The following is a 60,948-nucleotide window of genomic DNA, read 5'->3' as shown; positions in this document are numbered from 1 at the left end:
TTTAGAGACTAAGGAGAAGGAAAAATGCCCCCATTATCAGTAGCCATCCATCCCTCCCTATCTGTAGTCTACTTCCTGATTCTCTGAACAGCAGGTTCTGGTTTTCTCAAGGAATTTTGACTCCAGCTGTGTTCCTCCATACTTCCTCTCATCATTTTGGGGGCCCTAGGTGGTGCCTCAGTGAAGAGCAGATCAGTTAGGAGTCCCTCCTGGGGCTCCAGAGCTTGCAATGCCACCTTCCTGAATCACTCCTTCAGCACAGGTCACCATGCTTATTCCATGTGATCTCTCCACCTTGCTACAGCAAAATGGATCAGGATGGGATGCTAAGCCAAGGTGTGGAAGCCTGCAAGATAGTCTGGTTCCAGAGTTCTGAAGACCCTATGACACTGAAAACTGTTGATGGAGGAAGAGAGACAAGATACTCAGAGAAAAATATAGAAGCTAAGAAAGGGTAAAAATTCTGAGTTACAGAACGTTTGGATTTGCCATTTTCGAGTGTCTGGAATTGTCATCTCAGCTTCCAAAGTCCTGGTCCCATTGGCAGGACAAGTATGTGATGACTCTTTAGTAGAAATGATGACCTATAAAGTCTAGTGTATATGTGGGTAAGAAAGGAATTTTTAAAAGTACATTGAAAATTAAGCTGTGAAGTGTTAGAACTCTTAAAGTATACTCATATGCCTTAATTATAGTTGCAGATCCTTGTCATTTTGCTGTTCAAAAATAACGGGTGTGTATTCTGGTGTGTCATTTAATCCACTTTCAATGTTACTGCACAAATATCATATACTGACATAGTGGCACACATGTGTAATTCCAGCTATTCTGGATGCTGAGGCAGGAGAATGACAAGCAAGTTCGAGGCTAATCTGGGCAATTTAGCAAGATCCTATCTCAAAATAAAAAGGGATGGGGATGCAGCTCATTTCTAAGAGTGCTTCTGGGTTCAATTCCTATTACAGCTACACACACACAAATTGTCATATATTTAAACTTTATCTTACTTATTTTTATTTTAGGAACTAAAATAAAAAAATAAAAAAAAATCCAAGGCCAGATGTGGTAGTGCATGCTATAATCTCAGTGATTTGGGAGGCTAAGGCAGGAGGATCAAGGAAGTTTGAGGATAGTCTCAGCAACTGCTAACCACTTATTAAGACCCGATCTCAAAATAAAAAATAAAAAGGGTTGGGGATGTGGTTCATTGGTTAAAAGCCCATGGATTCTATTCCTAGTACCATAAAAAAAAAAAAAAAAAGAAACAGAAGGAAAACTATTTTGGTGGAGGGGAGAGGTACTGAGGATTGAACTCAGGGGTACTCGACTACTAAGCCACATCTCCAGCCCTATTTTGTATTTTTATTTAGAGGCAGGGTCTCACTGAGTTGCTTAGCACCTCGCTGTTGCTAAGGCTGGCTTTGAACTCATGATCCTCCTGCCTCGGTCTCTGGAGGATTACAGGTGTGCATCACTGCACCCCTCAAGAAAATTTAGATGAAAGGAGAATGGTCTGCCAGTGGCTGTCTGCAAGACATCTGAATCACTACAGCAGTCATAATCAATTTCAGGGGTGACATGCTTCATGACTCCATGCATCTGAAGGGACTGATGGGGCAGCCAGAGGTTTTCTCTCTTCATATTCCTGGAATTCTTATGACCTGCTCCTCAACCAGGATCCTCACATCATGCAGGGATCATCTATCTTGGAAGGCAAAGGATGCAGTATTTAAAGTTCTGACCACGGTCTGCTGGCTTTCTGGTGACCTTATCCCTCCTTATTAAGGTCTACAATCCCACGTGCCTGGTATCAGAAAATTATTTCAACACCCTCAAATTCCTACTATAATATGAGCTCACAAGACTCCCAAATTTCTGCTTTCCTTATGACTGCACACCCAAGCTGCTGGACAATTGGAGAAAATCTCAAGATCTATGGGAAACCCAACTGATTCAATTCTTTGGAGCCGACCACTACCCACAATCCTGCCCTAATGCCCATAGCCCCCTGTCTACTGATAGAACCTTCATCTCTTTCATCTCCCTGATCTCACCATGGTGAGTCTGAGTCAAAGGTCAAGGTGAGGCAGAAAAAGAATGGGAAAGGGTAAAAAGGCAAGTATGAGACTTAAAGAAAGATGTGAAACTGAGGTATTTTTTAAGAATACCTCAGGAAAGAGCATACTTACAAACCGAGAAAATTATATTAATAGTTAACATTTATATAGCACTAGCTGCTCGAGTGTTATCTAAGTGTCATATGTATATCTCTTTATTTAATTCTCATAACAACCCTATGAGGTAAACACTATTATGTCCCCATTTTGTGGATGAGAACACCAAAGCACACAACAGTAACTTGTCCAAGGTCAAAAGGTAGTTAAGTTTCAAGTGGCAGAACAAGGATTCAAACCCAGACAAGCTGGTGCCTGAGTCCATGAGCCCACTGTAACATATGCCACAGATGGGGAGAAATATCTGAGCTTTCGAACTTCCTAAATTAGTTCAAAGTGGGTGGCAAACAGTCACCCAAAGGCTTACACAGATTCAGGTCACTGCTTCAGTATTCTCATTGACTAAATCCTCCCAACACCATCCTGAGCCTACCCTTCCTCTATCTTCAGTTCATTAGCTCTCAGGGGGCAAAAGGCAGGCAGGGACTTCCACTCCTTTTCTCCCACTTCCACACAGCAGGCCAAGGCTCATATGACAAATGGGCAGAACCTTTATTTCCTAACTCTATCCTTGGACCTCTATTAGGAGGAAGATCAGATGTACTGTAGGCTGAATGTGAAGCCCTTCTCAAACAATCCAGAAATCAGGAGAGACCCCACAAATGGCATTCTTCATAGTAGTTCTTTCCCACAGGCCAGAGGGAAGGGGCAGCAGGACTTCTGTGGATTCAAGCTTTGTTAGGAATGTTGAGCAGTCACAAGGGGTTCTCAGAAAAGGCACAGCCATCTCAGATGTCCAGGTCTAGAGAACAGCCTGGTTCAGCAAATATTCAGGACCGGGTGTCTCGAGGCCTTCTTCGAGGTCGGGGGCCACAACTGGAGCTGGGCATGGAGCCCAGGCCAGGGGGTGCCCCTGGGGGCTGGTAGCCACACTCACTAGGGTCCAGGGGGTCCCGGCTGAGCAGTACCCACACTGCAGGCACATTGCGACGTACTGTGAGGGGGTCTAGGCCTGTGTCAGGTGAATTTGGGACCCAGCTGTCCTCAGTCTGCAGGAAACGCAGTTTGGTAAGCTGGTGCAGGCCTGGTACCCGTCGTTTGACAATCTCTGCGCAGCTGACAGCCTTCCCTGCAGCCCGGCCAGAACCTGAGAACACCACATGTCGTGCACTGCCTCCCTCCAATCGACCCAGTGCCAGTCCCAGCAGGTTTCGAATTTTGCTGCCATCTCGGACCCGCATCTCCAGGGTATCAGGAGGTAGCTGGGGCATTGGAGAAGGTGCTGGGAGCTCTACAGAGCCAGCTTTCCGGTAGTGCTCCATCCTGCTTGCTGTGGTTTCTGTGAATCTCACTGCCCACTGCAGGGAAGTATTAGATGAGTGGTAGGCAATGTGCCCCCGCCCTCCCCCCGCCATTCTCCATCACTCCCTCCACCCCCATTCGAGTATGGCCCTTTTTCTCATCCCAGACTTCCCAGGAACAGTGTCACACCCCTCATTCCCAGGCTTCTCAGACCAGGAACCATGTCTATCTACCTCACCTTGGGAAGAGGCTTACCCCTTATACGCCCTCCTCTTCCTCTAGACAGGGCTACAATATACCCCTCTTCCTCAGCAAACCTGAAGTCCCTGAGACAGGATCAAATTTCCAAGCATGGGTTCTTTGGACTGGGGCCAGATCCCATTATTCCAAACTCCTTAGGACTGGGAGGGAGCCCCAACCCCTATTCTGGGCTTCTTAAGGCAGGGCCCAGAACCCTTACCGTGGCTCTCTAAAAACAAGACTGAGAGCTCTTTATCAGGTACAGGAGGAGGTAATCCCCTTAATTTTGCGCTCCCAGAGAACAGGGCCAAGACTGTTTGACCCAGGTTCCTCGGGACACAGCAAAAACTCTTACCCAATGCTTCCCAAGACAGAACCGAAACCTCGCCGGGATCCCTAGGGCAGGGTTAAGCAGCCTTCGCCCCGTATCGGGGTCAATCTACAGCAACCCAGATCACTCAGAAACTCAGGAGCAAAGGCTCGAGAGGAGGGCTGCGTCAGCCAATCCTGGCCAGCCTCGGCCGTCTCCATTGCCACGGCCCGCTTCCAGGTCCCGCGGGCCACTGCAGCTAGCGTCCCCACCCTGCTGGTACCTGGATCTCACCTCCGCAGCCCGGGAGGGTTCACACTCGATCCTCTCAGCGCAGCCAAGATGGCGCGCGAGCCGGGAGTGCGCCGAGCCGGCGGGGCCGCGCACGCCGTACGGGGGCGGAGCCTGAGAGAAACCGAGGAGGAGCTTAGACCTGCGGAGCGAGCGGAGCTAGGTAGGTGCGGACTGGGAACACAAGCGCAGTCTCCGCAGATACATCCGGGACAGGGGCGCCCCAACCGGGGCAAGAGGGCCCTGGGCGGGAGGGGAGGTGCCACGTGAGGAGTCCTGCGTTTGAAGCATGAGGGACTTGGTCCTTAAAAGATGGGAGGGCGGGCATTACCTGTTGGACACTGCGGAAGCAAAGGTGAAGCTTGCGAACAGGAGGTTCAGTTTGGAGTGAATGCTACTGCTGCTGCTGCTGCTGCGCGGGCGACAACCTTAGTTACCAAGTGCTGAGCTTTGACCTCATCCTGTGGGCACTGGCAAACTAGTTTTTTTTTTTTTTTTTTTTTTTTTTTAGTTTTTAGTTGTAGATGGACACAATATCTTTATTTATTCGTATAAATTACGAATTTATTGAACCCAGGATTGAACCCAGTGCCTCACATGTGCGAGGCAAGCTATCCACCTCTGAGCCACAACCCCAGCCCTATCAGGGTTTTTGACAGGGGTCAATCGAACCAGTTTGTGTTTAGCTCTCTAGCGGCAGCAGAGGATGGCGTGTGAAGTGGGGCTGCAGTTGGCATGACCCTGGGAAGGAGCTGTACCACATACAACCCGATAGCAGCCTCACTGGGCTCCTGGCCACAGGGACCCAGGGGCGTGTCCACAGAACATAGTGCAATACCCAGCGAAGAGCAGGCATTCAGATGTTTGTTAGATGATTTGTTGAAACCATGAACCACAGAAATGGCAGTGGGAATGGAGAAAAGATTAAATTGGGAGATACTGGCAGGTAGTTATGGTGAATAGTTGGCGACTGTTTGAATGGAGAAGTAGTCTAGAATGACTGCCAGGTTTCAGACCAGTTTGGACACGCTGAATTCCAGGAGTCAGTGAGACCACATGGGTGGCGGGTGGCCAGGAGGCAGTTGGTAAGCAATCTGGAGCCAAATTACTCCCTGAGACCACAAGGAGGCAGCACTTAGCGGAGTGTGGTGCCCACTTCAGTTGCTCCCCTGCCGGGCCTTCCCAACTTCCCTTCCCAGAGCTTAAAACATCCAGATCTCTTGGGCTCTCCTAAGCAGCAAATGGCACCACGCAGGCTCCCAAGAGAGAAATTTCAAGGTTTCTCTCTGCATTTGCACATATTGCTCCCTTGGCTTGGAAAGTTCCTGCATTATTTACCCTTCAGGGCTGCTGCCTGTTCCATAGCCTGTTCTTTGTGCCTGAAAGATCTTGTGCATACCTGGTAGCACTGCGTATTGCTTGACTATATCCCTCAACATCCTGTGTCCTCAATACCTGGCATGGCATATAACTTTTAGAGGGTACTTGGTAAATGTAAGATAAATGGATGCAAAGGAATGTTCCATTCACATCAATCAAATGAGAGCCTTCATCTTGAGAGCTCTACATCTCCCAGAAAGCCAGACTAGCATAAGAATAGTTTCCAGTCCAATCACTGGGGAGGTTGACAGCTCTGCCTTCCATCACCCGCATCCCCACCACCAAGCGCATCCTAGACCAGAAGCTGGTACACTCCTCCAGTAATCTCTATAGTTTATTGTCACTGGAATAAATACACTGATGGGGGGGTTGCAAAAAAACATAACTGCCAGGTAACCTGATATCTGTCCTCAGAGCCCAACCTGAGTGCAGACAGGTGGTCCTTACATCTCATAAATACAAATCTGCCTCTGCCTTCTTATAGACAGGTTGGCTCAGGGCCCTCCTGGTTGCCCTGGCCAGCCCTGTGATGGGGAGCAGCTGTCACTCTTCTGCTGGCTTCACTTGCTTGGCAGCCTCTAGCTGGCAAAGCAGCTCATCCCACTGCACGAATTGCTTAGAAAGAAGCACTGTCTGGTCACAGGTCAAGGAGATGACAGGAGTCTTATTGAGGGAGTGATTTTGCATCTGCCAAAAGTAGGGATGGGGAAGCAGGGAATCGACAGGTTGGTTGGGATGGGAGGAGAGACCTAGAGGTGGAACAAAAGGATAGAGCTTGGGGAGAGCACCTACTGGGGTCTAGCTGAGCAGAAGGATACAGTTTTGTTGTATTCCTCCAGGAGAGCCTTGGACTCTTCAGTGATCTCCGCACACTTGTCCTGTAGGGCCAAAGTGGTAGAAAAAGGATATGGGCAAAGTCCTATCTCTCACTAATCTTATTCCCCACACAGCTTAGTGAAGGTGAAGCTTATACCTAGAACAAAAGGAGCAAAATGCTAAAGGGGCACTTTCAGGCCCTAGGATGGGTGCCTTAACAGAAGTCCAAATTATGAAAGGGGAGGTGGGTCACACACTTAAGAAAACATTCTGTCTAGTATATGTGTCCTCCTTCTGAACCCTCTTTGAACTTGAAACTAAGAACCGAAGATAGAGAAAAGAAGAAAGAAAGAAAAGAGAGGAGGAAGGAGAGAGAGAGGGGGAGAGCAGTTCTCCACTCATAATTGAGGACATACCATTCTCAGGAATTCTTGGGCACCTCCCAATTTCAACCTTCTGTTTCAGAATAGCTCTCTGGGAGGCAGGAGGCCTGGATGTAGCCCTAGACAAGTCCCTTCCCTGCTCTAGGGCATATGGAAAGTAAAGGACAAACCTCTGAAGTGTCAAAAGAAGGGCCTAAGGCCTGCTTCCCCAGGTAGAAGGAGTGTGGATGAGGTGCCTTACCATCTCTACCTTCCCTTTCAGTCCTCCTCATACCTGCTGCTGGATGTGGATCTGGGCCAAGTGCTGCAGGCGGGCGGCATGCTCAGGAACGGCTGTAAAACACATCGCACACTGCCCGATGATGCTTGTGCCCTCCCCCGGGACTGCTCAATAGTCTATTAGGTCTTCGGCAGGATTAGAGTATTGAGTGGAGAAGCTAAACAAACGCCAGGCTTCATCGACCGCTATAGCTGGAGGTGGTGGTGGGGCTCCCTGCCTGACCCAGTCTTAGTCCAGGACCCATAGGGAAGGGAAAAAACAGGTGCCAAGGAGAAGACAAAATTTTGGGGCTCCGAATGTTACCCCCTACCACTCAAATGCTATGTACATGGTCTGGTAAAGAGAGTTTTTGTTTGTTTGTTTTTGGTTTGGGAAATTAAACCCAGCAGTGCTTTCCAAGTCCTTTTTATTTTGAGGGTCTTGCTAAGTTGCTAATGGTCTTGCCAGAGCTGCTGAGGCTCATCTCAAACCTGCAATGGATTATATGCATATGCCACCATGTCCAGCAAAGAGTACTTCGTCTATCATGGGATCTGTCCCTTTGCTCTCAGTCCAGCAGCCCAGGTCTCTTTGGCTTTGGGAACGGGGAGCCGGCAGGTGGGCTGAGGAGGAATGCCAGGTTCCTAAACTGGCCACCTGGAATCTAACATCCAGAACCTTGACCACCATGTTGGGACAGCAGCTTAAGGCTGTCAGATACTCAGCAAGTAGCTGATCAGGAGCAGGAGGGGGAGTTGGAAAAAATACCTCCTGAGACAGACAAGATGGATATCTGGATTCAATTAAAGCCACTGTCTGCTTGTCAAACCCCAGGCCCAGGGACTCTCTCAGAAGTGCAGCAGGAAGAATTCATATCCCTGGCAGGGGCTCTGACTGTAAAATCAGGGCTCTGCAGCAATCTGAAGAGAGAGACTGAGGGGTGGGGTAGAAAGCAGAGTTGGGGGCTGCTTGAGCATGTGTTAAGTATACTCAGGCCCAAATTACCTGAGGTCCTGAAACTAAGCTCTCCATCCTGAGAATTTTAATTCTAGTAGAGATGGCAAGTAACCCCCGGGGTGGGGATAAAGAAAAGGAGTGATCCCAGCCTAAACCCAGGGAGTCTGAGGCCTAGGGAAGTCTTGCTCATCCACCCCTCCCCAAGCAGAACAGTGGAGCTGAAGCCCCAAAGAAGTACCTTTGATGGGAGCGCTGTCCAACATGGGTACCAGGTTGTCCACCTGCTCCAGGAGTGCAACTTGGGAGAGAATAAACTGTTCCTCTGAAGCATAAAGAAAAGACAGTGGAATTGAAGCAAGTCCCAGCACTGTTACTTCAATGCAAGAGGTCAAGCACCTGGCAGGAGTCAGGGTTGGGCAGCAAACCTACCCACTGCCTCCCTTCTCTAGGTGCACATTCCCATCCTGCCCCACCTCTCTTGGATGTCTTGTCTGACCTATCTTGAGCCCAAGAAGTCTCTCAATCTCTCCAAATCCCACCTTTCTCCAAGTTTAAATTCCAAAGCCCCTTTTCTTTCCTTCTTTTTTTTTTTTTTTTTTTTTTTTTTTTTTTTTTTAGGTACTAGGAATTAAGTGGGGATTAAACCCAGGGCTATTCTACTATATCCTAGCCCTTTTGAGACAGGGTCTTACTAAATTGTCAAGGCCAGCCTTGAACTTAAAATTCTCCTGCCTCAGCCTCCTAAGTCACTGGGATTACAGGCTCCTAGGCCTCTTCTTCTAGCCTCCTATCAACAATTCCTTGCCTTCTAGATCACAGAAGACAAAGTACTTCAGACTTGGGTCCTCATACCAAAGGTCCCCAGGGAGGCATAGAAGAGACATGTGACAGACTATACCAGGCAAGATCTGCTCAGTGGCTCTCAGAGGTAGAGAGAATACAAGTGGCAAGAGAGCTGGGAAAGCAGAGAGAGGCTAGGAAGAAAATAGGACCTGGGCTGGGTTCTGTATACACAGGGGGTTTCAATGCACTGAAATCCTTGGAGTGGGAAGACATTCAAGAATGAGGACTATAGCTGGGCAGTGGTGCATAACTGTAATCCGAATGACTCTGAAGGCTGAGGCAGAAGTATTGCACGTTTGAGGTCAGTCTGGGCAATTTAGTAAGATTCTGTCTCAAAAATATAGGACAGGCATGGTGGCTCATACCTGTAATCCCAGTGGCTCTGGAGACTGAGGCAGATTGCAAGTTCAAGGTTAGCCTCAGCAACTCAGTGATACCCTGTCTCTAAATAAAATATAAAAAAGAACTGGGGGGCTGGGATTGTGGCTCAGTGGTAGAGCGTTTGCCTAGCATGTGTGAGGCGCTGGGTTCTAGTCTCAGCACCACATAAAAATAAATGAATAAAATAAGGGCCTATCAACATCCAAAAAATATTAAAAAAAAAAAAAAAAAGAACTGGGGATGTGGCTCAGTAGTTAAACACCCCTGGATTCAATCCCCAGTACCAAAAAAAAAAAAAAAAAAGGGGGGGGGGAGATATGAGGTATAGCTCAGGGGTAGAGTGCCCTGGGTTAAATCTCCAATATCATAAAAAAAAAAAAAAGAAAGAAAAGAAAAAAAGAAAAGAAAAGGAAGGAAGGAAGGAAGGAAAGAAAGAAGGAGAAAGAGAGAGAGAGAGAAAGGAAGGAAGGAAGAAAGAAAGGAGAGTGAGGACTACTACATGCAAATGATTAGAGGCAGGAGTGCTTGACAATTAATAAAGGAAAAAGAATTCAATTGGCTGAACTGGAAAAGGCAGAGCCCCAAAACCATAGCTGGATGGGAGGATAGTCCATATAGACTAGAAGACCTTGGATGGCAGGTTAAAGAATTAGGATTTTATGCTAGCAAGGAGAGGAGACACTGCGGTTTAAAAGTAGGCAAGTGACATGCTGAAAATGTTTTGTGAAAATGAGACTTGACTAAGGCAAGAAGATGACTTGGGACACTGTAACTGCTTCCTGAGGCAGTGTCATAGGAAGAGAGGAGAGGCTGGGGTAAAAGTCAGTGCAGAGGGAGATCTCCTGAACCACAGCAATTGATCAGGAACTCTTTGAGAGTCCTAATAGCCCCTCTCATCAGATGTGCCCCTCCTTACCCACTCTCAGTGTTACATTACCCACCCAGGTTACAAACTCAGGTCCCTGAAGTGGGAATTGCCTCCTCTTGCTCTTGTTGTGCCCATGAGGGCAGGACTTTCTGGTTCACCACTGTATGTCTCTCACCCAGGATAATGCTTGAATTCATAGTAGATAACCATTGAATATCTTGTTTCTCTCTCTTTCTCTCTCTCTCACTCTCTTTGGAGGGTGAGGTGGGGTGGGGTCAGGGGAACAGGGTCTCACTATGTTGCCCAGGTTGTCCTTGAACTCACAATCCTTCTGCCTCAGCCTCTCAAGTAGCTAGGACTAAAGGTGCTTGCTACCATGCCCAGCTGAATATGAGGTGCTCAGAAATTCCTAGCTATGTAGTGGCTGACTGATATTTCTGCCTAGAACTCTGAAATACTGGAGATTTTTCACATGAAAGAAAAATGCTGAAACTCATGACAATATTCTCCTCTCTCCTGAATAACAATGGTCTCTGCCCCCATTTTTTCCTAGAAGATCTTCTATTCAGTGAGTAGAATGAGGAAGATTTGGAAGGAAAATTCTAGGGGTAGGCCATTGATAGAACACTGAGTGGCTCCCACTGTGGCTAGCACCATGGCCTACAGCTCACCCAGAGGTATGCTGCATTCAGTGCCTTCTACTGGATCCACAGATCATCTCAGGCTTTAGTTCAGAGCCTGGCCAAAATCCCAGACAGCAACTTTCAGGGCTGTATCATGTCAAGATGGGAGAGGGAGACTATCTCTGTGCCCTGTATCCCCACAACCAAGATCCTCCGGTGCACATACACACATAGTCCAGAATTACCTGCCAAGATGAACTGCAACTTAGAGGCATCAGGTATGGCAATGCGGTCAATGTACTCAGGATCCAGGTATTTGATCAGGTCTTCAACTAGAAAAGTAGCAAGATAGAAAATAGAACTTGGTTAGGAAACAGAACTCTGTCTTATAAAGTAAGTTTGGGGAATGGTCATCCTTGGAGGGAGCTTTGAATGAAGAGCTAATACCCATAGTGCTGCATCAGCAGCATCTACCAAGTTCCCTATTCCTCCTCCCTGTTTCTCCACTCTTACGATCTGCTGGCTGACCTCAGACTGTAGAGCTGGAAACACAATTGCTGCCACCACTCAGGGGTCCCCAGCACTGCCACTGATCCTCACCAAGGGTGGAAGGCTCCTTTCCTCCTTAATGCCAAACCAAGCCAGAGCTTGCTTTGATTTCTAGTTACTAAGCAAGTTACTAGCTGTGACATAACAGCCTAGTTGAACCAAGGCTGAGATTCTCAGTGTCTAATTTCTTTCCCTCCTTCACCAAGGGAAGCTTTCAGTAAGAGGTCTCATCTCATAACTTAAGACCCTGGCATGGGCTTGAGATTTATCTACAATGTAGAAAAGCATACTGCAATTCACTATGTTGGCAGGGAAACATCTTCACATTCTTTCTTTCTGTCTTCAAGGAATTACTCTAGTGACCTGCTGGCTGAAGGAGTAGAGTGAGGTTCCAGAAAGCACAGGTATGGAAAGTAGAGCTGGCAGGGACCCCATGGAAGCACTTACTCTTTTTGTACAGAATCTTCACCCTCTCCCTCTTACTGGCAATGTTCCCCAAAGCCACCTGCACCTTGACCAGACCATCAGCCACCTGTAAGGAAAGTGGAGGTTAATTCCAAGATATACCACCTGGCTCAAGGCTTGGAAGAAGTAAAGAATCCTCATTCCCCTAGACTCCAAAACTTCTGAGTCCTAGTAATCTAGGTTGGTCCTCTTCTCTTACATTAAAGAAGATGAAGCCTAGCTTCAGGGAATCCTTAATATGAAAGGAAAAGAATCATGTAACTTCTTGGGGAGTTTCAAGTCTGTTTCAGGAGACAATTAACTACTTTAGAGTTTATGGGGCACCAGCATATATTACATATTCCCTGGTTCCTAAATCCTTGGGCATGAGAAATGCAAATATCTTAATCCAGGTTTTCATTACCCCACGACTGGATGACTACCAGCTGCTGAACTGACTGGCCTACCTCTAGCCCCATCCCCTCCAAATCAACTCTACTGTGGAGAATGGAAGGGTCTTGGAAGACATCTAGGATCCTAAAGATGGTCAATCCCTGTATTAGGGCATATAGAAAAGAATCAGGTTGTGGAGAAGTAGAGCACGGTTAAGAGCATATGGATTGAGTTTGAGATGTCTGCTGAATATCAAATGGAAAAGTGTGGAAGACAAATGGACATTAAATCAGGTTCTCAGAATAGAAATCTTAACCAGAGATACATATTTGAGACATAATGGCAAGTAAAGAGTAACTGAAACTATGGAAGTGAATGGGCTGACCAAGGATTTAAGGGTAGAAGATGAGAATTTTCACTATACAAGAGTTAAATAGAGAAGGACGCTATGGAAGTGAATGAGTTCACCAGGGTCTTAGGGTAGTGAGTGCAGAATGCTAATATTCAAGGGACAAATATGTTGATAGGCAAATAAGACTGAAAGCAGCAGCCAGAGGGTAGAAAAAATATCAGGTAGGCTAGAGTCACAGAAGCCAAAGAGAAGAATGTTTTGGGAAGTTAGTTTTCGAGTGGGCACACAATCTGCTGGTGACAACCAATTCCACAAGTGTACAAACATACAGCACTATTTCTAATGCACTTAACTCCAGAATATGCCTGACACTGCACCAGAAGTTATTCAGTAATTGGGCTTCCCATTGTAGAAATACGGCATTAGAGGGTACCCAGCTCCCAAACTTGTCAAAATTTAATCATCGGTGTGGGGTGATTGTCAGCATCTGAACACCTAGCACCCAATCCCTGACACTCCTATTCTTGGCCTTCTCAGACATCACCTCTCACCCTTTACCACCTCTGCTCTGACTCCTTTGGGGTTCCATGAACCTCTACCTGCACAATTCATTTAGCAACTCACTACGCAGGGCTCCAAGACGGCACTTCCATTGTGGACTTCATCTCCTATTGAAACTCTCATTAGTCAGTTTCTCAAGTGTGTCAGATCTCCCCAACTAGCCTGCAAGGGTGGGGCAGAGTCTTAGTTACGCTTGTCATTGAACCCATCTCAAAAAGGAACTATCCTCAGAGCCTACCATGGGAACGGGTCCTGAGGGTACAATCGGCTCCAAAAGATCCCCAACCTTTGTTATGTCAAAGGCTGGACTGTGGACGACAGGATTGGAGTGGTTGCATCCATCCCGAGTGCCGAACCAGTGGACTGCTCTTGCCCTGCAGCAGAAACGGACCACCGGACCCGAGCTCTCACCTTCCGCGTGCCGCGCGCCCCACTCGGCCCGTACACCCAGCGCTCCAGCTCCTCTACTCGGGCCTGTAGCCGCTGCACGTCTGTCAGAGCCGCCATCGCCACTACCGCCCCACCTCAACCGCGGAAGAGTCAGAGGGTGGGACATCCGCCCAAGGAGGAAGGATGGCCAATCTGAGTGCACGGATGGTCCTCCGGACAGGAAGTGACGCCATGATTCAACCTTTCAATGCCAGAAGTAACCAGACGGGCAGGTGAAAGAAGTCAAAAGCTGTCTAGTTACCTAGGTAACGCTACCTGATCGTTCCCTACCCAGGCTTCCAGTGCCTGGTTATCAAGATTTTTCCTTTCTTCTTCTAATTTCACACCGAAGAGTTTTCCCTGCCCCTTTCCTTAATTTTGCAGGTATAAATACACCCACTATTCCAGGATAGGTCCATTCCCATAGACAGCCCAGTAGGAGGTTTCATGAACTTTAAAATTCCATGAAAAAAATCCTTAAAAAGTCTTTTAAAGTTCAAGTGACTAAGTGACTTGCCCAAGTCCAGACAGCACTATAGTAACAGAATCGGGATTTGAACTCAAGTAGTCTGATTCAATGCTCTTCTATTCTCACGGAGTTTTGCTATTCTGCCTTCTCCTCAGAGTCCCCCTCCCCCGTCTCATGCTGCCTGTGTACCATATCATCCCTTCCCCACCCAGACCCAAACAAGAAGAGGAGGCACTGGAGAGGGAGGGAGCACAACTTTATTAGGAAATGTGACCTGAGGGACGTCTCCTGCAGCAACACCCAATCCAACCCTTCACCTGGCTCCTGAAAGGGTTGACACAAAGAGGCAATGTGCCAAAGATGATACTGACACAAAGGGCACATGACAAGATGATGGGGGTTGCTGGGGAAGAATCCTTTGGTAGATGCTGCTGGAATTGGCTAGGGAGGTGGTGCCCTCCTTTTATAATGAGGTAGATGGAACGTCAAAAGAAAACCTTTTGGCATGGAGGTGGGGTGTGGTCATCTCTCAGGGCTGCGTCCCAGAGTAAGTATCCTGAAATCAAGGCAGAAGGGTGCCTCCTCCCACCTCAGCAATGGAGCTGGGATTCTTAGTTCTGAGTAGGAACTCTCAGGGCAAGGTGCTGGAAGGGGGCCCAGTAGAGGGTGGGGGTGCAGGGTTGGTTGGGCCCTGGGAAGCTGGCACAGGTTGGCGGCGGGCAAAGAGGACACCTGGCAAAGGGGTAAGGAGATGGTAAAAGCAAACACAAGCAGGAGAGGGTGGGGCACAAAAACAGAAGGGAACAAAAGTAAGTGTCCTGATTGCTAGAGCACCGCACACATACCCTTGCCACAAACCAATGAGGAAAAGTCCCTTGGGTCAGTGAGAAACTCCTATGCCAATGTAGATACCCTCAAACAGGTAAAAAAGAAATACTGACAATAATACATAGGCCCATGACAAGGCAGATATCCCATGGTCACCATGCCAGAGAGGCCATGCCTTGGACCCCATGCCATGTAGACACCCCCTTTAACCCATGCCAATGTAGCAATCCCCTGAACCCCATGTTACCCATGCAAGTTCAGATATCCCTGAACCTCATGCTAGTAGAGAAAATCTAGAATCCCCATGCTAGTCTAAATACCCCTGACTCCATGCCAGTGTAGACAACCTAAAGTACCCATACCAGTGTAGACCACCCCGTTGATCTCTAGCGCCATGTTGATACTGCTGATGCCACTGCCTGCCAGATTGAGGGGCCCATCCAGCCGCTCTTCTGTCCAGGAGGGGGCAGAGTAATCACATTTTGGGGAATCAGATTTCAGTCTCCCATTTCTATAGATGGCCCACATTTCACTTCAGCCCCCATACCTGTAATCACAGTTGTCTATAGAGGGATTTGTCTGCCCACCTCCAACACCTATCAGGTGATGGGTCTATTTTCCCTCAGTGCATAGGACTGAAGACCCCTCAACAACAAGCCCTTCCTCACCCCTCAAGGGAACCTTGCTGCGGGGCAGGAAACTGGGGGGTGCACTGGGTCGAGGTGGGTCCATGGGGCCCATCAGCACAGCCCTCTTCTCTGGAGGCTCCTCTGTTGCCAACTTCTCCCGTGCTGGTCCCAAGGCCAGGCCCACAGGCAGTTGCAGATGAGGGGTTGGAATTCCACTCTCCTCTGGAAGAACAGGTCATTAGTTCCCCTGGCCCAAGCAATGTGTCTTGCATTTGGTTCTTCCCCAAGTCTGAGACCAAGAGAGGTTATCCAAGCTCAAGCACCAAGATCAATCTCTCTTCCCATTCAGAGCTTCAGGCTAGAGGCTGAGGTGTGGTGTCAAGCCCAAAGGGCCAATATATAGATTTAGGTTGGTTAAAGAGAATTTGGGGGACTTTGGTTTTGGTTGTTAAAGAATCCAAGTCACAAGGAGGCAAACCACATGCAAACAGGAGCCCTAGGTAGATAGGTTTGAAATGAAGCTGCTCTGGATAAAGGACTTTTTCCTAAGCTTGGCTTCACACCACAGTACCCCGTATACCACAGCTGTCAAGGCTTTATTGACTCCAAACCTCAGGATTTCTATGCCTTAGCAATACCCAAACCTCAGAGCCCAGTCAGGTCTTCCTGCTCCTATATTGCAATGCCTCCCAGACCTCAGGATCCTTACTATTTCTTTCTTTCCTTTTAAAAATATTTTTAATAGTAAATGGACACAATTCCTTTATTTATTTATTTTTATGTGGTGCTGAGGGTCGAATCCAGTGCCTCATATGTGCAAGGCAAGCACTCTACCACTGAACCACAACCCCAGCCCCTACTATTTATTTATTTACTTATTTATTCGTACTGGGTACTGAGGGGTGCTTTGCCACTAAGCTACAACCCCAGCCATTTTTATTTTTTATTTTGACACAGGGTCTCGTTAGATGGCCCAAGCTGGTATTGAACTTGCAATCCTCCTGCCTCAGCTTCCCTAGTAGCGGGGATTACAGGCGTGTGCCACCGCGCCCCTCAAAATCCTTTCATTTTAATGGTTCCTATACCTCAGTGCATGCACCCTGCCCCCAAATTCTCATCCTTTGGTCGCACCTTTCTTAATAGGGCTGGGGCTCAACTGGGCGCAAGCATGCGCCGGTAGACCAGAGGCGGAGCCCTGGACCGGGCTGGAACCGGGACCCGAGAGAGGCGCGGGCGGGGCGGGGCCAGGGCCGGAGGCGGGGCCAGGAGCGCCCCTCGGGTGCGGCCCAGCTAAGGTGAAGAGCGGAGCGGCGGTGTAAGCCTGGCGACGGCCCTCGCGCCGATTGCTGTCTATGGCGGCCTGGAGCTCCCCGGGGGAACTGAGCGCCCGCGTCTCGCACTCGTACGGGTACAGGTACTTCATGTACCTAGAGGCGAATCGGGGCGGGGAAGGGAGGCTGGGCCCAGTCGGTCAAGTCCCACACCCTGACACCGCCCCACCTTCCGCATCCTCATCCCCCACCCTGCGTGCCCTTCCCTTCCGCCAGCACCCCTGGCCTCACTGAGTGCGTAGAGTGAAGGCGGCTGAGGTGATGGTGGTGGGCAAACTGAGGCCGCGCGTGACCTCCCGCCACACTTTTCGGTTGATGACTTCCACCAGGCCGCCCTTGGCGGTCACCAGGCGAAACAATGCATACAGGTCCAGCACCTGCTTCGCCATGATGGGCACACGATTCACTGGTGTCCCTGATGGGGAGTAGGCAGAGAGTCAGGACACTAGGATGCCCTGTCTGAGGGCATCCCTAGGGACTGAGGGAGTTAAGTGCCTGCTGTAGGCTCAGGGCTTGGAAGGCCAAGGGATGGGGAGATAGGATTACAGGCGGAACCCCCAGGGCCTCCCTCATAGCAGGAAGGACTGGAGTCTAGGCCAGGGATCAGCACACTTATTCTGTAAAGGACCCGATGGTAAATATTTCAGGCTTTGCAGGCCAATAGATCTCTGTCACAACTACTCAACTCTGCAACTGTAGCCTGAAAGCAGCCTTGGAGAATAACTAGGGAATGGGTGGGAATGTGTTCCAATAAAACTTTATTTTCAGGCTCTGAAATGTGAATTTTACAAGCTATAAATATTAGTCCTCTTTTAATTCTGTTTTCCAAGTAGATTTTTAAAAAAATGTGAAAACCATTTTATCTCGAGGGAGGTGGATTTGGTCTGAGAGCTTTAGTTTGTCCCTCAATCCCCCCGGGTAGACTGTAGCAAGGACTAGCGAAGAACTGAACTCCCCTAAACCAAACCGCAGCCCCCAACGGTTGCCCAAGGCGGAGATGGGGCGGCGGGGTGGGGGAACGGAGAACGGATGGCAGGTGGAGAAGAATCAGTTCCTGCCTGGGCCCGCCAACTCTGCATCCAGCGCCACCCCCGCCAGCCAGTCCTGACAAAGGGTCCTGTCTCCGCTGAGCGATGGGCCCCAGTTAATTCCTTACCGATCCCGTCCCCCTTCCACCGCCGCCTTTGGACCCGAACAATTAGCTGCGGCCTGATTAATGGGGGGAAATTATCGGCCCTGCGGGACCGCCCTCCCCCACTCCCCACCCCCTACTCCGGCAGCCCAGCAGAGGGAAGCAGGAACTTAAAGGGAGGCAGAACCGCGGGTGTGGGTAGTGCTGGGATCAGCTCAGACTACCCCACCCCATTCTCAGTGTAGAGAAGGCCCCAAGGAAGGGGCAGAGAGGGGACACTGGGACCAGAATGACCAGTCCTCCCAGGAGAGCAAGAGGAACTGGGACCCCACCAAGTGTCCCTGGGAAGGACAAAAAGGGATACTGGGTCTGGGTGATGGTCCAGGGAGACTTGGACCAGCAGCTGCACTAAGGGAGGGGGGCTGCAGTGCAGCCAGTTAATTAGCGGCTTATCAGGCTGCGCTCTGAGTGAGTTAATTAGCTTTGTAGAGAGAGATAATGAGTCAGTGTTCAGTCCCATGAATCTGGGGAGAAGCTGAAGTGATGGACTACCGCCCACCCTGATCCCCTCCTGGACCCTTCTTGCATTCTCTTCCAGTTCTGAGATTACTGGAAAGGAATTCCTTCTCCACCAACTTCCTATACTTACATGGTCCCCAGCCCATCCCTTGGGAAGTCTTTTCTTCAGTCTAATCCCAGTCCTTTCAGCTACAAAGCACTTGGGGAATTCCCTGACTGAAGCAGGGGAAAATTGAGGAGACAAGGCTGGAGGAATGGCCCACTATAGAGAATTAAGGCATTACTAGCCCTCCAGTCCTGGGACCTTCCCACCCTAAGCCAGTCCCCCACGGTTCCTCCTCCCACCCTCCCAATTGATTCCACACTCATTAACCTGCCAGTGGACTGGTAACTAATTAATCCTGGGGCAAAGAAGGGGGGCAGGGTCAGAGGTTAAAGACGCTATTGAAGGCCTAAAGGACAGGTGCTGCCAACCCTAGGCCCCTGCAGGGAGAACCCCACCTGGGGACTACATCCTGGTGTCTCCCTTCCTCAAACCTGATAAATGGGGGCAATTCCAGTTTCTTCCCCACATCACCTCACTCACCCCTCTTCTGCATGAAGCTAAACAGGTCATCCAGAAATTCCTTCCTCTTGGGGTCTGCATCAAGTTCATACAACTGGGAAAGAACCAGGGTCATTCTTTAGCTCCATTGAACCCCCTCCCCTGAGACCCCTATTCAGGTTGTATGCTGAACAAGAGTCCTTAGGTAAAGGGGTAAGTTGAGCCTGAATGTGGACCCCCTGGCATTAGGCCCATCCCCAGGGTGCAGGAAGGTAGGGGTATCTTTTTTTAATATGCATAGACCAGTACTGGCTAGTGGTGCTCTGGGAAGCCCAAAACACCCATCTGGGAATTATAGGGAAGAGGAGACATAGGAAGAAACTAGGACAGCTCAGCCTGCCCTCCAGGGTGAAGTCTTGCCCCATTCTGAGAGGACATTCCCAACTAAGAAAGCCAGGCTAGGTCTGTGCTCCACACTGAGGAAACTGATGTGTATGTGAGGCATCATTTACTCTCATTCATTGTGCAAGGCCCTCATGCTGTTCACATCCTTGTGTTTCAGGGTTAGGGTTGTGTGAAGGGCAGGGAGGATGCTCAGGAGCTCCTGGATTGATAACTTCTGGCCTGAAATTCCAGAGGCAGTTACCCTGCCTACTACAGAAGCTACCACAGAGGCACTGGCCAAATGCCACAGGACTTGGGGGGTTAAGGGATGAGGGACCTACCAGTCATCCTACTACTTCCTAGTCACTTGCACCCCTGCCCTCAGAATCACCTCTCAAATCTAAGAGGAACAATTTCCAGAGTAATAGTCAATGACCCAGAATAACAGTCCCTGAGTAACACCTATAAGTAACACTCCATCTCCCAATAAGAACTCTCAGAGAAAAGACCACCCATGAGTAACAAACCCCAGAGTCTCACCTTTAGAGTCACATGCCCACAACATAGAGCCCTAAGTCTTAGATGGATACCTTCAAGTAATATTCACACTCTCCAAGTAATAAGCCCCAGAGTAACAGTCCCTAGAGCTATATCTCTGGAGTAACAGGACCCTGAATAACACGTTCTTACATTAATGCCACAGAGTTCTAGCCATAGACTAAGACTTCTGGAAAACACCCAAGACCAACACCCTGCATTTAATGCTGCCAGAATAGCACACTAGAGTCACAGCCCTAAGTAACACCTTCATAGTGACAACCTAGACTAGTATCCTTAGAATAAAACCAAGAAGGGTTTCTCAGGGAGGAAGAACCTTGAATTAAGGTCATGTGAGTAAGGGAATGCAACTGTCATTCCCAGTTGCATAGTTGTTCTTTAGTCACACTGTAGCTGTAGTGGCCAACACAGGCTGGGAACTGCCATCCCTGGAATTTAGGTCAGGTAGAACATTTGGATGGGGGAGTAGTGTGATAGGAAAGAGGAGGGGTGTACCAGCCTGCCAAGGGAGTGGCAACCTCTATTCTGCTTCCAAAGACAGAGAGATAGTATGGGACACTCCTACTGGTCCTGGCGACTTGATGTGTGAAAGAGTAGGTGTGGGGGGGTGCTGGTATAGGAATCCCCAAGCCCCAGGCCCCTCTCCCTGAAAGGCCCCCTCCCCCTCCCACCTTTCTTAAAGACTCACTGACGGCTTCCAAATGTCAGTCTCCATGTTTTTGGGCATCCCCTGCACCTTAGTGTGGTTTTGTGCACTTTTCACATATCTGGGTGTCTGTTTTCCCCACTCTATCTATCCCCCAGTCTTCCTACACTCTCTCTCTCTCTCTCTCTCTCTCTCTCTCTCTCTGTAGGTCTCTGTGTGTGTCTTTCCTTCCTGCAGAGGGCGTTGGGGATGGATGGATTACTGATCACCTGGCTTTGCTTTTGCCCAGAGGGAAGAAGGGGGAAAGCCCTTACAACAAGGGGATCCTACCTGCTTGAACTGTTCCTCATAGGTCCACTCATGAGGATGGGGTCCAGGGGGTTGGCTGGAAGGTGAGCTGGGGCCCTGGGCCCTTGGACAGCTCTCCTCAGTTGGCTCCTGCTCTGCTCCAGCTTCCTCCCCCTCCTCATCCTCTTCAGCATCCTCCTCTTCATCAGCCCCAATGTCCCCCAAGGCTCCCTCTGGAGCCTGCAGGGTCGGGGGGCCAGGCAGGGGAGGCCGGGGTGGCAGCGGTTGATGAGGAGGAACCAAGAGCCCCACCCCTTGGGCCAGCCGAGCTGCCTGCTGTCTCTGCAGGACCTCCATTACAGCTTCCAGGCGCAGTCCCCCTGCTGGGGGCGGCCCTGGTACCAGGCGGGGCCCAGAGGAAAGGGCCGTCTGTGGGGGAGGCAATTATGGGTGGTGGTGGGCCTTGCTGCCCCTACAACCCCCAACACAAGCGGGGGTGGTCATGGATTCAGAGACATGCAGTGGGTCATAAGGAAAGGACAGAAAGATAGCTTTCTCAGACATGTACAGAGACAGAGAGGTTGAAAGATCAGGAGAGAGAGAGACCAGACCCAGGGAGTAAGAAATGGCCAGAATGAGGACAGGGAGAGGGTGAGAAAATCATAGAGGGTGATAAGGACCAAGGGAGATAGAAGTGGGAGGAAGAGAGAGATGAGAGATGGAGATGGGACAAGGAGAGACCAAGATGGAGAGAGACAGAGATATTAGAGACATAGATGGGGAAAGATGAGATTGATAGACAGTGGGTAGAATGACAGGAAGGGTAAGAGAGAGGAACAAGAAATAAAAGACCTAAGTGACAGGCAGTCCAGATAGAAACAGAGACAGAGCGAATCGAATGGAGACAGGGTGAGGGAGATAAGGAAAGACCGACGACGCAGCAGGAGACAGACAGAAGAGAGATATTAGGAAGAGGGGGAAACACAGAGACAGGGGGACTGGTACAGGGAAAAACAGACTGAGATGGGGCAGGCAGACAGAGGGCAAGACTCATGGAGGTGCGGGAATAGAGGGCGATGGGGGTAGTGACTGGGAACTGGACCAGACCGGACGGGCAAGAGGCGGTGGAGTCACTGCGCTCAGCTCTCTGGCTCCCAGCACCCGACAGCCACACTCACCGGCCTGGCGCGGCCCGCTGCCCCGGGTGTCTCCACGGCGGTCCCTCTGCTCCGCCCGCCTCGGGGACGGTCCCTGCTTTTGCTCGGTTCCCTGCGCAGGGTCCTCACGGTGCGCTCTTGCCGTCTTGCGCTCCTCTGGCCGCGGCGCGCTCACTCGCGGCGGATCTGCTGGCTGCGGTCGCGGGGGCGGGACCCGAGCCCCGCAAGGCGGGCGGGGATGCAAGGGGAGAGGCCCCTGTGGGCTCTGCTTCTCTCAGTCCCCCAACAGGTGTCTCCCACCTTCCCTACAACCAGACTCCGGGGGAGGGGCGCTGGAGAGCTATGGGGAATCGGGAGAGTGAGGAGTCCACCACCACTGGATTCCGGACCAGGACCCCGCCCCACCTCACCAAGACACCCGACACTCATAGTCAGAGTCGGGCGTGCACACACAAACAGCCGCTTTCACACATCAACACACCTTGTCGTAAGTTCAGGCACGCAGCTGCTCAATTTTACACACTGGGTTACATGGCACTACAGCGTCAGGGACCTGGGTCGGCCTTAATCACTAGGCGAATCACTCTGCAGGATGCTGGGTGAGTGTTGAGCCTGGCCAGAACAGGAGCTTCTTCTGCTCTGTCCACATGCTGTCCTCAGCTGCATGCATGATGCAGTTTACACACAGGCGTGCATATGGCGATGTGTCCACACCTATGCACTCCCATACTTGGAAGCCTCTGAGCTGACTGCACACCTGCAGCAAGGTATAAGCACCACATGCAACTACACAACTGCATCCAGTCCTTTAAAAAATTTCTTGACATTCTATGATATATTTCCAAAGGTACACGGGAGAAGAGCTAAGAATATAATGAGCCCCAGGTACTCATCTGTTTGTTTCACAGTGACCGGTATGTCACACACATTCTCCACTTGTGTGTCCCTGACTTCCAAATCTCTATCTGCCCAGCTTTGGTCCCACCCTACCCCAACTATCCACCAGATGCTGTTTCTTTATTGAGGTTCCTGAGTGTCAGGCCATGATTTCTCTGAGCAGCTTTAACCCTATTCCTCTGGGGCACCCCCATACTTCCCCAGTTTTATTCAGTGCCCAAGGAGATCTCTACCTACCAAAGGCATGATGACCACCCTAAGGTGAGGGAATAGCAGGTGTCTGTAAGGGTGACATCTACTATGGGTATGCAGTACCAAGGACCATTCTCAATGAGATCAGTAGGTGAGATGCACATGCCCCAGGGACATGATTCCTTTAGAGGGCAGGAATCTAGTGAACTTTGTCCCCTCCCTTCTTCCTCCTGCTCTCCAAATTAGTCCACTCTTCTCCAGCCTCATCTTGCCCTAACCCAGCCCACCAGTTCTTCTACCAGGAATCTATGTTGGGTGCCTGCTTTCCTCTAGCCTCCACCCTTTTCTGCACCCGGCCCTAAGTCCTTGTTCTCTATGGCAATCTCTGGTCACACTGAGGCTCAGCCTCACTATACCCTTGGTGGATCCACCCCTTCCCCATGGTGGTTGGCTATGAGTTCTCCTGAGGCAGAGCAAAATCTCTTCGTCTGCCCACTCGGGCCCACAAAGGGGAGAACTGGTGAATGTACAGAGGCCAATAATCACGCCCTCCCCATTTCATGGATGACCAGAGGGCAGTGCTTAGAAATCCACAGAACTCCACTGTCCAGCTTGCTTCTCTTTCCCCCAGCTTCCCAGGGTTGCTGAGAGTATGTGTCTGGAGAGAGATAGGTGATAAGATTTCTCTTAGAAAGGTAGGAACTTGCTTGGCGGAATTAAATTATGAGGGTTTGGAGATTGCTTTTTGCAGAGTTTGGGTTGGGGGAGGAGAGAGGCATGGAGCTGAGCAGCTACCCCTCTCCCCTCAAAATAAAGAGTATGAAGCAAAAGGTAAACCCACCTTTCAGGTCTGAGCTGGGAGGTTGACAACTGGTAAAGGTTGAGGGGAAGGAATAAGCCAGACTGGAACCTGGTTTATCTCTCTCTTCATCTGTGAAAAGGAAAGGCTCCCTCTCACACCCACACAATAGTCTGGCCCTATGCCTTACAGAGACAAAGACAGACAAAATAATCTAGACCTGCAGAAAACAAGGCTTCATTCATGCAACACATATTTATTGAGTACCTACTTTATGCCAGGAACTGCTGGACACAGGTGTAAATAAAACAAAGTCCCGGTTATAATACAAAATTCTAGCGGAGGAAATATATATTGTCTGATGGTGATAGATAACATGGAGAAAAATGTGATTGGGTTGAGGGGAACAGAAACTGGAAAATGTATTGGTCATCTATTGCTGTGTAACAAATTACCCCCACACTTAGAAGTTTAAAACAAACATTTATTTTCTCAAAATTCTGTGGGCTGGGGATTCACAAGTGACTTATTGGGGATTCACAAGTGACTCATTGTCTTTTATGAGACCATAGTAAAAATGTTGGTCAGGGCTGCAGTCATCTGAAGGCTTGACTGGGGCTGGAAACACCTATTGGTAGGAGGCCTGTTTCTCCCCACATGGACCTCTGTACAGGACTGCTGTGTATCCTCTTAAAAAGGCAGGTGGTTTCCCCCAGAGTGACTCAAGAGAGATTAAAGAGGCTACAATGCTTTTTATGGCCTAGTTCTAAAAGCCACACACTATCACATACATTATTTGTTAAATACATTAAAGTACATAAGAAAATCTAGTCCACATTCAAAGAGAAGTAAATTAGGCTTCACCTCTTGAGGGGAGGAATACCAAAATTTCTGCAGTGAGCTGGAGTGCAGTTCAGTGGTAGAGCACTTGCTTAGTATGTGCAAGGATCTGGGTAACATCCCCACCATCCACAGAAAAAGAAATTCGTGGCGGTATTTTTAAAACCACAGAATGGGATGCTATTACATAAGTGTTAAGAGAAGAACTCTTTGAGCAGGAATTAAAAGTGAGAAGGACAAGAGCTATAAGGATATCTAGGAAAGAGCTCTGAATTCAGAATAGCCAATGCAAATATCCTGAGGTAGAAGGGTGCTTGATGTGTTGGAAGAGAAGCTAAGCCACTGGTCCTGGAGTAGTTGAGAATGAGTTGGATGCTTGGTCAGAGGTAACATTGGCCTTGGAGTAGGCCCATGGAAGGGGTGAAAGGACAGAATGAGATGCAAGACCATTGGAAATGTCTCAGGAGAGTGAAAGTCTGCCTCCAGCTGCTGTGTGGAGAAACCTTTACACAGGATGCAAGTGTGATCAGTTTACATGGTCATTAGATGGTATTTAAAGTCATGAAATAGTTGAGATCATTTGGGAGGGGACATAAGGAGAAAAAGTTTAAGGACCAAGTTCTCAGAAGTAGGAAGTTGAGGAGATAGAGTTGACAAAAGAGGCAATGAAGGAAAAATGTATCCTAGATTACTTTTGTCAACAGAAAGGTGAGAACTATGAAATGATCACTGGGCTTAGCAACAGAAATGGGGAGGATCCTGGAAACTTAGTCATTTGTGGAGGGGAGGAATGGGCACTGGGACATACCTGAGAGATATATGCTGTGAGCCTAGAAGCAGAGCTGGGTTTACCAGGTGGGAGAAATCCTCCATGGAGCTTATGATTTTGCAATCCAGGATCAATGGAGTGGCCCGTCAGGACCTGTCATAGCCAATATGCTGGTAGTTGAGATGGCCAACTTGCCTGGGCTTCATAGTCATTCAGAGTCACATGTCTAGATTTTTTAATTTAAAGTTTTGATGTCATTTTCAAATGAAGTTATACGTATAGTCTTTAGTATGCATTCACTAGACTATCAAATTTAAAAACATATATAATATTATAACCACATTTCTGCCATCTTTATCGTACCAGGAATCCTAAGAGGTGGGAATGGTCTGGGCCTTACTCAACCCCAGAGGGGCAAGATAAGGGTGAGGAAAGTTTGGTGCCTGGGGCATGCATGTTAAGAAGAGCAGGTCCTTTGGTGTGAGTGCACTTTAGGCCCCTCTTTTGCATTACTCTATTCCTAGCCCTACCTAATTCTCATACCAGTAGGTAGAGTGTCTGCTTCCCACCCCACCTCTCCTCCATAGAAGTGCTGGGTCCTACTAAAAGGAGACCACAGGGTGGAGGTACTTCTGCCCCAAGTGCAGATGGATGCCATACTCTGGGAACACGGAAAAGAGTACTTGAGAATGATGCCTTTTAGCTCAAAAGTGGGTGAACACTGCCACCCTGTGGCCATCCAGGGCTGGATTCAGAGGACTGTTTCTGTAATTTACTCACATAGTACAGACAAGACAGGCTACCTCGCCCAGGTCTGAATTTCTCAAACTGTGACATTCATAATTGTGTTGAGAAGGGATCTTATTACATATGCTAATTTCAAGGCCTCACCTCAGAAAGACTGATTTCTCAGGATAGAGTCCAGTGATCTGTAGACTCAATGAGCCTCATAATTCTTAGGCATAATCAAGTATATAGTCCCTACTATAGTCCAAAGCCACTGTCTAATAAGTTGAATTGCAAGCGAGAGGCCTCCTGAGGTCCCCCAGAAGCTAGTGACTTTCCCTGCTGCTCAGACACACAAAGAAATGGAACTGTTCAATAGGTCTTTATTAACAGAGACAGACAGATGGACAGAGAATGCAGCACGGGCAGTGTTCTGGAAATGGTGATGGGGGTGTGTGTATGCACACACAGAGAAAGCCTTCTCTAGGCCAGAGAAAGCCCCTTGGACCCAGGCCTCCCTTTTCAGGCCTCTCCTCAGTGGTGGGTGAGCCGTTTTCCCATCATACTCCAAGGGAAGGAAAGGGGGTCTTTCAGAGATGGAGGACCTTCACTTCAGCATTCTCTACATTCCTCTGGTTCCCCAATTGACTTTGTTGCTGAGAGGATGGGGGAAAAGCCACAGGGGCACTTGCATAGCAGGAAAGTGGAATGGGGATAAGGCATATGGTGAGGACAGGGGAGGTAAAGGGGAAGGGCATCATAGCTGTAGGTGAGGGGGCCTCCAATGGGCAGCTCCTCTTCCCCTTTACCCCCCCTCCCCAGATTACTGCTGGGTTGAGAAGTCAGGCAGAGGCAGAGTGTAATAATATTCACCCTATCCTTAACTCCAGAGCCCTGATTGCAGGCAGGAATCTCTGGAAGGCCTGAGTTCGTGAGTGGAGCTTGTGATATGTGTTGAAATATGACTGGCCCCCTAGGTATACATGGGACTCCCTCTCTGGATGAGTGTGAGTGCATGATCCTGCAATACACACAGGTCTTGGCATCTATATATATATGTCCCATTTGTTCCCATGGGTCTCTGTGTGGGATGTATAAGCATGTATGTCCCTCCTTGTACAGCAGGAACTCAGTATCTGCATGGTTTGAATATGTCCCTGTCCGTACATGGGTTCCAGAAGTGGATGTCTGCAGGCCTGCCTGCTCCTGTCCATCCACAGATCTTCTTTCAGGCCTGGATGGTCAGGGGTCCTGGCCAAAGAGGTAGGTGGTGAGCTCAAGTCGGAGGCCCCGGGCATAGGAGCGAAGAGTATAGAAGAGAGTGAGGAAGTCCTGGGTGCTAAAGACAGTGTCAGCCAGTGCAAATGCCAGGGTAGACGGGATGACACCCCGGCCATACTCCACCATCCATGTGTTTGGCCCCCACTCCACAGCCGTTGCCTCGCCAGGCCCGTGCATCACTGTTTCCCCTGGAGGAAAGGGAGCACCCATGTGAGGAGCCCATTTCTGTTCTGTCCTTCTATTGTTTGTTGTACTTCCCTGGTACATGGAAAGTATCCTTATCTGGGGGTGGGGACTGAAGAGACAGCTTCAAGAAAGGAAAAGGTCTTACCTCACAGACCTGATCTCCTATCTAGAAGGGAAAAATGACTCAGATAGTCACTTCTAAATCTTCTGCAGGGGCCCATAGTCTCTTTTGGGGGAAGCCATGAAGGGCTACTGAACTTGGCCAAGGGTTTCTATGTGAAAGTCTGCATTTCCAAGTTGCAGTAACATCTAGTGGAAATTTAGCTAATGTTGGGCTTGGCTGGTTAGATATGGAGGGGTGAATATAAGACTTACAAGCCTTTCTGTTCAGTCACCATGCCTACATGCTTACCTTCAACCTCAAACTCACTTGAAAGCCCAAAGCTTCATTATTAAAAAAAAAAAAAAAAAAAAAAAAAAAAAAAAAAAAAGGTAGAGGGAACCGTTTGTATGATGTCTGGGTGTATGAGTGTTGCTGAATACCAGTTTTCTCCCCAGCAATTGCTTGAATATTGGCTGGGTAAAATAGTGTCTGGGCAGATAAAATTAGATACGCTTAACAGGGAGTTATGCATTGTGTCCCTTTAACATGGGAAAGCAACAAGGTCCCTCGGATCTGGTCCCCAACCAACCACTTGTGGCCTGGCCTATGGGGATAGGGAGGAAACCATGGGGAGGCCCCACTCCATGCCCTGCTCCCTTCCCCAACTGTATGCCCTCCCCTGCTTCTCCCCCACCATCCGTTCCCCGCCCCTCATGAGGGCACCCACCTCTCTGACAGAGTCTCCTAACTCACCTGGGTAGAATACCTCACTCTTGGTGGTACCCTCTCTCCACTGGTGGAAGATGCCAGAGATGATCGTGTCTGAGATCTCAGCCCAATAGCGCCCTGAGTGACAATCGGATGGACACCGACTATTAGGGTATCAGCACCATCCCACTGCCCAGCCAAATATCAGAAAGGAGGGCTTGGGCCCTTGTATAGCCCCAGCCTCCCAGTCTGGCCCACCGCTAGCACTGACCCGAGTGGCCACGGGAACCCAGGGCTGTGCCGAAGAGCAGCACATACTCGGACAGCGAGGCGTGCAGAAGGCACATGGCACCCATCCAGCCGCCCGCGTTCACGAACACCCACTGCAGCTCCTCGTCAGGCAGCACGTGGCCTGGATGCAGCCGCCGCAGCTCCACGATCAACCGAGAGAAAGCCAGCTCGTGGTCCAGCCCTGGCGAAAACAGGAACAGCGGAGTCAGGGCAAGCTCCAGGCCCGGCCTCCGGGAAGGCGCCCTCGGAAACCTCAGCTCCCCTCCAGGGCCGCCCGCCCCGCTCCCCGCCCTCAGCCCGCTCACCAGCGTACTGCCGCGCTAGCTGCGCGATCTCTTCGTGCTGGAAGACGAAGCTCCTCGTACCCAGCCACAGCCAGACAACCTGGGTCAGCACTGCCGCCGCAGCCAGAAGCAGCGCGACCCACGCCCACCGCCGGCCCACGGTCCACTGCATCCCGGCGGGCAGCCGGTCACCGCGCAGCGCAGGAGGGAGACTGGGCCTGGGACTGGGACTCTGCCTCCGAGCCTGCCGCCGGCTGCCCACCACTCGCTCCCCTGCCAGCACCGTGGTATGGCACGCCTTGGCCAATCGGAACAGTTCGGGCACCCTAGCACCGCCCCTTCGGTTGAACCATTTCCTCGCCGAGCGCGTAGAGGCGTGGGGCGGCACAGCTCACGTGAGGGGAGGGCGTGGGCTAACCTCCGGCTGCGGGCGTTAGGTTCCTCAGGAAGGGTCTCTCCTAGCACCGCGCGAGGTGGGGATGGGGGTGGGAGGCGGGGAGACCCAGATGGGCTCTCTAGCTGGGGAGCCCGGAAGTAGAGCCTTCTGCGACTCGTGATTGGGCCCGCCTTTGATAACACAGAAACCCGGAGGAGGTAGCGCAATCCCTGAGCGTTGGGGAAGGCTTTCCAGCGGCGGTGACAGTAATGAGAAGGGCTTTGCAGCCAGTGAGACCCACTCCAGGATCAAAGACACCGAGAAGACAGGATGGGGTCTTCAGGACCTACAATTTATTCTTCGTTCTGAAGCACGAAATGTGAGCGGTGGCCTTGTAAACCAATCGAGGGCCATCCTGGTTATCAGCAGGGCAGTGATAGGATTAGATCTTGCCACAGAGTGGTACAGGGCTACGCAGTGGAAGGGAGCAAGGTGAAAGTTGAGGAGACCAGAACTATGATCCAAGTAAGAAAGAAGGTCTGTGTCACTGGAGGTGGAAATAAAGAAAGGGCTTCAGAACTCTGGAAATAGAGTTAGTAGGGCTTCCTTCCCCCATATTCCTGAAATACTCTTTTCCCTCCAGCCTGTTCCCACTTCTTCCCCTTACTTGTCTAATAGACAGTTGAGGTCCTGTTCTGAAGTTCAGATCCAGTCGAGGTAGAGGCTAGGAGTTGTCATTCATTCAGGCTACAGTTATTTTAGCATTTGTATGGATCAAGTGCTGTGGTGACCACTAGGGATATGGCTCCAAACAATGCAAGCATGGTCTCATCTCAGCTTAGAGATCTCACTGGGAATCCTACAGAAAGGTGGTAGTTAAAACCTAAAACATGGGGAAGGAGAGGGAAAGGGTTCGGGAATGATATTGACCAAATTTTATTGTTATATTGTATATTGTGTGCATGTGCAAATATGTAACAACAAATCCCTTAAAAAAAAAAAAAAACCACTAAAACATGCATAAAATCTCATATGGAGGGAGAATTGAGAAAGATAAAGTGAAGGATAGAGTCCTAGAGAACACCAACCCTAAGGGATAGGCAGAGGAAAAAGAGAACAAAAAGGAAGATAAGGGAAAGAGAAAAAAAGGCAGCATAGTGCTGTGATTAAGAAATAAATTCTGGACCTGGACAGCCTGGGTTCAAAGCCTGACTCTTACACCTAATAGTGTGATCTTAGACAAGTTGCTTAAATTCTCTGACTCAGTTTTCTTATCTGTAAAATGGAACAAATAAAAGCACATACCTTTATTGAAATGAAGATGAAATGAGTTAATATTTTTAAAGCAATTAGTCTCTGGCACATGGTGATCATTATATGTGTTATTTATATAAATAAAACAAAGGAACTAGAAGAGAATAGTCTCACACATGGGAATGATGGAATGAAAGGCCCACACAAATATAATTGAGAGGTTCGATAAGACAATGGGAAATGGTCATTAAATTTCTCAGTAGGGGCATGTGGCAAAGAAATGAGACAACACTACATTCATAAACCCATTTCCTTTTGCTCTTGAGCAAACAGATTGCATTTCAGTCTACTCTGTATTTAGATGAAGCCAAGTGATTGTATTCTGGGCAATGAAATATAGGCAGAAATGAAAAGCCACTTCCAGGTCTGGCTCTTAAAATGTCCTGTGAAATTCTTTAATTTTGGGAGAGCAGGGGGAGTCCCAGGGATTGAACTCAGGGACACTCAACCACTGAGCCACATCTCCAGCCCTATTTTGTATTTTGTTTAGAGACAGGGTCTCACTGGGCTGCTTAGCGCCTTGCTTTTTGCTGGCTTTGAACTCTCGATTTTCCTGCTTCAGTCTCCTGAGCCACTGGGATTATGGGATTATAGGTTGGTGCCACCACACCCAGCCCTATGAAATACACACCCCCCCTTTTTCTGACCATACTGAGGATTGAACAACCCAGGGCCCTGCACATGCTAGACAAGTACTTTACTACTGAGTTAAATCCCCAGTTACAGACACACACCTGCATGTGTGAGAGCGTGTACACACACATTTTTTGGTGATGCTGGGAATCAAACCCAGGGCCTTATGCATGCCAGGCAAGGCACTCTATTACTGACCCAAATCCTCAGCCCATGAGCCACATCCCCAACCCCCCATCCCTTTTCGTATTTTTTAATTTTGAGTCAGGGTCTTGCTGAATTGCTTATGCAGGACTTGAACTCGTGATCCTCCTGCCTCAGTCTTCTGAGTAGCTGAAATTACAAATGATGTGCACCACCATACCTACCTATGTTGTCTTTTGTTCCTCATGTTACCATAGTTACAGAGGATATAGTAGAGAATTCTGAAGCCTTAAGGAATGGTAGAGCCACTATGTCTGTGGACCTATGTCCCTGAATGCTGCATGCAGCAAAACTTACCCCCATCCCAAATACACAAAATGGATTATAGTACTAAGCCACTGAGCCTGAGGGGGAGGGTGATTGCCACTGAGTTGAAGGTATAGCAACTAAGGTTACTGACTAATACAGAGCAAGACATCTTATAATATTTTGTGCAGTTGAGAGTAGAAGATGGAATAATGGGCTATTTGTTAGAAACTTGGTAGAGAAAAGAATGATAAACCCAGGATTGGTGGCACAGGCCTCTAATCCCAGCAACTTGGGAGGTCAAGGCAGAATTAGGATCCTTCAGCAATTTAGAGACTCTGTATCAAAATAAAAAATAAAAGGATTGGAGGTGTGACTCAGTGGTAAAACACCCCTTGGTTCAATTCCAAGTACCAAAATAAATAATAATAATAAAATAAATAAAGAAGGGATTATCTAGAGGAGAATGCAAGGTTGAGGGAATATTTTTATATTGCCTTTGGCTTCTATGGCACTCCTGAGTTAAGTATTCTCCAAGAACCCTGAGACCCCTCTAGATAATTCCTTCTTGATCTTTCCTTTCTCCATCAAGTTTTTTTTTTTCATCAAGTTGCTTTAAAAAAACAAAAAACATCTTTTCAGCCTCTACTCTTAGCTGCACAGAATACAGTAACTATCTTTTGTCTGTATTAGGGTAACAAACAACCCCCAAAACTCAGGGACCCCTGGGTAGCAGGGGCTAGCACAAAAATCTGGTTTCTGTCCTCCATTCCAGGCAGTCTTTGGGACTATCTGGGCTTGCAGCTCACCTGTCTGGTCTTTCCAGGAAATTCCTCCAGTATATACTATTAAAAAAAAGTGTTTTGTAAACTTGAATGACCCCAGATAGGGGAAACTAAGGCACTAAGGGTCACAGCCATCTTCCCCAGATGTTATGGCAGAGATCACACCTCTGGGATCTGGGAGGGAAAGTGCTGGGTAGGTCTCATTTAGGTCATTCTCCTTTCCCTCCAGAAAGTGACCTGGAGAGATACAGAGGAGACTTTAGGGAGATGTTCCTAAGGAGATGTTCCTGAAGGAGGTCAGGTCAGGAGTCAGGTGCCATGAACTAGGGAGAGGCTTGGAAACACTGGTGTTTCTGGGACGATCCAGTCCACTCAAACAAAGACACCTGTAGAAGTAGAAAAGCAGGGTTACGATCCCTGCCCTTACTCCCTCTTGTACCATGAACATCCAATGGGAAAGGGTAAAAACTCTCATCTCTCAGTTCCTGCTCTCTTTCCCCTAGGGCAGAGATCAGGTAAATGACCAATGACCCAATTTTTACAGCTCAGCTACAGAATACCTGGCTTGGCCTGGCCTGGCTTGGGGGAAGGGGCCTCTCTACCACAGTCTAGCTCTTAGCTCACTAGATTTTTGTCCTGAATCCCACTGAAGTCTCAGAGACATCTCACAGCACTGGGAATTTTCTTGGAAACCTGCATTCAAATTTCAGCTTAGCCACTCATTCTCTGGGTAACCTTGAGGCCTATGATCCCACTATGATGTGAGGAGGAGATTTAGACAACATTTAGATGGCTCTTCAGGAGTGCCTGGTGAAGGAGATGGAAATTTAAAACCCCTGGGGAAAAAAGGAAACTGAGGACTCTGACCTTTCACTATTTCTCTTATCTACAACTGTCCACCTACCCACCCTCCTGTCATGTATGTGGGGAGATGTCTGTGGTAAATGGGAGCTTTGGTCAATTAAGAACCTCAGCTGGAGGGAAGGCAGGAAGGGATAATGGGAAGGGCACAGAAGGAACGCCCACCTGACTCCTACCTATAGCTGTACCAGCTGTCCCCAGTAAAATAGGCCCCAAGGATCCACAACTGTTCCTCTACCTGCCCTCCTGCCCCACCCTAAATGAGCCTGCCAAAAGTAGCTGACCAACTTCTCCCATGCCCTGGCCCTGCCAAACTTTATAAAACCCAGATCCTTGTTGGAGCCTGCTGACATTTCTTTTCTCTCTCTAAAATGTGCCCCTCCACTGCTTAATAAAGCATGGCTGTTCTCTTGAGGTCTGCCTCCATTTTCTTTTTCTTTTTGTATTTTCTTTCATGTGTTTTTACCAGGGGAGGGATTAATTTGAATTTGTTCTAGTGTTAGTTAGTTGCTCTGGTTGAAGAAAATTTTGGGGAAGAGAGGGGATGTGTAAGGGAAATAGACATTTCTGATGCCTCCTGGATGACTGGAGCTACTGAGATACTGACAGTCCTGTCTCTTCTTCACCCACCTACTTTTCTTTGTTTCATTTTCTTTCTTTCTTTCTTTCTTTCTTTCTTTCTTTCTTTCTTTCTTTCTTTCTTCTTTCTTGCTTTTCTTTCCCTCCTCCTCTTCCCCCTCCTCCTCCTCCTCCTCCTCCTCCTCCTCCTCCTCCTCCTTCTTCTTCTTTTTCTTTTCTTCTTCTTCTTCTTCTTCTTCTTCTTCTTCTTCTTCTTCTTCTTCTTCTTCTCTCTCTCTCTCTCTCTCTCTCTCTCTCTCTCTCTCCCTTTCCTTGCTTCTTTCCTTCCTTCCCTCTCCTTCTCTCCATTTCTTCTCTTTTTCTTTGTTTTATTCTTGTGGTTGGTCTCAAATGATACTCCCACCTCAGCATCTCAAAAACTGGGACTACAGGTATGCAATTCACCATGCCTGGCTCTTTTTTATATCTCTTATAGCCCTCTTACTAGTCCCACTTCTTGTGTTTTTCATCTATGTGTGTGTGTGTGTGTGTGTGTGTGTGTGTGTGTGTGAGAGAGAGAGAGAGAGAGAGAGAGAGAGAGAAAGAGAGAGAGATTTTGCTACTTAACTCCTGCCTAAACTTGTTTCTGTTCCACTTCTCCAGGTAACACCTGAGGGACTAGGGTTTAGCTATAGCACATCAAAGCCCACCTGCACCCCAAAGGTTACCTCTTTTTCACCACGGCCACTGAGCAGGTGACTGAGGTGATTGTTAAGATCCAGGGTCATAGCTTTACATAGCCTAGAATAAAGCTCTGGGAGACAGTGACTTGTGTGCACAGGGAAATCCTATTTTCCACGTAGAATCTAGATGCTTGGCCCTTGGAGGATGCTCAGTAAGATTTTGCTGAATGAATGACCAGATGAATGAATGAATGAGCAAAGAAGTCGTAAGCGCCCTGAAACAGAAGGACTCTGCAGTAAGCCCGTTTCGCAGGATCTTCCAGCACTTGATCCAGTCCTGGTTGGAGTGCAGTCATCAAAGTTCAGCCTGGTGCTCTGCAGTCCTGAGCCTCGCCCCCAAGCGGCAGGCAGTCCTCTCAGGCTGTCACGTGTTGGCGGCTGGCCAATCATCGCGGGGCGGGGCGGGCAGAGGCGGACAAATGGAAGTGAGAGTCGCGGCCCCACAGACATTCCTGAGGATCCCCGGGTGGCCTCATGTCGCGCGGCGGAACCGATTGCGAGCAGCGCCTGCAGGAGTCGGAGGCGGACTCAACCGCAGCAACCTTCCGGGCTAGCGGTAATTGCAGGGCGGCCCGGACTCGCTGGGACGCAGAACCGGGTCCTTCTCTTCCTTAGGAAGCTCCCCTGCCCCCCACCTCAAGGTCGGAGGGCCCACCCAGACCGAGAGAGAAGAGCTGTAGGGCATTTGGTGTTGGGAAGGTCCAGCCCAGGGTCTTTAGCACCTGAACCGGACGGGTCGAGAGGACGCCCCAGAGTTTGAACCTGCTGGTGGTTGAGGGTCACGGGACAGGGAGACGAGCTTTGCTGACTGATCTTGACTATTTGCCCCCAGAGCATCAGCATATTCGCTACAACCCGCTGCAGGATGAGTGGGTGCTGGTGTCTGCTCACCGCATGAAGCGGCCTTGGCAAGGGCAAGTGGAGCCCCAACTTCTGAAGATAGTACCCCGCCATGACCCCCTAAACCCTCTGTGTCCAGGGGCCACACGGGCCAATGGAGAGGTAAACCTGTAGAGCCCACACCCGCAAGGTCAACCAGCAGGGAGTAGTCCCCCTTAGAACTTGCCCTTTACCCACAGATGCAATGTACCTCCTCTGAGTCACATCCCACCAAGTCTTGGTTCCCTAGAGTGGGTCTTCTCCACCCCCTTGCACCCTGTGCTGCCCTTGAAGCCCACCAGGTGGTGTAATGGGGCAGTGAATGCTTCTAGCCTATCCTTGTCAGTAGGTGAATCCCCACTATGATGGCACTTTCCTGTTTGACAATGACTTCCCAGCTCTGCAGCCTGATGCCCCTGATCCAGGTACCCTGATTTGAATTACTGTTGGGGAGGAGGGAGGCTAGACCTCTTGGGAAACTTGCTGCACAGAGTGATGTCCCTTTATTTCAGGACCCAGTGATCACCCTTTGTTCCAAGCAGAGGCTGCTCGAGGAGTTTGGTAACTATGGATTTCCCCTCTTACAGCCTTCAAGGGTTGAAGGGGTTGAAGACTAATCCCTGTGGTTGGACCCTGCCCCTAGCACCCAAGCCCTGCTCTCTGTTTTCCCTTTTCTCCTCACCATCTAGTAAGGTCATGTGCTTCCACCCCTGGTCGGATGTGACACTGCCACTCATGTCAGTCCCTGAGATCCGAGCTGTCATCGATGCGTGGGCCTCAGTCACAGAAGAGCTGGGTGCCCAGTACCCTTGGGTACAGGTCTGTGAGGTCACCTCCTTTCCTGGATGGGCAGAGAGCGGGCGGTACAGGTTTAATTCAGAGGATTAGCATTTCAACAGGATGTAGTTGGGAAGGAGTTGACATGATGTTTTTCTTCTGTCAATTAAAGCTCCCTACCCCTACCCAATAGATCTTTGAAAACAAAGGAGCCATGATGGGATGTTCTAACCCCCATCCTCACTGCCAGGTAAATGTGTTATGGGCTCTAGTGGCTTTTTTGGCTGAATCCAAGCCAGCACTGTGGGCAGGGCAACTGGATAAAGGGATAGGACCAAGAAAATATGCTAGTGATGTGGTGACTTGGAGGTAAAGAATCTGCCTGCTCTTCTGTGCTCCTGCTCCTTGACAGGTGTGGGCCAGCAGTTTCCTGCCAGATATTGCCCAACGTGAAGAGCGGTCTCAGCGAGCCTATCAAGGTCAGCATGGAGAGCCCCTGCTGATGGAGTATGGTCGCCAGGAGCTACTCAGGAAGGTGGGAGAGAGCCAGGTCCTGTGTTCCCAAAAAGTCTTCAGCCTTCTTACCCCAAAAGAGATATGTGCGAAGAAGGATAGAAGGTAGCAGAGACTTGATAGAAGACACTAGCAGTGATCTAAAGGAAAGATGATAGTGGCTTAGATTAGGGTGGTAGTGGTAGAAGTGGTGAGAATCCATCAGATTCTTTTCATCTGCTTCCCATACCTATTTACTGTTCTCACCTCATCCCACATACCAACTTTGGTGAAGTCATCTCCATTCTATGTTCCCAGGAGCGTCTGGTCCTAACCAGTGAACACTGGTTAGTGCTGGTCCCCTTCTGGGCAGTATGGCCCTTCCAGACACTACTGCTGCCTCGTAGGCATGTGCGGCGGCTGCCTGAGCTGACCCCTACTGAGCGTGATGGTGAGTCTCTCAGCTAGGATGCTGGGGCTGGGCATTGGATGGGTTGGCTCTGGAAGGGCCAATATCTGGTTCCCAGGCTGAGAGGCTGAGTTAGGTATTTATTCCAGATCTAGCCTCCATCATGAAGAAGCTCTTGATCAAGTATGACAACCTGTTTGAGACATCCTTTCCCTACTCCATGGGCTGGCATGGTGAGGCTTTTTGAGTACTTATATCTAGCCCAACATTTCTGGACTCCTAGGTCCCAGTTCAGAGGAGTAAAATCCTTACCAGGTCTTTAAAATACTTGCTGGGGACTTACTGTCCAGATCAGGGATGCTTGATTGAGGGCGGAGCAGCAACCTTGGTGAACTGTCATTAGGGTACTTTTTAATACTTGTGCTTATCTCTGATGAAAGATGCCAGGAGATATAGCACTTAGTACTTGGCCTCTTTGGGGGTGGGGCTAGAAAGGGCTCTTACCACCATTTCTCCCTCTTTTTCCTGTTAGGGGCTCCCACAGGATCAGAGGCTGGTGCCAACTGGGACCACTGGCAGCTACATGCTCATTACTACCCTCCACTCCTGCGCTCTGCTACTGTCCGGAAATTCATGGTTGGCTATGAAATGCTTGCCCAGGCTCAGAGGGACCTCACCCCCGAGCAGGTCAGGAGTCTGTGGCATCCTGGATCCCCAGATCACATTTCTCTTCCACTTTTCCAGAGCATCCTAACAATGATGACTCTGAGAATCCCTATAAAAACCTAGGTATTCCTAGGTGCTCCGGAGCTGTTCAGCTGCATTCTCTGGTGATGACAGCAGTCTTGTCATCAGTCTCCCAATCCCATAAGCCCACCTCCAGTGTCTTCTGGTTGCTAAGAAGTCTATCCTGCCATTCTGGGTGGCCTTTACCCTACCTGATTGCTCCTTATCTCCCTTCCAGGCTGCAGAGAGACTGAGGGCACTTCCTGAGGTACATTATTGCCTGGGGCAGAAGGACAGGGAGACAGCAGCCATCGCCTGACCATGCTGACCAGAGCCTTGAATCCTTCTCCCTGAGGGAATTGGGTCCTGGAGTTTGGGAGATTAGCATCAATAAAACTGTGCTCTCAAACTTTAATCATCATATTCTCACACTAGAGGAGTTTGAACTTTAACCTTCAGGAATCTGGGGTTAAAAGCCAAGGGTACAGCTCCAGCCACAACTTTTCCTTGCCTGCAGATGTGCAAAAACTTGATGCAAAAATTGTACCCCAAATCTCTGAACAAAATTAATATTCAGTATTGCATCTGGCCTATAGATTTCCTTGTGGTATAAATGGCATTCCATCTTAGAAAACTGTTTAAAGCTGAGTGGGGTGGCACATACCTATATTCCCAAGCTAATAGGGAACTGAGGTAGGAAGATCCTGAGTTTGAGGCCAACCTGGGCAATTTAGTGAGACCCTATCTTAAAAAAAAATAAAAAGGATTGGGGATGTACCTCAGTGATAGAGCACTTAGCACTTGTCTAGCCTGTGCAAGGTTCAAACTCGTATTGCCAAAAAAACAAAACAAAACAAAACAAACCCAAAAAAACCTATTTCAAAAGCTTGTGTTCTGGGCTAGGGATATATGGATATATGCTCAGTTGGTAGAGTGCTTGCCTTGCATGCACAAGGCCCTGGGTTCAATCATCAGCACCATCAAAAAAAAAAAAAAAAAAAACTAGTGTTCTTAGTTGTGGCTAAGGTTTTAGGAAGACCAGCACTTCCTTCACCACCAAGCCTGGTGTCAGCTCACCAAGTCTGAGTTTGAGGGTTTGGTGGGGAGAGGGTAAGCAAGAGCCTAGTGTCAGTGGTCAGTGGCCAGACCCTGGGCTTCTTGCCAGAACCCTGGCTTTGTGAGTGGCTATAATTTGGCTTTGCTCCAGCCCACAGGGGCTAAAGGGGCGGGTTGGGAGCATGTAGGTGGCTTTGTGTCCTTGGCTTCTCTAGACTCACGTGCAGTATGGGCTGACTCAATACAGTTGCCTCTGTGCCCTGATCATTGCTCAGGGCAGAAAATAGTTCTGGCAGGGAAGGGGCAGCCAGAGTTAGGAGCTCAGGGCCTAGAAGGAGGGTGCAGTTCTCAGAATGACCCTGGGTCTACCCTCACTGTTCTGGATCTTTCCCTGTGCAACAGGGGAACCATAGGTGATACAGGAAACATGATGCCACCTGGTACCCTCCAAATTTTAAGGTGAATGTAATAACACAATTGGCTAGAATGCTTGATCTTCACTCTTTTCCCTGAGGATCATGAGTCTCTGGGTGGAGAAATCACACTAAGGCTGAACAGTGACTGGACCTGGCCCAGAAGACTATTGGCTGCCTGCCTTCCAGTCCAGGATCTTTTTTCTGAAATCTTGGAGGGGAAGTGCTTGGGACTTGGGAGCGTTACCCTGGTCTGGAAGGAGATCAGACAGACATAGTAGGCATCTCCCTTAAGCCTCCAGAGACTGGGGAGTAGATGAGAGCCCTAGGTGGGTGGCTGGTTTCTTAAGGCGTACCTAAAGACACACACACACACACACACACACATAACACACACACACACACGCACGCCTCTATTTTGGTTACATTTTGGAATCCTCTGGGGAATCTTAATACTGGCATCTAGGTCCAACCACCAGGATTCTTAACTGGTATGGGGTGGGGCTTGGCAGTTCTAAAACCACAGCACCACAAATCACTGCTCTAGACAGCTCTCCTTCCTATCTTATCTGGAGTTAGGGGCACCTTCAACTTCTCCAGTCACCTGCCCAGTGGCTCCTGAGGCCTGCTCTGGGTACAGCCAGAAATGTGAAGGGCCTGAGTACTTTCAGTTCTGCTGCCCCAGGGAGGAGAGGCATTTTAGTCAAGATCCCAGGAATTCAGCTTCTAAGTCTCGGTCATCGGCATCCTCCTCCATCCCGGGACGGGACAGGAAGTGTCCGGCCGAGGTGGGGGTGGAAGTGATTGGCAGTTGGAGGCTCCAATGGGCCGGGAGCCCCCCCTATTTCACCTCTCTTCTTCCATTGGCGCCTGGGTGGAGCCGCCCCCACTGCGGGGGCCCTGGGCGGGAGGGAGTAAAGGCCGGGGCAGAGGGCGCTGGCGGCGGCGGCCGCGGAAGGTGAGGCCTGGTGGGGTGGCGGGTGTAGACAATGAAGTCTTGCCAGGAGGGGCGGGGCAGGGTGGTGTGTGATCTAAAGTGCCTGGAGTGATCGACGGACTGTTAGTGTGTTTGTGTGACTGTGAAGTTACGTCTGTGTATGACGATGTCAGTGTGTGAAACTTCGCAACTAATTGACAATTGGTGCAACTGTCAGCCAATGTGACTGCGTTTGTCAGCGTGCATGTAGCTGAGTCTGCATGTGGTCGTGCAAGGGTGGGATTATGTGTGTATCTGTCAATGTGCAGTTTTAGGTGAGATGAACTGTGTGTTTGTGTGAGGGGGACAGTGACCACATCAGGGAATGTGTTTTGGGAAGGTCCCTGTGGGGTTTAAAACTGTCTGCCAATGTGAGAGTGGGTGGCTGAGTTTGTGTGTGCCAGTGTGTGACTAGAGGAGCAAGAGTGAGACTTGTGACTATGTGTGTGTCCTAAGGAAGACTCTGTGGGAGTATAGCTATATTGCATTTCCATAGCCAACAGGATTGACCTTTCAACTTACCCTGCAGTGTAGACAGACCCATTCCTAGCTTCCTCTGCTCAATTGTCCAGGGCGCTGGAGGAGTAACTCAGTGGTAGGGCATGTAGGCTAGAATAGGGGAAACTCTGGGTTCAATCCCCAACTGCCTTCCAACCAAAAGAAAGAGTTCTCATCACTGGTCTACTCCACCTTATTTTCTGTTTCCTTGTATTTCTTTTCCCTCTCCCTGTGACTGTCTTTCTGGAAATAATTATCTCTGTGTCTCTGCACTTTTGTTCCTCAGGTGTCTTGTATCTGCTTTTCTAGTTCTGCTGTCATGTGCTTTGTTTCTCCGTGTTTCTATGCCTGACTCATCTGTTCACCCTGCACTTTTGGTTACCTGGGGGACCTGTAACAGCGATGAGATGCTGATACTGTTGGTAAGAGCTCCAGAGAGAGATGGCTTAAACTACAAAGAATTGCACAGGGGCACAGTATGTGTATATGTATATAGGTATGTGTAAATATGTCTAAGTCTAAGTGAGGCTGTCTGAGTATATCAGTGTGACTGTTAGTGACTATATTTGAGTGTGAATCTGAGGTTAAGTGTGGCTCTTGTATATCTGGCACCAAGGGACCAAAGGCATTCCTGATGCTGGGGCCCAAAGGTTGAAGGGAGAGGTGACTGGGACCTCCAGGGGAGGAGGAACTGAACCCTTTGGCCTTTCCCTTATGTGCCCCAGCCTGGGGCCCCTCTTCCTCTGGAAACACAACCATCTATGCCCTAAGGAAACATTTTCTATGGAATGAAAAGGAGTGGGAGCATGAGCTTGTGTCTGTTTTTGTTTTGTTTTGTTTGTTTGTTTGATTGTGTCCACGTGTGTTCAAAGAAGTGTCTTTTTGTTAACTGTACCCAGCGATTCTACTCATGAATCTGGCTATGTGTGGCTGGGCGAAAACACTGGGATTTTCTCACTGACAGGGACATAAGCATAAGCAATTCTCCTCTACTTGCTGATCCTGGCTGCATCTGTGGCTTCCTTTCCAGCCTAGGGGGAGGCCTCTTCCCTTCCCAGGGCCTCGGATGGGAGGGGAGGAGGGAAGAGGAGAGAGGAAGGAGGAGGAAGGAGGGGGCCTGGCTAGGGGCGGCTGAGCTTGGGCCCAGAGGGGGGCGGGCAGGGAAAGAGAAGGAGGGGATGGTTCTGGGGTCCCAGAACTGAGTGGAGCAGGAGCCTGTGCTGTAGCTGATAAAAGGACGTCCTGGAGGCCATGGACAGTCAGCTACTGGGATCAGCAAGGTAGGGCAGAACTAAACAGGGTAAATGTGGCTGGTGTTGGGGAGGGGGGAGGGCTGAAGTGAACCCATTCTACTCTGAAGGGGTTTGTGTTCTTTCTCTTTTGGCACTCTTGCCCAGGGCTTTCTCCCTATCTGCCTTTTCCCCACTGTTTTCTCCTCCTGTTCATCTGCCAACTTAGAACCCTCTCTTGTAGCACCGGCTACCCTCTATATACACACAGTTAGCTCCTTCTTAGACTTTTTGAGTTACCACTATTCCCAGATCAGCCCTTGCCTTGTTGAGCCCCCATCACCTACTGGTCCTGATCATTGAGTGATCTCTTGGTGCCGAACCCCACTACCCTGCTGCCGGGCCCTGTCCCTGCAGGATCCCAACTCCCTCCCCTCTCCGCCACCCTGTCTCCATCTACATCTGCTGGCTCCTCGCCCGCCCCCAGCCTCTGGCAGCAGCCAGGGCATCTGGATCCGCTTAACTCTGCAGCCCTAGCCTGCACCCTAGGCCTATCCAGCCTCACAGGCTGGAAACCAATAAGATTTCAAGCCAGGCCCAACTGAGTGGCCCAAGTAGCCAGAGCAAGGAGCCAGGCCCAGGCTTACAGGGTGTTTTTAGACCCACCATCATAGCCCCCCACCCCAGGGTGATAAGGTTTGTCCCAGATTAGGCACAGGCAGGGATCAGCTATGGACAGGTGGGAGTGAATGCCAGAATTCCCAACAGCTGGATTGGAGGGGTTAATAGGAGTGGTTGAACCAGTGCCAGCCCTTGGTGCCAGGGGTGGGCGCCAAGGATAGTGTGTGTTGGGGGGTGGATGCTGGCTGGCACTGTCTGTTGCCTCCGGCTTTTGTTCTGGGCCCTAAGCCCAGTACTGAGATGGAGGGTGTGAGGGCATGTGTGTGTGAATACAGCACTGGCTATATGGTGGGAAAAGGGACCTCAGGTCAGGTTCCCCAATAATTTCTGATTGGCTTACTCTACTTTGTGCTTAGTTTTCCTCCTAGGAAACCCCAATTTTGAAGAGGAGAGGAAGAACCAGGTTTTAGCTTCCTGTCTTAGAGATGGGGTACCCCTGACCCTGCCTCTTTCTCCACAGATGAGCAGCAGCTGCTCAGGGCTGAGCAAAGTCCTGGTGGCTGTGGCTACAGCCCTGGTTTCTGCTTCCTCTCCCTGCCCCCAGGCCTGGGGACCCCCAGGTAAGAAGAATGCTGTTCTGTGACCCCCCCAACTCTGACTTGGGACTTGCTACTCTCACTGTGGCCCCTTCCCATGCCTAACTTATAACTCCCCCATCCCTGACAAGCAGGGTCATGACTGTACCCTGACCGCTGACTTCTGTCAGATTATATAAGATGTTTTGACCCTAAGCTCCTTATCCTGTCATTCTCACAAAGTGAGGAAAAGTCTCACCTCAGAAATGCCCTCCACAGGGGTCCAATATGGGCAGCCTGGCAGGTCCGTGATGCTGTGTTGCCCTGGAGTGAATGCTGGGTAAGTGTCCCCCCTACTCTCCACCCCACCTGGCCTATTGATCTGATACATTCATTTTTTTTTTTTTTTTTTTTTTTTTGGTGGTACTGGGGTTTGAATGTAGGTCCTTGTGCATAGTAGGCAAGCACTTTACCACTTAGCTACATCTTCATCCCTTTTTTCAAATTTTATTTTGAGACAAGGTTTCACTAAGTTGCTGAGGCTGGCCTTGAACTTACAATTCTCCTGTCTCAGTCTCCTGAGTGGCTGGGATTGCAGGCATGCACTTCCACACCCCGTTTATGGCCCTTTCTTGACCCTGCTCACTCCTCCTGTTTCCTCCCATCCTTGCCTGCTCTGACTATAATCCTCACCTCTCTGTTCTCACCCTCTGCTTACTCAAAAGAAAATTCAACCAATGTGTATTGAGCACTGCTAAGTGTCTGGTCTACAGTAGGCTCTGTGATATAGCAGTGTAGGAGCCAGGCAAGGAGCTTGCCCTTTGGATTTTTATATTCCTAGTGGGGAAGACAGAATAAGCAAATAGGAGTCTTTCCAGGTAGTAATACTTGCAGGACAGAAAATCTAAAGAGCTTCATTTAGAAGAGGATAACTGAGTGTTTACTTTTTATTGATAATAAGGGAAGGTCTTGCAGAGGAGGTGACATTGAAGCTAATTTCTGCCTCCAGGAAGGAGACAGCCTTGCACAGTTTAGGATAGAAGTATTACTGACAGAGGGAACAGCTGGTACAAAGGATATGGGACGGGTATGAGCTCCATACTTCTGAGGAATGTGAAGAGGAGCAATGTGACTGGAGTGCAGTGAGTGGAGGGGAGGGAGGTAAGAGCTGAAGGAAAAAAAGGCAAGGGCTGCATCACAAGGGGCTTGGTAAGTTAGTGAAGGGAATTTCGGTTTTATTGCAGGTGCAGTTAGAAGCCTGTAGAGAACAGTGGTATGGTCTAACTTATACTTTAAATCTTTGTCTTCCCCTCATTTCACCTTTAGGACCCCAGTGTCCTGGTTTCGGGACGGAGACTCCAAGCTGCTCCAGGGACCCGATTCTGGGCTGGGTCACCAACTGATCCTGGCAAAGGCAGACAGTACTGATGAGGGCACCTACATCTGTCAGACCCTGGATGGTGCACTTGCGGGCACAGTGATCCTGAAGCTGGGCTGTGAGTTAGGGAGGATGACAGTGATAAGATGTGGGGTTCTGACAGGGAATCAGGACCCGAGCAAGCTCTCTGGGATAGGGAGGACTGCTTAGTTTCCAGCTGTACCCTCTGTCTCTAGACCCCCCAGCCCGTCCTGTGGTCTCCTGCCAAGCAGCTGACTATGAGAACTTCTCCTGCATTTGGAGTCCCAGCCAGGTCAGCGGTTTACCCACCCGCTACCTCACCTCCTACAGGTGTGTGCATGATCAGTTAGTTGTGTGTGTGTATACATTTGGGTGTGCCAGCACAATTTGGGGATGGAAGGCAGAGAGGGAGGATTGACGAAAGCCTCAGAGAGGGCAGAGGGCCCTCTTTTCTTTCCTGACCTCAGGTGGCCCCCTCCCCACCAGGAAGAAGACGGTGCCAGGAACTGATGGCCAGAGGTAGGACCTGAGGAAGAGGCTGGAGCTCACTTGCGTCCCACAATAGGTATTTCCAAAGCTCAAGATTGTATTCTCCCTCCTAGAGTGAGTCCATCCACAGGGCCCTGGCCATGCCCACAGGACCCCCTAGGGGCTGCTCGATGTGTGGTCCATGGGGCAGAGTTCTGGAGCCAGTACCGGATTAATGTGACTGAGGTGAACCCACTGGGTGCCAGCACACGCTTGCTGGATGTGAGCTTGCAGAACATCTGTGAGTACCTACCTCTACACTTCTCTTCAGATCCCCATCAGGGATACCCCAAACAGACTCAGTTCCTCTATCCCCGGCTCCATTCCACATATGGATGGCCCCCTGGAGTCTAAAGGATCAGAGCCCAGAGGCTTGATTACTTCTGCATATACTCTCGAGGCTGCTGCTGCTATTCGTAGATCTTTCCTGCCTAGCCTCAGAGCTGACCACCTGCATCTGGGCCCTATGCTGAAACAACTGAATCTAATGTTCTCCTTACCCAAGGGAAGCCCCTGCTGGTCTCTCCTTTTGATCTGTTTGTGGAAGGTGGGTACTAAAACTCTGATTAGAATTTTAGCCTATTCATCTTCCTTGGATGGAGAGAATTACTTTTATTCACTCAACAAGCATTTCAAAATCCTGCCTCCAGATCTCAGCTTCTTTTTAATAAGGATGACAGACAGGGCCTGAGCCTCATGGATAATCAAGTTTAAGATTCCACCCTCCCCTCTTAGAAGCACCCAGCTTGGGTGCTGTTAATCACACATTTTGGGAAGTGATGGGAGAGGGATGGGTACCTGTTGCCTAACCTGACTTTGTGTCTCATCACCCTCAGTGCGCCCTGACCCTCCCCAGGGGTTGCGGGTGGAGTCAGTACCAGGTTACCCTAGACGCCTGCATGCCAGCTGGACATACCCCACTTCCTGGCCCCGCCAGCCCCATTTTCTGCTTAAGTTCCGGCTGCAGTACCGTCCAGCACAGCATCCAGCCTGGTCCACGGTGAGGCTTGAATCTGTCTGGCTTTGTGATACTGTGCATTCTTCATAGCTTCTGGGTCCTGACAGGTCCCTGAAGACCTGATGCCTCCCTGTACAGAGTGTTCCCTGTGGGCCAGGTGTTGCATTGGGTACTGGGGTTGCAGTTGAGATGACAGAGCCTTTGCCCTGCAGGGCTATACTTATGATGTAAACCTATCTATGGGAAGACAGGAGTGGTTTTTTAAAACTAACTTTTCTTGGAAGAGAAGTACCTTATACCCAGAGGCATATCCTCATACAAACACTTTTCTACCTATCCGAGAATAGTAGTGAATTCCCACCTCTGGAGATATCAGAGGTTGGCTGACATCAGGTCTGGGGAGCAGCAGGATTGGATCATAACCCATTTTTAATGCTGTCTGCCTGCTGATCACTGTGCTACATGTTTTACATACATTATTGCACTTAGGTATATTCATCCCCATTTCACAAATGAAGAAACTGAGGCCCGAAATTCACCTAGTAAGTGATTTAGCAGAGATGTGAACCCAGACAGAATGATACCACAGCCCCTCTAGGTAATCAGTACACAATACTGTCTTCCAAACATCAGGTCTAGGCTCTACCTCATCAGCCACCGTAGTGAGGCCTGGATCCCACACCAGGCTGACAGGGACAGGACTGGGAGAAAGGGGACCTCTTCTTAGACTGCAGCTAGATAAGCTGTGTGCTTACAACCTGGATAAAGCACTGAGGAACCATTTCCTCCCCAGGTGGAGCCAGCTGGCTTGGAAGAGGTGATCACTGATGCTGTGGCTGGGCTGCCTCATGCGGTACGTGTCAGTGCCCGGGACTTTTTGGATGCCGGTACCTGGAGCGCCTGGAGCCCTGAGGCCTGGGGGACTCCCAGCACTGGTAAGAGACCAAGTTAAAAAAAAAAAAATAGCAGAGAACCCACCCCAAGCATTTATCAGCTGGATTGATTTACTGAAGGCAGCCCAGTGGCATATCCCCCACCCATGCAGGCACTGAGATTTTTTTATCCCAGGTCTCAGCCCCTGTGGCCTGAAGCTCTGCCTTAGTTTAAACCCTGCCCCGGCCTCCATCTCAGTAGTTGCAGGCTCTGCTTTTACAAACCAAGTGCTCCAAAGCTGGCCATGCCCTTTCAGGCTGTTTCCTAAGTGCAACCTAAGTGGTGCCCCTAAGTATAATCCAAGGCCTGGCTCCTGACCCCACTGTGGACATTTGTGGACCCTTCTCAGGTCTCATTTTCCCTCAAGGGCCCCTGCCAAATGAGATGCCTGCTGAGAGCCAGCCACAAGTGCAGGTGGAGACAGTAGCTCATGTGGACAGCCTTGCTCTTCCAAGGCCCTCTCTGCAGCCAGACCCATGGCCACTTGGTGAGTTTGGGCAGATGGGCAAAGGTTGTAGAGGACAGAAAGTTCTGAGAAAAGGGGGCACTGAGCTTGGTTGGGTTCACTCTCACAGTGCCATGTGGTCTTCCCCTTCAGATCACAGGGACCCTCTGGAGCAGGTGGCCGTGTCTTTAGGAATCTTTTCTTTCCTGGGACTGGCGGCTGGGGCCCTGGCACTGGGTTTGTGGTAAGTGACTATCAGTAACTGTCAGTCTCAATCCCCACAGATGATCTGATGCCCAGAGACCATATCCATTCCCAACTTCATGACTTCCCACTTAATCTGATTTTGGAACTACCTCTCCCCACCCTGACCTCCCACACCCCACTTCATGATTCTCACTGATTCCTCTCCTGACCCTTTTTTAACAAACCCTTTTGGAGGAGACTGAGATGCCCCACAATGTCAGGGAGACAGCTGCCTTTTTGTGCCCAGGTTGAGGCTGAGACGGGGTGGGAAGGATGGACCCCAAAAGCCTGAGTTCTTGGCCCCAATGATTCCAGTGGACAAACTTCCAGGTGAGTAGAATCTCCAAATGGTTTGGACTTGGCAATGTATCCCCCATTTTGAGTGTCTGGCTTAAGAGCCAGATGTCATAGTAATTTTAAGGGTGTCAAAAATCTGAGTTGGATCTCCTCATTCTTATGTTATCTAGGCTGGGGCTGGCCTTTTCAAGTCCCTTGTCTCAGAAGGGGGTCTGCTCCCTCTCTCTCAGGGTACAGGGGATTCTAGATGGTCTCCCCTTCTCATTTTCTGTGTTAATACCCTGAGTCTAATGACTCAGAGCTGGATAGCCATCCTTTTCCTTTTTTTTTTTAATATTTTTTTTTAGTTGTTGATGAACCTTTATTTTATTTATTTATTTACATGTGGTGCTGAGAATCAAACCCAGTGCCTCACACATGCTAGGCGAGTGCTCTATCACTGAGCCACAATCCCAGCCCCATCCTTTTTCTTGGGATGTCTTAGATCATCGTTTGCTTCCTTCGCTCATTCTCGAGGTGCCTGGACTTAAAGCTATGTCTACTTTCTTATCTTTAGGGTGTTGGGGCTCTCTGAGTTGGGGCTGACTGCTGAGCTCAGAACTGGGCCCCACTCATCCTCAGGATATCTAGACTAAGACCCAGTTCTGCTCCCTCTCTCCTGATTTGCCTCCTGCTCTTCTAGGTGCTCCAAACCTGTAGAGGACCCAGAAGAACTTCAGATTTCACCTACAAGTCTGCCTTGCTGGTCTGGATGAAAGGACAGATAGAACCAAGCAGGGCAGTAGATCCCTTTGGACAGGGTTATCAGCTGGAAGTTCTGCTGGAACCCATTTCTTTGAGATAGTTTATTCCAAACTTGCCAGCTGAAAGGTGTCAGAACCTCTGACTTCATCCCAGAGCTGAAGGTCCACCTGAGGAATGTGCATGTCTGTGTCCATATGTGACCATATGTATGTGAGGTAGGGAGAATGTGTTCTCTGCATGTATGTATGTATGTATGTGCCTGAAGAACGTGTGTAGGTCCTTGCCTCTTGGCCTTGCCCCTTGCAGGGTCTATGAAGATGCAAAATAAAGAGAACGAGGAAGTTGTCATACGTCACACTCAGAGATTACTGTCTAATCTTGCTTTATTATTTTGGCTGTTGGGGACTTCAGCCCATTTTCCCTTGCAGCCCCGGATTCAGGTTGGGCAGAGTCCCCTGGAGCCTTTTCCCTTGGTGCTCAAACCACCGAGCCAGGCTGCGGTTCTGGGGATGGATGCAGACACTGCGTCGAGCCAGATGAAGCCTGGGAAGGGAAAGATCCAAAGCTATGCCCATAGCTTGGGGATGAGTTTAGGGTCCGGGACTTAGAGGCAAGAGTCAGATATGAAAACTCAAGTTGGTTAACAGAATTAGCAGTTGGAGATGGGGTTGGGACTGAGGTTAGAGACAGGGGTATCAAGGATGGGGTCAGAACTCACACAAAAGCCTGGAGATGACAGTCCCCATCAGCCTCCTGCAGTTCCACCCGAATGACCTTCCTCAGTAGCTTGCTTGAGAGTGGCTGTCTGTAGAGCTGAGTACAGCAGGTAGTAGTGCTGGGTGGCAGTAGCAATGCTATGGGACAACGGGTCCATGTGTTTAGAATGGTTCAGACCCAGAACTGCTCCATCAGACAGTTGAAGGATGGGCTTCCTGGGCCCCTTTCCCTCCAGCCCCTTTCCCTAGATTCCCCAGAATTCTATCCCGAGGTACTTACCTGCCCCAGGGTCTGGTCTCAGGAGTGACAATAGCAGCAGGAGGCTGCTGGTGGGCAAGAGCCCCTTCATGCTGTTCAGCCTAGATACTTCCCTCTCTCTCCTCCTCCTCTCCTACCTTTTATCTGAGTGTATTTTACCTGGGGCTCCAGGTGAGTCAGAGACAGGTGGAGATGCAGTGCTTATCTTGTGACACCCCTGAGCCTTAAATTTTGGCCTGCAGCCATAGACCCCTTCTCTTCTGACTGCCATTCCCTGTGGGCTCCTAAGTCCTGATCAGAGAAGTAGTGAGAGGGATAGTACATGATGTGGGGGCTGACATATAATGACTAATGATTGCTAAGGACACATAGCAGCATGGAATGTGAGACATTCATACTCATATATCCATAGCCACATTCACGGTCACACCTTGGTCACTCAGATAACCTCACAAAGTCACACCCACGACTGGACAGTCATAGACAAAATCATATAGCCCCAGTTAAACCCAAAGTCCCACTCCTACATGGATGTGTTTCTACAATCATCCAGTCACACTCACAATCATACTGGCACACACACATTCCAATGGGGGCATTGTGGGTGTGGTGGGAGCCCAGGGCAGGCCAGCACTAACTTGTCTTCATCTTTGCCTCCCCACTTCTTGTTCTGGCATGTCTGTCTTATCAGAAGAAACTGATGGGAATGTATTGGGAGAAATCCTAGTTCTTGGCCCTGCAAGTTTACACACTTGAGACATTCATTGCTGCCAGCCAAGAAGTAGGATTTCTTCCAGCAGGAATGGGTCCCTAAAGCAGGCCCTTCCGGCTGAGGGAGGGGTCTTGGCTGGGACCAGACACATTCAGAGAAACTGGGAGAAGGCCCTTTTGGTAGTTTTGATAGTACCCTGGGGATGCTGAGTAGGGGTTGCTTTCCCCAGGAAGATGAGACAAGGAGGAAAGGTAAGGTGACGATGAGGGGAGATAAAAGCTCTTTGGTGCCAGGTTGCTGATGTCAAAACAGTAAAAGACCCAAGAAATCTTACCTTCCTGATTTTGCCTAGTTCTGTTCCAGGAATGTCAGCTTGGCAGTAGGGGCCTGGACTTCCAGACTCAGCCCCTGGCTTATTGGGAGACATCAGACTTAAAACCAAAATTATGTCTCTTTTGTTCTACTTGAATTCCAGCCTCTTTCCACTGTGGACCTAGAGGAACATTACCCCTCACCACCTGGTTCAGTAATACACACTTTTCTAACCCCTACACCCTCTGCATCCTATCTTCTCGCTGTAGTCCCTACTGTATTTCCTTCCTGTCCTTCTCTCCTAATCCCATACCCAGGCGTCCCTCTTTTCCCCCTCCCCAAAGCAACACTCCTACCCTTCCTGATCCAGTTCTTTCCAGAGTACTGGAAACTACCCAGGACAGGGCAGGAGTTGGGGCTAGTGGCCCAGGTCTTCAAAGAATGTCCCACTCCTGATCATGGGATTTCAATCCTCAAGTCCTGTACCGTATTTGAAACATAAATTGAGTCATAACCCATTAACCCAGCCCGATGTCACAGGGTGCTTTCTAGTCTTCTGTTTTGGGGACAGTCAAACTCTTAAGGGGTAGGCTTTCTCTTGGGATACAAGTCACACCTTCTCTGAGCAGTCTTTCTGCTATAGGACTGCTTCAACAGTCAGGAAGGACTTCAGCTCCCAGAGTAGGGACTAGTCCCCCTCCAGGCTGAAAAACTGAGGTGTGAAGGTCCCTCCCTGGAGTTTTTCTCAGGGATCTTCAGGTCTTCTGACAGCATCCTGGTGAGGTGTAGGCCCAGGGCTAGACAGAATATTCCACATTTGAAAGGGTCTCTGATGTACACATTGAGAAGAAATGGCTTTAAGAGCTTGGTTGCTTTCTTCAAAGTGATAACCTAGAAGTCACTCATCTTGAATCTTTGGTACCAGAGACTTTAGGATACCAGAGACCTTACTCTCTTACTCCCAGTCTCGATTTGTGCCCCAAAGCTTGGGTGTAGCCACTGAGGAAATTCTGAGGAACTTCCCCAAGATCCCCATCATCTTGTCTTAGACCCTCTTCATCAGATGGTTGCCTGTCATACACTGTGATTTCCAGGGAACTCTGGAAGGCAGAAAACAAATTCTAGGACACCCATTTCTCCCCTTTGGTTTTTCCAAAGATCAGGCCAAGTCTGCTGTTGCAGGGACTGCCCAGGCTGAAAGTCATTGGCCCCAGCTAGAAACTGGGCTATCTCTATAACTTAATACCCTGGTGTCCTTTCTGGTGCTGAGGTCAGTCCCTAATAAAAGCAGGCTCACATAGCAGTCCCTACACTTTGGGAGTAGTCTCACCACTTTGGGAATTAGTGGGTCCCAGGCTGGTTTGGGCAACAGGATTAAATGGGATGGCAGGGAGCAGTGGCCCCTGGACTTTACTAGGAAGTAGCAAGAACTGCTAGATGGATTGATGCTAAGAATCTCTAAAATTGGGATCGGACTGGAGGAGCCAGGTTGGGGTACTAACTGTAGGAAAGGCCACCAACCCACATCACTCTCTTGAGGCAGGTTACGGAAGAATCAACTTCTGTAAAGAGGCAGCTTCTAGGAATCTATCCCTCCTCTCAATGGCAGCCTACTCCCTACAACCCTGGCTTAAAGCGTTTTAGATCCACTCTTAGGAAGAAAAATTCTTCGGACACAAAGCAAAATCCTGACTAGGAGGAAGGTGGTAACTGAGAGTTGGGGTTGTAGGAACATCAGCGTGGGGATGAGGTGTACAGGAAGATCAGGTCAGGATTATTTACTTCTCTCCATATGGACTACTCACAGGGATGGGAGGATTTTTTGGTAGGGGCAGAGGGAGGGAGGCAGTCACTGATAGTAACAGGAAGCCTAACTTGATGAGGAGGCCCTTGGATACCGGGCTGTGATATGGAAAGGCACCCCACTAGGAGGGAGGTTCTGTTGGTAAGTAAATAGGTGTGGAGTAGGGTTCCCAGTCCGGAGGGTGGCAGCGAATGGAGGCAGCGACGGCAGAGTCAGGAAGGCAGTATGGTGGTCTTCGCTTTAAATTTTTAATGCACCGGCTGTCTGGGCAGCCGTGGCAGGGGTGCGGCAGAGGAGGCCACGACCTGAGCGATGGGGAGTAGGGCCCAGGCCGCTCGACAGACAGCTCATCAGGCCCCGCAGAGGCTCCAGCTTCTGCTCCCGGGGGTGCGCAGAGCTGCAGAGCAACCCGACACTGGCATGAGGCTAGGCGGGGGCGCCCAGATTCCCCCCGATCTGTCCTCCGAGACTGAGCCTCGTCCATGCCCCCGACGGGCCCTCGGGATCGCAGCCCCCTCACCTCCGCTCCCTGCGCCACATTCGCAGCCAGGGGAAAAAGTAGAAACAGCCCCAGTAGATCCTGCAGAAAGAAGGCAGAGCCGGGCCGGGCCGGGCGGGGAGGGGCTGACCCCACGGACTCCGCCCCCGGGCGCCTCGATCTCGGGGAAGGCTCCGCCCCACAAAGGCGGTTCCATTCGTGGCCCACGCCCCGTACGGCCCCGCCCCCCCAGAACGCGCACCCTCCCCCACCCGGAGCCGCCTGATTCCTCCTCCGCAGAACCCCGCCTCCACTCACTCCTCCTCCGCCTCCAGCGCCACCTCGTATCTCCTCAATCCCGACATGTCCTGGGTTCCGAGCGTCTCCTGGGGAGAGGCATGATTGGATCAAGTATTCCCCAGTCCCAGGTACCCTTCTCCGTCATTCTCGGGACGAATCTGACCAGGTCGCAGGTAATCTGAGATTGGTGCCCCGGAAGACAATTGCCACATCGGGACAGGGTGGGATTGAAGATTTGGGAGACACTAGAAGTTAAGGCTTTAAGAGGACGATTATCTCGGGGGCCTAGGGCACGTAGAGGGGCAAGGCGAGGGGCTTGGCGATCATGGGGATGGGAGATTTGGGGCCTTGGGTGAGGGTTTCTAGGGGCTAGGGTCACCTGGAGGGGGGCTGAGGGGTCGGCGCAGCCTAACTCCCACCCTCCCTGGCTCCACCCCGGAAACGGACCGTTACCTTTACGTCACAGGGATGCCTTCCCCTGCTAGGGGTGGGGCTTGCCTATCACCCGGAAGGGGCGGAGCCAGAACGTCTCTTAGAGAAGGCCGAATCAATGTGTTACATTCCGAGGTGGAGTTAGGGTCTGTTACTAAAGAGGAGGAATTGGGGTTTTATAAATGCGGGGCACAGGACACACTTAGATGAATGGCGTCAGATTTTGGAACTACAGCATCAGGCAGCAATAGCAGCAATGAAAGAGCTTTGGAACTCTATTCAACACTGTTTTCCTAGTCCCCACTGCCCCTTCCTGGCTTTTGCCATGTTAGTTGCCTTTCTTGCCTACCCTGCTTGGATGATCCTGGGCTGAGAAGGAATGGGTTCTCTACATAACTCACTGTAGAGCAGGCTGGAAATACTTGTTATCAGAGTGACCTTGGCCAAGTCACTTAATGGCCAGACAGTTGTTCCTCTTCCTCTCTTGAGCTGAGACTGATCTTGTGCTTTTTCTTTTTTTCTTTTCCTTTTTACAGACATTCAATCAACAGCTATGTACTGAGTGTCTACTCCATGCCAGGCACTGTGATGAACATAGGGATATAGTATTAAAGAATTACAGGCAGTCTCCACCCTCGAAGAACCATCATCTGGGGTACAGCTGGGATAGTCAAAAGAAGCTGGGATAGATCATTATAATAAATGGAACAGACTGGCTGGGGAAGGTAGAGAGTGCTTCACCAGAGCCAAGAAGGGCAATTAACCCATTGTAGGGGTTTGGAAATAGCTGCCTCAGATCTCTGACATTCCAACCAAGTTCCACTACTCACCCAGTTTGTCTGGGAGAGGCAGAAGAGAATCTTGTGGCTGAACTGATTGTATGGGAGAGAATGACTCAAAATAAGCAAGATGAAAGTTTGCTCAGCTGAAATGGGAAGAATGGATGCACTACCTGATCATCCATTAACCCCTTTTCTCTCTCATATGTCCGTCTTCCCAAGCCTGTGCTACATACAGACAACACAGACGAGTGATTGTTAGGTGGCTTTATTGGAAGCACTGCAGTCTGGACCTGAAGAGGCTGTGATCTTGCCACACTCACCCTTTTGCTCACACTCACATTGATACTCCTGCCCTGGTTGAGTCTGGTCTGGTGCAGAGCAGCCTGGTCTTCCCTTCTGGTCCTTGGTTCTCCAGGCCAAGGAGATTCCCTTCACTCAGGCACATGGCTTCATCTGGTGTTGTCATGGTTTAACCACTGTGGAGCTTGACTCTTCAGGAGAAAGGAGAGGCACAGTCCTGGGATGGGTAGAATCTTCAATAGGGCCTTAGAAGTTGGAGGCAGGTCCAACGAGGACAGGTTTTGCCTTTGCAAAGGACTTCTTCAGTATTTGGATGATGTGACACACCCTGGGCCAACCTGGGTTGCCTAGAGCTGATGGACTCTCAGTTTGGTGAATCTGGAGTCAGAGGTCAGAGAGAATGGAGTCCTGGAATCCAGCTTCCTAGAAGGCTGTAGTGTGAGGGGCAAAGATGGGCATTTATCCCTGGTTCATGAGAATGCTAAACCTTTGGTACATATGGTCCCTGACTCATGATGATTTGACTTAAGAATTTTTAACTTTATAATGGTGCAAAAGGTATATGCATTCAGTGGAATGCATACTTCAAATTTTGAAGTTTGATCTTTTCCTATCCCAGTGATAACGTGACACAGTACTCTTTTTGGGGTGCTGGACAGTGGCAATAAGCCCCAACTCCCAGGTGGTCATGTGATCATGAAGATACATAACTAATACTCTGCAGTGTACTGTATAAACTGATACTTAGCAGGTTGGGCAAATTAAATGCATTTTTGATGTAGGATATGTTCAACTTATGATAGGTTTTTAGGGACATAACCCCAATGGAAGTTTAGGAGCATTTAGGAGCATATGTAAAAAAAGTGTCTTAGATATTCATGAGCCCTTTGGATGATTTTATGCTGAAAGATGAGATGACTCAGAATGGGGACTCATCACCATAAAGACCAATCATATGGTTAGAGGGTTGGAACTTTAAGTCAGCCAGACCCTAGAGAAGGAGAGAGAGGCTGGAGATTGAGTTCAGTATGTGGGCAACAGTTCAACCAAGGCTATGTAATGCTATCTCAATAAAAACTGACCACCAAAGCTCACAGAATTTCCTGGTTGGTAAACATATTGATGTGTCAGGAGGGCAATGTATATCCTATGTCCCCAGTGAAAGCATGAAAGCCCTGCATTTGGCATTCTCCCAGACTTTATCCCGTGTGTCTCTTCATTTGGACGTTACTGACTTACACCTTTTATAAACAATTGTAAACATGGCACTTGAATTCTGTGAGTCATTTTACTTTTTTTTTTTTTGTTATAGGGGATTGAACACATTAGTGCTCAACCACTGAGTTACATCACCAGCCCTGTTTATTTTTTATTTCTTTTTTTGAGATAAAGTCTCACTAAGTTGTTTAGGGTTTCCCTAATTTGCTGAGGCTGGCCTCAAACTTGTGATCAACCTGCCTTAGCCTTCTGAGTTGCTGGGATTACCGTGCCCAGCTGGAGAGGCACTCTCCTAAACCTGTGGGGTTTGATGCAATCTGTGGATGGTTAGGGTCAATCAAATGCACTACATGAGCTCATAGTGTAACACCTTGCTGGATATGCTCCTCCACAGTTTCTTTGCAGAAGATTTCCCTCCCCCACCCCAAATACTGGGATTTGAACCCAAGGCCTTGCATGCTGAGCTACATACCATTTCTTTTTAATTTTGAGACTTAAGTTGCTGAGGCTGGCCTTGAATTTGTGATCCTCCTACCTGTCTCCTGAATATCTGGGATTACAGGCATTTGCCACTATGCTAACCCTTTCTTCCCTTTTATAACTTCTCAGTAGCCTCCCTGCACCCATTTGTCACTCTGCTTTCAGCTCTGACAATCTTAGCAGTCAGCACTTTGGACATGGTGTGTGTGTGGGGTTTCATTGTTGTCCTAAGAAGATTGGCGAAGTTACCCTCTTGAAGGTACTGAACTATATTTCAAGGCTGGAAGTCAGGATTTGGTTCAGGAGTAGAGATTTAGTCCTAAGACAAGGGAAGTAGTAGAAGTGGAAAAGATAAGATCCATCCAATCTCCCAGATTTCCTGAGCACAGTCACAGGAGCAGGATAAGGCTGGAGAAAATCCTCACTCAGATTCTCCAGCTCTGCCTAAGCCTGTCACAGTGCCTACACACTGATTATCTGAGATCCACTCCACTCTTGGACAAGCAAAGCTAAAGGAAGGCTCTTTGGAAGCAGATCCAGCTCTCATGTTTTCTGACTTCTAGGATTTCTCCCTCCTGGCCCAGCCAGAAGTGTCCCTCTTTCCTATTGACCCATTTTTCTGTGCCCCATAGCTGTCAGAGGAATATCTAGAGGGGAATCCGGCTCCAAACATCTGCTTCTACCATGTCTCACTGCCCTGGGAATTGATATGAATTTTTTTTTTTTTTTCTTTTTGGCAGTGAGGAGAATTGAACCCAGGGTCTCACACGTGCTAGGCAAGTGCTGTGCCACTGAGCTAAGCCCCAACTCTGCTGAGAGGGATTTCTGAGGAGGAAGAACTGTGAAGTGGATGTGCTCTGCATTGGTAACCAATGTCTATCAGTCCTGTGAGACAACACACTTATACATAACAAGTTACATGAAGCAGATTTATTACAGATAGGCAAGGGACCACAGAAACAGATTTGTTGTGAGCCAGGCCTCCAAGGTTCAGGAAAGATTTGTGCTTTCTACTTTTGCTGCAGCTGAGGGACCTCAAAACCAGCCCACCCTGGATTTTATACCCCTGGGGCAATTGCTAGGCTATAGCTTTGAAGGACATCCTGTTTCTGAAGGAGACTGGAACAGAGCCTGGACTGTTCTAACTCCCCCTTATCTCAAGACATTGCATTCCCAGCACATTCTACAGTTATCCTTGAGAATTACAAGTGAGAAAACCGAGAGAACTATGTCAGTCCAAGGCCACTTGGAGAATTTTACCACTGAGCTACACCCCCAATCCCAGACCACTTTTCTACTCCTTGTTATGTTCTTTTAGGGAATTCCTCTCCCATTTCATGTGGACTTGGTAGGGCTATTAACCACAGTGCTTTGGTTTGAGGACCCCATTCCCTGGACACTGTGATAGACTAAGATCTAATTGTGTATTTTAAGTATACAGTTAACCAGAACTTCTTGTAAGATTTGAAATTTGGAAAGGAGAAGATGGAGGGCCTCTGCTTTAGATCAATCATTATAAAAATTTAGACAAGAGTCACACTTCTTGCTACTAGATCTATGACAGGCCCCAACACAAAAATAATTAGAGAATAGGTAACGTAAGAGATGGAGATAACAACATTTGAACCCCTGGATCCAAACAGAGCTGAAGATTAAATATCCTTAACAGTTCTGGTTATGTGACATGACAAACAATATTTTGCTTAAACTTTTGCAAACAAAAGAGCCCTCAATAATATTTATTGCATTGTTCTTATTTTACAGATGAGGAACCAGAGACCCAGAAAGATTTAATTTCCCAAAGTTTCTCAGTTTATAAATGGCAGAACATTAATATTTGGAACAGTTCTCTGCTGTATTACCTATATGTGTTTGTCTATCTGTCCATCTATCCACCCACCCACACATCCATCCATCCATCCCATTTATTTATGTACCTGATCATCTTTCAGTGGTAAGACACTGAAGCCAATAAGCTTCCTCTCACTTGCCAACTCCTAATTTGTTTATTTATTTTATTTATTTATTTTTTGGGTGCTGGGGATCGAACCCAGGACCTTGTGCTTACAAGGCAAGTACTCTACCGACTGAGCTATCTCCCCAGCCCCCCTAATTTGAAATTGGGTCTTGATCAGGGATTGACAGACTTTTTCTCTAAAGATCCAGCAAGTAAATGTTTCAGGTTTTATGGGCAATATGGTCTCTGTGGTACTTGCACAGGTTTACCATTGTAGCTCAAAAGCGGCCATAGATAATGTGTAAATGAATAGGCACAAATGTGTTCTAGTGAAGCTATTTACAAAAAGAGGTGGAAGGCTGGCTTTGGCTCATGGCCATAGTTTGCCAATTCCTGGTCTGGATCAATGGGAGGGATGTGTCTTTTTTTTTTTTTTTTTTTTTTTTTTTTTTGGGAATATGAGTAGGGAATGGGAACACATAAAAACCTTGCATTTGTCATTACTCATATATTAGAAAAAACAGGATTTTTATACTCTTCTGTTTTAATCTGGTTCTGGGACTTTGGACAGATGAGGAAACAGGTGTCAGTTTCCTCATCTGTAAAATGTACCCTATGAGGTAGTACCTGTACCTGACATACATGGGCACTCAGTAAAGGGTAGTCCCATTCCCTCCTCTCATTCACCACCTTCCATGTATTACCAGCAGCAGCAGACCTCTTTTCGAGGTTCTTAGAATGCAGTGAGGACAGAACTCAGTTTGACTTTCTGAGTTCAAGAATCCAATTTCTAAGAACAAGCGTCCATATAAGTTATATAAATTAAGCTCCTGGGAACTTTTTATTTTGTTTTTTAAGTTTTTTTTTAATTTATAAGTGGACACAATGCCTTTATTTTTATGTGGTGCTGAGGATTGAACCCAGGGCCTCATGCATGCTAGATGAGTGCTCTACCACTGAACCACAACCCCAGCCCCTCCTGGAAACTTTTTAAATAGCCCCTCCCAGAAACTTTTTAAATAGTCCTACCCCAACGCTTACCTGCACTGTTCCAAACTTAAAACCACTCCAGTGCCTAACAAATCAAAGGGTTCTCCAGTCATTGGACCCCAATAGACATAGAAGCAATTTAGTCACCCTCTTTTATTAAGTCTACCCTTTCCCCCAAGTGACTTTTCAACCTATTTCTTCCAAAAATACCTCTTAAGGAAAAGGGGTTGTCCTTGTGCCCATGACTGTGTGTACAATTGTATATGTCTGTGCCTTGGGTCTGTGTTGTGATTATATGCTTAAATGTTTGTGGTGTGTTCTTGATGTATGTGAATGATTAACTATAATTGATTGTGTACCTGTGTATGTGTGTGGAACATGTGGGTGAGGGTGTTGGCACTTGTGGATTTGTGTGTGGGTTTGTTTCTCAGCTGCCTTTTCAGTTCATCCCTTTGTGGTGCTCAACTGCACCAGGACCTGCAGGGGGCATCCAATGCCTAGGGAAAATAGGACATGGGGCTCCAGGCAAGGGACCTCAAACTCGTGGGGCCTGCAGAGGGCGTCTAGGTATGGACAATGGGATATGTAGCTGTTAGCCTGAGGAAGTGGGGCTCTGGGCTCTGGGCTCTGGAACAGGCTGGGATATCTTGTTCCAGAAAGGGGCTGGAAGTGAACAAGAAACAAAATGACTCAGCTTCTGAAAGTCCCTGATCCTGGGAAGGGGTTTGTTTCACTTCCTATCCTTCTCCAAATCTTCTGTACATGTTCAGGGGGTCTCAGCCTAGCCAAAAGGGCAGAGCTTGCCCTGCAGTCTGAGTGTGGGTGGAACATTGCACAGAACTTCCGGAGGTGAGGTGATGGGACTTTAGGATGGGGGAAGGGAATCTTGAGCAATAGCACACCCTTCCCTACCTCCTATCCTCTGGAAGTTTGAGCCAATGCCACTGCCAGGGTTTCTTGAATATCTCTCTCCTTCCTGCCCCATACTGAGGATTTGAGGATTTAACCCAGTGGTACCTAACCATTGAGCTACCTCCCCAGCTCTTTTTATATTTTATTTGAAATAGGGTCTCATGAAGTTGCTGAGGCTGGCCTCGAACTTGTGATCCTCCTGCCTCAGCCTCCTGAATCACTGGGATTACAGATGGGCCCCACCCCACCCCACCACACC

General features: G+C 49.1%; 8 protein-coding genes and 1 long non-coding RNA gene across 21 annotated transcripts; 3 read left to right on the top strand and 6 right to left on the bottom strand.

The window, feature by feature from the left end:
• Positions 1-1,363: 1,363 nt before the first annotated feature.
• Positions 1,364-3,496, bottom strand: Rpp25l (ribonuclease P/MRP subunit p25 like). Its single transcript, XM_047525583.1, has one exon. The coding sequence runs from the start codon at positions 3,494-3,496 to the stop codon at positions 3,005-3,007; it is 492 nt and encodes a 163-aa protein (XP_047381539.1). The 3' UTR covers positions 1,364-3,004.
• Positions 3,395-13,672, bottom strand: Dctn3 (dynactin subunit 3). 6 transcript variants are annotated; one of them, XM_047525576.1, is made up of 9 exons: positions 13,538-13,672; positions 11,824-11,908; positions 11,073-11,159; positions 8,351-8,434; positions 7,171-7,229; positions 6,490-6,575; positions 4,649-4,729; positions 4,321-4,560; positions 3,395-3,532 (listed from the first exon to the last, which is right to left on the bottom strand). In XM_047525576.1, exons 1-9 carry the CDS (start codon positions 13,631-13,633, stop codon positions 3,523-3,525), a joined length of 828 nt encoding a protein of 275 aa, XP_047381532.1. In that variant the 5' UTR covers positions 13,634-13,672; the 3' UTR covers positions 3,395-3,522. The 6 variants fall into 6 exon arrangements, with proteins under 6 accessions (XP_047381532.1, XP_047381535.1, XP_047381536.1 ...); XM_047525579.1 differs by having other exon boundaries at positions 4,321-4,431; XM_047525577.1 differs by having other exon boundaries at positions 3,396-3,532; positions 4,310-4,560.
• A 969-nt stretch (positions 13,673-14,641) lies between these two features.
• On the bottom strand, positions 14,642-15,380 carry LOC124964599 (AT-rich interactive domain-containing protein 3C-like). The gene is made up of 2 exons (XM_047525102.1): positions 15,215-15,380; positions 14,642-14,756 (listed from the first exon to the last, which is right to left on the bottom strand). The coding sequence occupies exons 1-2, from the start codon at positions 15,378-15,380 to the stop codon at positions 14,656-14,658; spliced, it is 267 nt and encodes an 88-aa protein (XP_047381058.1). The 3' UTR covers positions 14,642-14,655.
• Positions 14,651-24,034, bottom strand: Arid3c (AT-rich interaction domain 3C). Of its 2 annotated transcripts, XM_047525100.1 has the most exons (8): positions 23,971-24,034; positions 22,522-22,797; positions 22,062-22,233; positions 20,926-21,312; positions 19,050-19,122; positions 17,044-17,227; positions 16,613-16,908; positions 14,651-15,703 (listed from the first exon to the last, which is right to left on the bottom strand). In XM_047525100.1, exons 4-8 carry the CDS (start codon positions 21,238-21,240, stop codon positions 15,465-15,467), a joined length of 1,107 nt encoding a protein of 368 aa, XP_047381056.1. In that variant the 5' UTR covers positions 21,241-21,312; positions 22,062-22,233; positions 22,522-22,797; positions 23,971-24,034; the 3' UTR covers positions 14,651-15,464. The 2 variants fall into 2 exon arrangements, with proteins under 2 accessions (XP_047381056.1, XP_047381057.1); XM_047525101.1 differs by lacking the exons at positions 22,522-22,797; positions 23,971-24,034 and having other exon boundaries at positions 22,062-22,240.
• Positions 24,035-24,199: 165 nt separating this feature from the next.
• On the bottom strand, positions 24,200-29,577 carry Sigmar1 (sigma non-opioid intracellular receptor 1). Of its 2 annotated transcripts, none has more exons than XM_047525852.1 (4): positions 29,138-29,577; positions 28,813-29,013; positions 28,587-28,679; positions 24,200-27,602 (listed from the first exon to the last, which is right to left on the bottom strand). In XM_047525852.1, the coding sequence occupies exons 1-4, from the start codon at positions 29,286-29,288 to the stop codon at positions 27,310-27,312; spliced, it is 738 nt and encodes a 245-aa protein (XP_047381808.1). In that variant the 5' UTR covers positions 29,289-29,577; the 3' UTR covers positions 24,200-27,309. The 2 variants fall into 2 exon arrangements, with proteins under 2 accessions (XP_047381808.1, XP_047381807.1); XM_047525851.1 differs by having other exon boundaries at positions 24,209-27,732; positions 29,138-29,566.
• A 5,665-nt stretch (positions 29,578-35,242) lies between these two features.
• Galt (galactose-1-phosphate uridylyltransferase) lies at positions 35,243-38,870 on the top strand. Of its 3 annotated transcripts, none has more exons than XM_047523884.1 (11): positions 35,243-35,392; positions 35,669-35,838; positions 36,065-36,140; positions 36,228-36,276; positions 36,405-36,534; positions 36,686-36,742; positions 36,905-37,027; positions 37,303-37,435; positions 37,543-37,626; positions 37,926-38,080; positions 38,358-38,861. In XM_047523884.1, exons 1-11 carry the CDS (start codon positions 35,311-35,313, stop codon positions 38,436-38,438), a joined length of 1,140 nt encoding a protein of 379 aa, XP_047379840.1. In that variant the 5' UTR covers positions 35,243-35,310; the 3' UTR covers positions 38,439-38,861. The 3 variants fall into 3 exon arrangements, with proteins under 3 accessions (XP_047379840.1, XP_047379841.1, XP_047379842.1); XM_047523886.1 differs by having other exon boundaries at positions 35,386-35,477; positions 38,358-38,862; XM_047523885.1 differs by lacking the exon at positions 36,686-36,742 and having other exon boundaries at positions 38,358-38,870.
• A 1,348-nt stretch (positions 38,871-40,218) lies between these two features.
• Il11ra (interleukin 11 receptor subunit alpha) lies at positions 40,219-49,387 on the top strand. Of its 4 annotated transcripts, none has more exons than XM_047523881.1 (13): positions 40,219-40,546; positions 43,433-43,532; positions 43,767-43,827; positions 44,814-45,013; positions 45,102-45,216; positions 45,373-45,405; positions 45,489-45,655; positions 46,251-46,414; positions 47,166-47,307; positions 47,673-47,792; positions 47,904-47,994; positions 48,192-48,326; positions 48,976-49,387. In XM_047523881.1, exons 1-12 carry the CDS (start codon positions 40,412-40,414, stop codon positions 48,286-48,288), a joined length of 1,425 nt encoding a protein of 474 aa, XP_047379837.1. In that variant the 5' UTR covers positions 40,219-40,411; the 3' UTR covers positions 48,289-48,326; positions 48,976-49,387. The 4 variants fall into 4 exon arrangements, with proteins under 4 accessions (XP_047379837.1, XP_047379836.1, XP_047379839.1 ...); XM_047523880.1 differs by having other exon boundaries at positions 40,232-40,546; positions 48,244-48,326; XM_047523883.1 differs by having other exon boundaries at positions 40,237-40,546; positions 44,814-44,947; positions 48,244-48,326.
• Position 49,388: 1 nt separating this feature from the next.
• Ccl27 (C-C motif chemokine ligand 27) lies at positions 49,389-50,845 on the bottom strand. The gene is made up of 3 exons (XM_047523887.1): positions 50,034-50,845; positions 49,756-49,891; positions 49,389-49,580 (listed from the first exon to the last, which is right to left on the bottom strand). Exons 1-3 carry the CDS (start codon positions 50,101-50,103, stop codon positions 49,445-49,447), a joined length of 342 nt encoding a protein of 113 aa, XP_047379843.1. The 5' UTR covers positions 50,104-50,845; the 3' UTR covers positions 49,389-49,444.
• Positions 50,846-53,605: 2,760 nt separating this feature from the next.
• On the top strand, positions 53,606-56,398 carry LOC124964016 (uncharacterized). The gene is made up of 2 exons (XR_007104878.1): positions 53,606-53,791; positions 54,587-56,398. It is a non-coding gene; the product is annotated as an uncharacterized LOC124964016 (long non-coding RNA).
• Positions 56,399-60,948: the final 4,550 nt, after the last annotated feature.

The sequence above is a fragment of the Sciurus carolinensis genome, chromosome 14, assembly GCF_902686445.1.
Source record: "Sciurus carolinensis chromosome 14, mSciCar1.2, whole genome shotgun sequence".
Lineage (NCBI taxonomy): Eukaryota > Metazoa > Chordata > Mammalia > Rodentia > Sciuridae > Sciurus > Sciurus carolinensis.
This window is presented reverse-complemented; position numbering and strand designations above follow the sequence as displayed.

What these genes read in the sequence shown, in the direction of transcription:
- Sigmar1 (XM_047525852.1), bottom strand. Translation starts at nt 29,288, where the DNA reads ATGCAGTGGACCGTGGGCCGGCGGTGGGCGTGGGTCGCGCTGCTTCTG. An exon ending in GGGTTCCCGTGGCCACTCGG is followed by an intron (nt 28,680 to 28,812) that starts GTCAGTGCTAGC and finishes ATTGTCACTCAG; the next exon opens with GGCGCTATTGGGCTGAGATC. An exon ending in GAGTGAGGTATTCTACCCAG is followed by an intron (nt 27,603 to 28,586) that starts GTGAGTTAGGAG and finishes CACTGTCTTTAG; the next exon opens with CACCCAGGACTTCCTCACTC.
- Il11ra (XM_047523880.1), top strand. Translation starts at nt 40,412, where the DNA reads ATGGGCCGGGAGCCCCCCCTATTTCACCTCTCTTCTTCCATTGGCGCC. An exon ending in GAGGATGACAGTGATAAGAT is followed by an intron (nt 45,014 to 45,101) that starts GTGGGGTTCTGA and finishes CTCTGTCTCTAG; the next exon opens with ACCCCCCAGCCCGTCCTGTG. An exon ending in GCCAGACCCATGGCCACTTG is followed by an intron (nt 47,793 to 47,903) that starts GTGAGTTTGGGC and finishes CTTCCCCTTCAG; the next exon opens with ATCACAGGGACCCTCTGGAG.
- Dctn3 (XM_047525576.1), bottom strand. Translation starts at nt 13,633, where the DNA reads ATGGCGGCTCTGACAGACGTGCAGCGGCTACAGGCCCGAGTAGAGGAG. An exon ending in GTTGCAGTTCATCTTGGCAG is followed by an intron (nt 8,435 to 11,072) that starts GTAATTCTGGAC and finishes TTTATGCTTCAG; the next exon opens with AGGAACAGTTTATTCTCTCC. An exon ending in AGATCCACATCCAGCAGCAG is followed by an intron (nt 6,576 to 7,170) that starts GTATGAGGAGGA and finishes TTGGCCCTACAG; the next exon opens with GACAAGTGTGCGGAGATCAC.
- Galt (XM_047523884.1), top strand. Translation starts at nt 35,311, where the DNA reads ATGTCGCGCGGCGGAACCGATTGCGAGCAGCGCCTGCAGGAGTCGGAG. An exon ending in CCACACGGGCCAATGGAGAG is followed by an intron (nt 35,839 to 36,064) that starts GTAAACCTGTAG and finishes CCTTGTCAGTAG; the next exon opens with GTGAATCCCCACTATGATGG. An exon ending in CTACTCCATGGGCTGGCATG is followed by an intron (nt 37,627 to 37,925) that starts GTGAGGCTTTTT and finishes TTTTCCTGTTAG; the next exon opens with GGGCTCCCACAGGATCAGAG.
- Ccl27 (XM_047523887.1), bottom strand. Translation starts at nt 50,103, where the DNA reads ATGAAGGGGCTCTTGCCCACCAGCAGCCTCCTGCTGCTATTGTCACTC. An exon ending in GAGACCAGACCCTGGGGCAG is followed by an intron (nt 49,892 to 50,033) that starts GTAAGTACCTCG and finishes GTTGTCCCATAG; the next exon opens with CATTGCTACTGCCACCCAGC. An exon ending in TGTCATCTCCAGGCTTTTGT is followed by an intron (nt 49,581 to 49,755) that starts GTGAGTTCTGAC and finishes TTCCCTTCCCAG; the next exon opens with GCTTCATCTGGCTCGACGCA.
- Rpp25l (XM_047525583.1), bottom strand. Translation starts at nt 3,496, where the DNA reads ATGGAGCACTACCGGAAAGCTGGCTCTGTAGAGCTCCCAGCACCTTCT.
- Arid3c (XM_047525100.1), bottom strand. Translation starts at nt 21,240, where the DNA reads ATGGAGGTCCTGCAGAGACAGCAGGCAGCTCGGCTGGCCCAAGGGGTG. An exon ending in ATGAGGAACAGTTCAAGCAG is followed by an intron (nt 19,123 to 20,925) that starts GTAGGATCCCCT and finishes GTTCTTTCCCAG; the next exon opens with TTGTATGAACTTGATGCAGA. An exon ending in CCCCAGCCCTATTAAGAAAG is followed by an intron (nt 15,704 to 16,612) that starts GTGCGACCAAAG and finishes CTGTTCTTCCAG; the next exon opens with AGGAGAGTGGAATTCCAACC.
- LOC124964599 (XM_047525102.1), bottom strand. Translation starts at nt 15,380, where the DNA reads ATGTGGGCCATCTATAGAAATGGGAGACTGAAATCTGATTCCCCAAAA. An exon ending in CAACGGGGTGGTCTACACTG is followed by an intron (nt 14,757 to 15,214) that starts GTATGGGTACTT and finishes CCCCTTTGCCAG; the next exon opens with GTGTCCTCTTTGCCCGCCGC.